At 39.2% G+C, this 72,089-nt stretch overlaps 2 protein-coding genes across 2 annotated transcripts; both read left to right on the top strand.

Annotated features, from left to right (window-relative positions):
* The first annotated feature begins 45,926 nt into the window (after nucleotides 1-45,926).
* On the top strand, nucleotides 45,927-54,985 carry nqo1 (NAD(P)H dehydrogenase, quinone 1). The gene is made up of 7 exons (XM_073836897.1): nucleotides 45,927-46,053; nucleotides 48,305-48,448; nucleotides 49,669-49,836; nucleotides 49,950-50,080; nucleotides 50,175-50,288; nucleotides 50,392-50,493; nucleotides 54,252-54,985. Exons 2-7 carry the CDS (start codon nucleotides 48,445-48,447, stop codon nucleotides 54,552-54,554), a joined length of 822 nt encoding a protein of 273 aa, XP_073692998.1. The 5' UTR covers nucleotides 45,927-46,053; nucleotides 48,305-48,444; the 3' UTR covers nucleotides 54,555-54,985.
* A 1,207-nt stretch (nucleotides 54,986-56,192) lies between these two features.
* kiaa0895l lies at nucleotides 56,193-71,406 on the top strand. The gene is made up of 5 exons (XM_073836550.1): nucleotides 56,193-56,348; nucleotides 57,183-57,960; nucleotides 68,864-69,007; nucleotides 69,088-69,220; nucleotides 71,372-71,406. Exons 2-5 carry the CDS (start codon nucleotides 57,220-57,222, stop codon nucleotides 71,404-71,406), a joined length of 1,053 nt encoding a protein of 350 aa, XP_073692651.1. The 5' UTR covers nucleotides 56,193-56,348; nucleotides 57,183-57,219.
* Nucleotides 71,407-72,089: the final 683 nt, after the last annotated feature.

Below are 72,089 nucleotides of genomic sequence, written 5' to 3'. Positions count from 1 at the left end.
ATCCACGACATCCAACACAACAAACTGTCAGATAGGGAAGAAGAGATTGGAGTGAGTATATGTAGCCTGTGATGATGAGGGACACCTGGTGCAGGACTGATTGACAGCTGCGCTGAATGAGCGTGACGCACAACGTAATGACACACACACAGAGACGTGGCATGAGAACACGGCAGATGTGAGAACCGTGACAAAAATCCCTGATTTTTTCACAAAAAATCCGATTCACGATTTAAATAGATTGCATAGATCCCCCCCCCCCCCAAAACATTTAGCATGTAAAGAAACCCCAGCTTTTCCACAACATATGGGCACCATATATTTCGCAATATACATTGCAACTGCATCAATGATTGCTTTCCACCAGTCCCCATTCTTATTATACCCGACACAGTAAATGTTTGTAAGACAAATAAATATGAGATGGGAAGAAAATATATTTTCCATGCTTTTCTCTTGCAGTTGTATTTAAAATTATAAAATTTTGAATACAGAAATATTAAATGATTTAAATAACCGAAACGATCTGCCAGCAGGTGGTAGCAAGACACTGATTTAATGACTGAATCATATCATTCATTTGATTCGTTCGAACCGCTGGTTCACTCAGAATGAAGCAAGTGAGCTGTTTTTATGAATGGGAAATTGAATCATTTCACTAGATTCGTTTAAAAACGCACGTTCCTTCATAAACGCTCAGATGTGACTTGTAGACTACTTTTGACCAAGAAATAGAGCAAAATTAGGCAATAGTGTTAAAGTCAGACAATGTAAGTCACTTAATAATAACTTCTTGTTTATTTAACTGTTGTGTTAAATCAATATATCATTTACAAACTCCCTTAAAAATTATTAAAAGCTGTTATCTTGGATCGCAATATCACAAAGCTCTATTATAATCAACAATGCTCACTATACTGTACAATCAGTCTCTTATTTACACTCTCTCTACGCTTTGTTTCTGAAAGGATTTGTGACATTTGTCTGATATATTACTCAACATTGCAAAAACACGTAGAAACCTGTGAAGCTCCCCTGAGCGCAAACACAAAGATGCTGATTGGGTCCGGCTAACTGGCTAACAAGCAGCTAATCATATACCTTTAGTGGCTCCCATTATTTGTTTTCCGTGCCTGTCTGAAAACAAAAATATATATATTAGTGTGTTTCTAATATGGTAAATGCGCGGGGGAGGGATGAGCCCATTCGGAACTGCTGGAGCCCTGAGAGGAGTGTCAGCGGATATTAAAGAGAAAACGTCTCTAGGTTACGTATGTAACCATGGTTCCCTGAGAAGGGAACGAGACACCGCGTCCCCTAGGGGTCGCTATTGGGGAACGCTGCAGCGTGACTCGTGTCTGAAGAATGCATATAGAAAAACTACATGAAATGGCCGGAGACAGTGTATGACGTCACCGCAGCGCGGTTTTCTTATTAAAAGAAAAAATGGATCGTACTCATCCATGAGTGACCTGCATTTAACTCAAACTTAAACAAAACCTGTTTAAGGAGTCAAAATCCAGACCATCGGTAATGGCTCATGTTGTAGGGCTCAGACCTGGGCCTTCATGGAGTGAAGGACTTAAAGGCAGTGATCTACTTAGTCCAAGACACATAAATCCAGAAAGGCCAAATGACCCTGGGAAAACTAACAGAGTGGGCTGTCTACTTAAACCCTAGCAGGGGAGACAGCACCATCTAGGCAAGAGCTTAAAAAGGACTGCTTTTCTTTTTTTTAAAAACCCCCAAAGGGGAGTAATCAGTAAGCCAACACACAGACATCCGCAGATATTTGTATGTGTAGGAAGGACTACCAGAGGCAAAGAACTGACCGAAAGCCTCCAGCCCTAAAAGGAGGAAGAATTAACACACAGCTAGCCTCAGACAGCTGTAGTTAATAAGACTGTTCTGCCATAATCATGGTCGAACTAGTCTAGGAAAATCTCCCCCCTTTATATATACACTATATATATATATATATATATATATATATATATATATATATATATATATATACACACATACACGCATACATAACATGCATATGTATATACATATACATACATTCACATTTATGGCAGTAAATTAACTCCACAATCGCGACGCGCAGCCCATATACGGCTCCCGCGGGAGCTAAACAAACTCCGCCCAGGCGCCAAAATTCCCTCGGGAATAAACAAGCAAGGAGCCGCTGGCGACGCCGCGAATGCGTCTGTTAATGCCGCGAGAGGCAAACACACTCATGCAAAATGAGGAACAGAGAAACTCACCTCCCTCCTTTGCAACTGCGTTTTCGCGATAAGCCCATTAGTCCCTCGGGAGCTGGACGACCTGTAATTTACCACACCCACGCAGCAGAGAGTCGTTGTAAGTGGGTATGAGAGCGTGCCTCTAGTTACAAACAAGCAATGAATGCACCGATTGCATTCTACTCTCTCAAGAGCTAATCTTGCTTGCATTATCCCCTCACAGCTCGGGCAGTGTGAAAGTGCAGGTATCAGATTACCACACACGTCACAAGCAGGCCTCCGGTGAGAGAATATGCACTCCTAGACAAAGAGAAGCTGAAGACAGCGAAGAGGATATGTGTTTACACCGGTGGCTCTTTATACTGTGTCGCCCGGTAGTGACGCACCAGCAGCGACGAGCGCGCCGCGGTGACGTCATACGCTGTCGCCGGCCATTTCATGGGCTGTATCCGAAATCGCCCCCTATACCCTATTCACTATTCCCTACATTAGTCCACTAGTACAGTTCACTTGAAGGAGTGAATGAAAACGAGTGAGTGAATTCGGACACTAAGCGCACCGGAAGGACTGACGCTTTTGCATAGTATATTGCTTACTGTTTAACAATCATTTAAAACGCACAGTTCGAGTAGTAAGATTAAAGGATTTATCTTGAACTAGGTCAAGGAGTTTATGTATAAACATTGGTTAAACAATTTAATAATCAATTTACAACAAATTTGTACCTGTGTTGTACGCTGCATTACGCAGTGGACGAGCGCGTTGTAAAATGAACAGATGGATGATTCAGCTGCGGGCGCCATCGTCTGGAGAGACGCGGGAATTCAGTCGGCGCGCAACTCTCACAGTGCATTATGGGTTATCTCTAGCTGTTGAGCGTACATCGGTTGTACACTCGTTTTTGCGGAGCATTGTGGGATTGAATGAGTGCACTCGAGAACGTCCACTATGGTTTCGAACACCACTTAAAATGGCTGTCCCCTCAAATAGTGCCCTATTTGAGGGTATAGGGGGCGATTTCGGATACAGCCATGTAGTTTTTCTATATGCATTCTTCAGACACGAGTCACTCTGCAGCGTTCCCCAATAGCGACCCCTAGGGGACGCGGTGAGAGTTCCCTCGGAAGGGAACCGAATTTCATTCAAAAAAATCGATGTAAACTACACATTCGAGTTAATCGATAAAATCGATATATCGCCCAGCCCTAGTTCTAGTAATGATTATCTTATAAATAGCGCGCCGGAAAAAATAAATAAAAATAACGGAACTTGTTTTTCGGTTCAAATACTATACCAGGCTTTTCATTGGTCCGTTAAGAAGAGATATTTTTATTGGCTACCGAAATGCAACAGCATATGCTGGTTGGGTAGGTTTTGGTGCTGGGATGCTGGTTTTAGCTGGTTTATGCTGGTCCTTTGCTGGTTAATGCTGGTCCTTTGCCGGTTTATGCTGGTCCTTAGCTGGTTAATGCTGGTCCTTTGCTGGTTAATGCTGGTCCTTAGCTGGTTAATGCTGGTCCTTTGCTGGTTTATGCTGGTCATGTTGCTGATCAAGGACCAGCATAAACCAGCAAAGGACCAGCATAAACCAGCAAATGGCCAGCATAAACCAGCAAAGGACCAGCAATGGACCAGCATAAACCAGCAAAGGACCAGCATAAACCAGCTAAAACCAGCATCCCAGCACCAAAACCTACCTAACCAGCATATGCTGTTTTTTTCAGCAGGGTTGTACTCAAGTACAAGTAAAATTACAGACTTAAAATTATACTCATGAAAGTACAAATACCCCAAAAATTACTTACAGTTTTTTCCAATTGCTAACACACAATTTTTCAAACTAGTCTGGTTTTATCAAAATACTTAACACAATTCACAAAACCACACACCCAAACGGCAAAATACCTCATATATCCTGTAAAATGAAGCACTGCAACCGAAACTACACATAGCATTATCAAAATCAAACTTTTGCATGAAATGGCACACACTTCATTCATATTACCAGATTTTTGCCTAACCAACTACACACTCTTGGGCATAATGAAAAGCACCCCCATCTTTAGTATGCTTTGCCATAATACTAAAATATGTATCAGATTGCTCACATGCACAGACATATGCAGATACACACACATCCTGTTGCAACAATTTTTTTTTTTTTTCACTACAGTAAACAAGTCAGTGCAACATATGCACAGCAGATATATTGTAAGGAGTTAAATTATCTGCTCATGGAATTAAAATACAGTACGAACAGATGGCATGCAACAAAACAATAAACCTAAGGGATCTTCAAAGAAGACCAAACAACCCCACCATGCTACTTTGAATTCCCCGCCTCTCACTCTCACACCCACACCTTTCTCCCTAAAAGCTTTTGTTTAAAGTCACATGTGGAAGATGCACATGATACTCATGTTATATCTTGTGAATGTATTGTTTTTTCCCCTTCATGTTTGGAATCAATCTAATGGTCTCTGTGTGATTGGTAAAATGGTCTCAATTTCATAGCAGTCACATGTACTGTAAGAAAGATTGAAAACTTCCATAGAATTGGGTTTGCTGCTATTGGGTGTGTTTTCCCTTTAGGGGCAGATGGGAACCTCCAACCAGGTGCGAACCTGGGGTTGCGAGAACTCCTGAAAGACCAAAAGGTCTTTGTATTTTTACAACTGATTGGAATATTTGTTTGTTCTGGTCTGGTATATAAGGCAAGTGATGAAACACAACTTGGGGATTTTTGTAGCCAAAACCCCCACACTGTATGTATGCGAGGGTCTCTGGAGCTAAACCTCCAGGTCTCTCTCATGCTGCAGTGTGTCTCTCTGGTAGTCAGGTATGTCTTTCCCACTCTTAGATACATCTTTGAGTCATTGAGGTTATGTATTTATCTAAATTGAAACTGAATTGTATTCTCATTGTTTAATTGTGTAATTGGCATGATAGAGTTTACCTGACAAATAAAATGTTATATTTGGCTATTCTGATATGTCCTGAAATCAATATGACTAGTAAATTGTGAGGAGACTTTTGTTATAGACATTAGGTCCTCCAACGAACGAATAATTGAAAATATGGAATGTCTAGAATAATCAAGTAGTTAATTCATAATCGATATTTGTGATAACCTTTTGATTGGAAATACAGTCTAAATTTAATGATCACTTAAAATTGGAGTCAGATTAGAACAGAGCAAGACTAAAATTGAAACGCAAATCTTGAAGCGCTGTAAAAGACCGAACATGTAGTAAACCTTCATCCAGATCGCTGGAACTTCGTTTTCGGGCCAGTGAATCGGTCCTTTCAATATTTACATGGGACTGAACAAAAATATTCTTACAAAAAAACAGTAAACTGAAAAATAAAATTTCAGAAAAAAATATATTACAGTTAAAAAAAAAAAAAATTCTCACCCGTGGTCTTTTTATAGTGCTTACATCCTGATTGAAGTGTTCACAATTAACCATTGAGGTGTTTGGCCAGGTGGCACATGTAATTGGCCAATTAGCTCATGCAGTGTCATTTTGAATAGCAGTGTTTTGAAATGGCAAGCATGTGACTTTATGTCAGATTGTTGTGTCTTATGCAGAGAACTGTTTTCAGTGCATTTAAAAAGTGTCATTTTGAATTGCAAAATGTGTGTAAAGCAGAAAATGTGTTTAGACTTTTGAAGACTTGAGAAGAAGTTTTGCTATCTGTGTGTCAGTTTAAATAATTGTGCTGTGCATGTCATTTTAGTGTGTTAGCAATTGGAAAAAACTGTAATTACAGTAATGTGAGTAGCTGTAATTCGTTACCTCCACCACTGGTGTTTTTTAGGTCATTGTTTTGTGGGTGACAAAGTGTGTTTGTCGGCTGTCAACCTTTGCTAGTGTTCTGGAAGAATGAGTTTATTTGAGACCTGAATAAAGTGTTTTGGTAGTTGTAGTGCATTTTGAATGTGAAATGAACTGCTTTGCCAAGCTGAAAGTCGGTTAGGGGAATTGTGTGAAAAGTTTTGCAAAAGTGACTTAAGTATTGAGAAATGTGTCCTAGCGTCTGTAAAAAACTGTAATAAGCACACAATGCACCAACTACACACTGATGGTATGAATAAAAAACACATTTGGCTTTTGCTTTCTCTGTGCACAAGGTAGGCTATGTCAGTTTGAGGTCATACTTTTGTCATAGTTCTGAAAAAATAGAGGGATCCAAACTTCAAGTACTGGTGTTTATTTACACACATCAAAACAAACACAAGTGTTTTTTCCAAGTCAAAACAAAATACTGTAAATAATATAGCCATATAGCCATAATATAGCCATAAATGTGTATAGTTTTGCTAGGAGTGTGTTGATCATTTGGAAATTGAGAGTAAAGCAGTGAGTTGTATTTACAGTTCCGCAAAAAGAGTGCAGTGGATTGTACAGTTTTGCAAAGTGTGTTGTGCCAAATTAAGTGAATTTTTTGAATGAGTTTTTCATTACAGTTTTTTTTGATTGCTTAAGCACGATTATCAAAACAGGGCCCGTGTTTTCAAAACAGTACACACAATTAGCACAACCACACACCCAATTAGCAAAACACTACAGATCCTTTGCATAATTAAACACTCTTGTAAAAACTATACACTTATGTTTAAAAACCACACTTTTTTACCGTAAGAAACACACATTTAACATTTACTATACTCTGTTTGCACGACTTACACTCTGCTGTGATAAACCTAAAACACTTTAAGCACTTCTACTTCCCTATAATTAGAGTAGGCTACCATCAACAAAGTACAAATATAAAGTAAAACCACCAAACATTACACAAGACCAATGTTGCACACTGAAGAAACTCATTTATTTCTCAACATGCCCAAAATGTTGACATGGAGATTCATAGTACTGTAACAACATGTCACTTTACGTATTGTACTGTAAGTTTACTGTTACAAAAAAAAAAAAAAGACATTGTCTCTTCGCCTAGCTGGATCTGCCCAGAGAATTTCATCAACATCGCAGGCAATGTTGCCATTAGCAAGACACCTTGGAAAGAAACGTCTTGAATGACGAATCCATCCTTGTATTGCTGCTACCTCCATCTGGTCACAGGCCTCCTCCATGGCTTGGATGAGGGGTACCTCAGCCTGGAGACGGAGATCATATACCTTCCACCGCCATGCCGAGAAAAACTCTTCTATAGGGTTGAGGAATGGAGAGTATGGTGTAAGATATAGGACGGTGAAATGTGGATGGTGCTGAAACCAGTTCTGAACCAGATCAGAGCGGTGGAAAGACACATTGTCCCAGACAACAATGTATTGCATATGATCGATTTGATTTGCTGCTGTCATGTTGTGCAATTGGTCCAAGAATGTAAGTATGAGTGCTGTGTTGTAAGGGCCCATATGGGCATGGCGGTGGAGGAACCCATTCTGTGTAATGGTTGCACAGAGTGTTATATTTCCCCCACGTTGCCCTGGGACATTGACTTTAGCCCTCTGGCCAATGACGTTTCTTCCCCTCCTTCGTGTTCTCGTCAGGTTGAACCCAGCCTCATCTACGTAAATGAACTAATGCTGGATCTCCTCTCCATCCATTCGTAAAACTACCTGAAGAACTGTGTCAGGCAAAATTGTGTAGTTCAGTGTAGATGTAGTATACATATTACAGTACAGTAAAAGATTATGAGACAGTATGCAAGATCACACTGCTAAAGTGAATACATACCTCTGCATAATCATGCCGCAGTCGTTTCACCCTTTCGGAATTACGCTCGAAAGGCACTCGATAAATTTGCTTCATTTGAATGTTTTTTTTAAGGATGCGTACCAGTGTTGATATTGAGACCTGATGGATATCGTTGAAACTGGCATTGTTATTGACAATGTTAGCTTGGAGCTGTTTGAGTGTTATAGCATTGTTGGCCAAAACCATGTTTACTATCTCCCTCTTTTGCTGTTCTGTAAACATAGGAGGCCTTCCACCTTGTTGTTCCTGACCCTCAATCCTATGTAGAAAAAAAAAACAGTAAACAATAGTACAGTAATTTAAAGGACAATTGGTGTATCTACAATTAAGCAAACAAGTGTTTGCACACCTGATGACTGTGGTGAACCAATTGGTTGGGCGGTGCGGTAATTTGACAGTCAGTGCTTTGGTATTGCAAGGAAAAGACTTCATGATAGATTTTTGTGTGTAATGTATGTTAAGTGTGTTTAGTGTTTTGCAAATCACTGTGTGTAGAGTTTTGCAACAAGTGTGAGGTTGACAATGTGCTTATAGTTGTGCAAATATGGGCTGATGTTTTGCTTCTTGAGTGTAAGGTTTTGCTAATAGTGCACTACTTTTAATTTTAGTGTGTAAGCAATCCAAAAAAAACTGTAAATGCCTGAAATAAGTTGGTTAATTTACATTTACATCTATGCTTTTAGCAGATACTTCTATGCAAAGCAACTTACCAAAGAGGAACCAAGCAATTTATCAAAGAGCCAACATTCATTGTTGTACACAATGGCAGATTTATTAGACATTCGGAAACCAGCTTTTGTGCGTGTGTGTGTGTGTGTGTGTGTGTGTGTGTGTGTGATGTGGGTGGAAAAGATGATCACCTGGGGCCAGTTGCATAAACATAGCCACAATGCTATGTTAAGACACTGTGTCTTAAGAAATAGTTTGACCAACTACAAATTAGCCAAGAGGTAATCAGTCTTACTTTTCTAGCTTAAATTGAGCCAATTTATCTTTTTGTAACTGACTTTAAGAAGTTAATACTAGTCTTTAAGAAAATAAATGAGATGACAAACATTTTAAGACTAGTCTAAGCATTTTATGCAACCTGCCTCAGGACATTAAGAAACCTGTGGGTAGTGTTGTAGACCCCAGTTGCACAATTATGCTGTTCTCAGGGATAACTAGAAGCTCTGTCTTTGCTGTCTGAAAGGCGGGCAGAGATACGAGCTGAGACAGTGTGATCATCACGTTTAAAAATAAGATAAAGTTGCGTATCATCTGCACGGCAGTGCTATTATGACCATGCCCAGTAGGTTGTGTAAACAGAGAAAAGAAGAGGAGCAGACACTGAACAATGGCACTCCAGTGACTGGCTGATCTTAGACATCCCTGGTAAAAGTAAAGTATACTTGAATGCACTAAAAAAAATACTTAAATACCAGCAAGTACATTTGTGACCCAGGACCACAAAACCTTAAGTGTTAAGTAGCAGGGGTGTATTTGTAGCAATAGCCAAAAAATACATTGTATGGGTCAAAATTATTGATTTTTCTTTTATCATTAAAAATACTTAAATACCAGCAAGTACATTTGTGACCAAGGACCACAAATCTTAAGTGTTAAGTAGCAGGGGTGTATTTGTAGCAATAGCCAAAAAAAAGAAAAATACATTGTATGGGTCAAAATTATTGATTTTTCTTTTATCATTAGGATTTTAAGTAACGATCATGTTCCATGAGATTATTTTGTAAATGTCCAACCATAAATATATTAAAACCTAATTTTTGTTTAGTAATATGCATTGCTAAGAACTTTATTTGGACAACTTTAAAGGTGATTTTCTCAATATTTTGATTTCCTGCACCCTTAGATTTTGTCACACCCCCGGACTTTCATGTTGGTTTCTCCCATTTTCCCCCGCAGTTCTGAGTGTTTTGGTTTCTCCCTCATTGTTGTCACCTGGATGTTTGTAATCAGTCTGTCTATTTAAGGTGTGTGTTTTCCCCTGCATTCTGTCAGTCTTTAATGTTACCACTCCGTGTCTCTGTGTCTGCCTGTCTCCCGTTGGATTTATTAAATAATTTATTTTTTCTACGTCGTTGTTCGTGTGTTCCTGCCTGATTCGTGACAGATTTTCTAATAAAAGTATCTTAGCCAAATATTGTTATATCCTAACAAACCATATGGAAGGCTTATTTATTCAGCTTTCAGATGATTGCATTGGACCCTTATGACTGGTTTTGTGGTCCAGGGTCACATTTGTAGTACATTCTTATTTTTTGTGCTAAATAAATTTGAAAAAGTTATGCACTATAAATACACTATTTAAAAGCATATTTCTGGTTAAGTAGTACTTCAGTGCAATTGCAAAAGTATACTAACTGGGAGCAGCTATTTGCGATAGAGGCTAGTTACACTAAGTGAAAGTAGCATATATTCTTAGTGATATGCTATTTACACTTAGTGTAAATAACATCTAATTGCTATTTGCACTTAGTGTAAATAGCCTCTATTGCAAAAAGCTGCTCCCCATAGCTATAGATTCTATTTACAATATGTCATTAGTATGTTGCTAGCATGATTAACAAGTTACCAACATGTTAGCATGATTAGCAGGTTGTTAACATGATTAACATGTTGTTAACAAGTTGTTAATGTGTTTAGCCTGTCAGTAGTATAGCAGGATTTTCTGCTATTAATACTACTTCTTGCAAATAGTGGCAATTATCCAATTATCCCCTAGTAAAAAGTAATATATTTAAAACATGTTTATTTTATACTAAGTATAGTTTCAATCTATTAAAATATTTACTGACATATCACTTGAGACTTCCTGATATAAAAATTATAATTAAACTTCATTTGGAGTACTACTTGTGCACAATGCACATTTCTTAATATTAAGCCTAAAATGTGTTTTAATGTCACTATTGATGAGGATTGTATGATCTTTGAATAATATTGGTCTTGAAATGGAAGATATTTAAAGTGTACCTGAAATAGTTCCACTTTAGCAAATATACAGTATATATTTAATTATACTTCAGCACTACTTTTGCACAATTAAAGTGCATTAAGTACAAAATTAGTTATCCAATTTAGCAGACTTATACCAGTTTAGTACACTAAAAGTACAATTGCAAGTTATTTTTATTAAGTACATAAATATGTAAATGTATTTGTAGTATACTAAGCATAAAACAAATGTTTTTTAAATACACTTTAGTATATTTATTTTTCAGTAGGGTCTTTTAAATTATTAAATGGGCATCAATTTAAAAGACCCTACTGAAAAATAAATAAACCTTATTGGAACAAGAAAGCCCACCCTACCCAATGCTTTATTTTACTTTCATTTTACTTTTATTATTTCATTAAAAATCAATTTTATTAAAAATAAATGCTTTTCTGATTTGATATGAGATTTGAAAAGGAAGGGGGAAAAAGTTCAGCAAAAGACGGATTCAAACCTGGGTCTATCTCATCAAAAAGACTACTGCACGGTGGGCATGGTGGGCGGAGTCAGTGTAAATATTCTCTGCCAACAAGACTTGCCATTTTCACTTAGTGTAAAACAAACACTCCAATACTAAATACCACAAATATTTAAAGATTTTTAGTACACTGAAATAAAGTGTACTACTGCAAAAATATATGAGGACTATAAAGTGTGCTTTGAATGATTTAAAAATTTGTTCAATGTTAAAACACTTTTATATAGTTATCCTTAGTTTAAATTTAATACATTTAATTTAAAATATATTGGTGTCATAGTTATGTCTGTTCATGCACTTGGTTTTTCCTATTGTCTCCCCCTGTCGATCTGTGTTTAATGGTTTTGCCCTCATCACCGTCATCTGTTTCACCTGTCTGTAATCATTAGTTTCCCTTTAAAAGTCTGTCTTTGAGTTCAGTTTAATGTCGGTCTTTGCTTTATGTTAACGTTTGGTGTGTGGACATTCTTTGTGTTCCTGATCTGTCAGCTCCTTGGATTATATTAAAAGACTTTGTATTTTTTTAATTCGTGTATCGTCTCGTCTTGTCCAGCACCGCACCGTAACAATTGGTAACTTAAAAGTTATAAGTAAACTTTCCCAACTGTGCTTCCTAAGTACACCTAATATAAATACACTAATTAGCACTAATACTGATTTTAAGTGTAGTCAGATAAGTACCAGAAATGCTTTATAATTTTGTTGCTTAAAAGTGTGCTATGATCACTTTACATAACATTTTAATGGACTTTTATATGTAGAACTTTGGAGACCTCATTCTCTGGAAGGAAGGAAGCGAATAACTAAATGTTTGGGTGGAGGTCTGCTGTGGAAAGATAACTGGAGGTGGAGGGGGGTAGAAAAGAAAGCAGAATGTTCTGTGAAATCTCTGGGTGTGTCGTTACTGATTTTGTTTTGGTAGTAGGCTAGCTTGGCAGGAAGGATGTTAATGTGGAACACAGGCCGTTTCTTCATTGACACCAAGAAAGGAGAAGTGACTAGTGGGGAGGAGGAACATTGAGACCACAGAGGAAAAATAAGTAGGAGAGAGAAAGAGGAGGTGCATGTGAAAGGAGACGAGGAGTCATCAGTGGTGAGCATGAAGCAAGAGTGACATGGGACTAAAAAAAGAAGTGGTCTGAGTGATGTAGTGGAGTAACAAAGTGGTTGTATCACAGGCTGTGCTGTCTTGCTAGGTCAAATGAGATAAGATGAGTTAGAAAATCAGTCAATTAAGGTTTTTCTACCCAGCTGACAAAAATGTGTTTTTGAATGTTTTGTTAACATTTCCACTAAGTTATGAAAATGTTATTTCAAAATGTTTTGTAAATGTTCAAACCGTTTTTTTATGTTTCAGGAACATTCTATTCTACCATTATCATGATGTTATGAGAACCTTATATTTAAATGTTCTCTCTACATTTAAAACACCCATATTTGATGTTATGAGAAAAAATGTTGTTGATTATACAAACGTTGGACAAACAAAGAACGTTACAAGAAAGTTGTTCTAAGACTGTTTTCTCTTACCATTTCGAGAACCTCAATCATGTACAAATAACATCAAAAGAACGTTCCGAGACTGTTGTAATAAGGCTGTTTTCTTTTACCATTTTGAGAACCTCAATCATGTACAAATAACATCAAAAGAACGTTCCGAGACTGTTGTAATAAGACTGTTTTCTCTTACCATTACGAGAACCTCAATAATGTACAAATAACATAAAATAATGTTCTAAGAATGTTGTTCTAAGACCATTTTCTCTTACCATTACAAGAACCTCAATCATGTACAAATAACATCAAAAGAATGTTAGGAGACTGTTGTAATAAGACTGTTTTCTCTTAACATTACAAGAACCTCAATCATGTACAAATAACATCAAAAGAACGTTATGAGACTGTAATAAGCCCGTTTTCTCTCAACATTACGAGAACCTCAATCGTGTACAAATAACATAAAAAACATTCCGAGAATATTGTTCTAAGACCATTTTCTCTTACTATTACAAGAACCTCAATCGTGTACAAATATCATCAAAAGAATGTTCAGAGACTGTTGTTCTATAAGACCGTTTTCTCTCAACATTACGATAACCTCAATAGTTTACAAATAACATCAAAAGAATGTTCCGAGAATGGTGTTAAAAGAATGTTTTCTCTTAACGTTACGTGAATGTAAATCAACCATTAATAATGTTATTAGAACATCCTATAAACATTATTTTAAGAATGTTCTGTCCTAACCTTTAAATACATTTGAAAAAACATTAATGAAAGTTGTGGAAACGTTCCCTGTTAGCTGGGTAGGTGGATGTTAAAGTCACCAAGATCTACCAGCAGAGTGCTATCCTCCAGAAAAGACAACAGCAGCACATCTAACTCCACCAAGAAGTTGGCCAATTAACCTTCTGGTTGGTACAGAGCAACAAGATGAAGTTTAATAGCTAGGCTTAGTGGCAGTGATGGCATGATTTTCAAAGGTGGTGTAATTACCTGGAAGAGAATCATCAGAAGTTATCTACCCTCAAAGAATGGAAGCCAAATGTAACAACATGCCCCATAAGGACATGTCGTAACGTGAGGGGCATGTTATATCACGGCCGAACACTGCTGTATGGCATAGCTAAAAACAATGTGAGTGAAAGGTAAACACATTTAGACATTCAGAAAATAAAGAGCTGCACACACAGCTCTCTTAGAACAGGAGGCATGTACAAACCAGCAAGAATGTTTTAACTAGAAGAGAATTTCCAGGTGTTTGGAAATGGGTAGACCCACCCCACCCAAAAAAAAAGTGAAAAGGGAAAGTGGTAAAGAAAAGCAAGGGTTACTTATAGTACTTATAGTTCCTTATAGTAGCTACTTATAGCAGTGTTTACTCCAGTTGGTCTTTACACAAGGAGTGCTGCAGCTTGCGCCACTGCTTCAGTATTGTTTGCTAATAAAATAATGCCACACTGATTATTTCAATAGCTGAGCCCACCTATTTCATTAAAGAGCAGGTCATATGGGTGTTCAAAAAAATAGATATTTTGCTGTTTGTAGCATAGCTATCCTTCAATGTAAACAGTCTGCAAAGTTGTTCATCAAAAAATGCATGATAAATAAAGTTATTGTCTCTCAAAAGAAAGAGTCGCCTTAACAAGATGTCATATTTACGAATCTTTTGCCTGTTATACCAATATACATCACTAGGTAACACATTAGCAAAATCCCCGCCTGTCTGCGAAATACGAACAGTCTGACCTTCCCAAAAAACATGTGTGTTCTGCACTTTGAAAGCAAGTTTTTTTTATTGCTGAAAGATGATGTGAAGAATCAGTGGTTAAAATGTTTTTTTTTTTTTCACGATACCACAGCAATACAATTTGAACGTTTTGTTGCGTGCTTGTCATTTTACCAAGGAGTGCTTCTCTAATCTTAGCGAGTTCAACGCTTGATTCGCTAAACACTTGCCAATGAAATATAAGTCTGTACCTTTTTTATTTGGACCAACAAGTGTCTCCGAACCACAACCTGTAAGTACAATTGAGACGTTATGTGTACTGTACATTTTCAATTGAGTGCTTAAAATATCAAATGTTTTGTACTAATATGTGATGTAAACCTAGTGTATCTTTAGGTTTCCAGGTAAACCACAAACTGAAATACTTTACTGTGAACCCACTATTTCCTAAGAATGTATTGATTAATGTAGACTGTCATTGCTTTAATTACTTTGTTTAAAGGGGTCATCGGGTGCAAAACTAACTTTTGTACACAACCACCCTACAATGATAAAAATCCACCCAGTGTGTTTTTTTTTTTTTTTTTTTACTTTTAAAAGTAATATCGCCTTTTTTAAAATCAGGTCATTCTCAGCTTCTTGTCGGTGTGACGACACAGACAGTGGCCGCTCCCACGATAGTAGATTGACATGAGCGCCTTACCTTAGACCCGCCCTCACTGAGCTGAAACAGTCCGACTCTGATCGCCATTGTGTGACTCAGGTGCAGAGGAAGACAAGAATGTCTCAGATTGAGGTGTTCTGTTGTTGGATGTAATAATGAACATAGCAGTAGTCATTTACTCCCGACATCTGAGCCAATGACCCCTTTAATAATAAAGAATGAAAACATATTTTGGTTTACAAACTGTATTATTTTGTCAGTCATGTCAGCACTTGGCTAACACATCCACTATTATTGTTTTGTGAAGTGTTTACAGTTTAGCAGCTAAACTTTAGCTGTGGGCACAATTCACTTGCATAAGTGTTAAACAAAATGTTTTTTATGTTATTATTTTAAGAATGGATTGGAGCATTATATTTTTGTTTTATGTAAAGGTACATGCTTTGTCAAAGGTAGCACTCGCTAACTTGCTCAAGTACTGTACCAATCACAACACACTTGGCCAATCAGAGCAGAGTAGGTTTATGGAAGGGAGGGGTTTGCTCAGAATAGCTTCGAACAAATAATTTCAATTACAATTACGAATTAGTAAATGTATATGAAAATTACAATGTTTTCTGAGCTTAGATGCATTTAAACCTGTTGTAGGGGACTCCAATACATTATTGGGACATTTTAAAAAACAATTCAAAGCATACAAAATATGAACTGAAACTTTCACTGGATAGCTCCTAAATTAGCGTGGGCTGATTCAAGGTTTGTTGCAAATAATTTTTGTTCAAAAAATCCTCTATTGTGTGGTGTCATTACATTATTTAACTGTAGCATCCTCAAACTCAAATTGTAAATATCAAACATGTTTGATATTTACGACTCTTGCTCAGGCTGCTTCTAGATATCCACGAGCAAGTGCGGAACCTGATTTTACCAAGTGCGACATGTTGACCCTGGAACAACATTGTGATTAACTTCAGATTTGAAGAACCAGTTTATAGTTTTTGTGAAGTTTAGGCTTACAAGTAGTGCTTTTAGTGCTTGTACATCAGTGTCATTCATCTATCATTTTCTCTGATTTGAGGAATTACTCATTGGTAAGGTTAGGTTTAGGTGTAGGGATATGGTCAAGACTAAATTATGACTAAATTAAAATTTGTTGACCTAGGAACACAACTTAGCAAAATCAGGACATGCCGAGTAAGCGTCTACCGGATGTTGTTGCTTCTATAACTGAAAATTAGCAGCCACAAAAGTAGTGAGAAAAATAACTACTGAGAAAAAACACCACCCATATTCTTTTTTGTCTATTTCATTTTCACTGTACAACAGAACGTGCCCCAGGAAAGCCAGCTGACAATGTTCCTCTATGTGTTGTTTTCCTCTAATCACGTTTGGATCACTGTGAATTGGTTCCCACAGTTGACAAGTGTGTGGTCTCAAGGTCTGGTCGAATCATCTAGTCTGTGCATTCAGAGGATTACAAGGCTAAAAGTTGGTTGAAACTGTCTTCATGTCTGTGGTCTCCCATGGTTTTAAAATCAGTTAAGATAAAACAGACTATAGTTGGTGTGAGGACATTACATCAACACAACATACAGGAAACTCATCTACCCACATGTCCACATTTCTAACCTCATTGTGTTCATACTATATTCATGCTTTTGCTAACTACTCTAACTCATATTTTCCATCTTGTAGAGATGTATTATTGTGATACACAGCAAACAATGATATAGACAGAAAATTCAAAGAGTTCTGAAACTGTAGTGCTGGTAAACGTGAAAATAATATAACATTTTTCTCCTTCATTTTTCATATAGGCCAGCGTATTGCTGAAACCCTATTGTAATTGTTAGAATGGCCAAGGATCAGCGATTTCCATATAAAACCGTAAGTCAAAAGAAAAAAGTTCATTTGGATATAAATGATGTTAATTGCTGTCATAATTTATCATGATGTAGTGATTTGAAGTAAATTGAGAAAATACGCTCAAATATACTGAAGTACTGAAGAACAGAAACCAGTCAGTGCTATGTTGAGCCATATAAATTACAAACAAGTAAAATGTTGTTTCTTTGTTGATTATATAACACCAACTTAGAAATGGGATTCCACTTTGAGTGGGGCTTTCTCAGTTTGTGTAAATTCACTTTTCTTCCACATTATTTTCTGCACATCTAGTACAATCATGTGGTCTTGTTTCATTAATACAGTGTATTCCTTTTTTTATTTACCCCGCAAAAAGGAAGTGAAATGTGACAACATGCTGCAAATGGACACGTTGTAACATGTGAGGGGCACATAACGTGACCAAACACAACTACTGCATAGCTAAAAACTATTTGAGGGAACAGATAAGGAAACAGTCAGACATTCAGAAAAATACAGAGCTGAACACAAACACCCCTCCATCCACACACACAGCTCATCCAGAACAGGAAACACAAACAAGCCAGTAAGAATTTCACCTTATTAAAGGTCTCTTTCTCAGCCTTTAGTCACTTAATTCTCACAGCTTCTCAACAGAATTCACAAAAGGTATATGTGCTAACGTCATTAAATAACAATAGTGACACCTGCACTACTGGGATACACAAGCAGACACCCTGAATGGAGGCTAGAGCACCTTCAGTAATTTCAGAAGTGCCCTTACTGTTTGCATTCTGAATTGCATGTGCTAAATAGAAGTAGAAGTGATAGGTAACAAGTTCAGTATGACAGATGTGGCCATTTTACATTTCACATTGCCCAACATTATACCTAACATTCCTGTGCTGTAACTTACAACACTGTGCCTGACTGCACTGCATGTATTACTAGCACAGATGTGTATCAGAAGTTGCTTAGGAACTCTAAACCACTTATTTTGACTAGACAATGATTCACACGGATGAGAAGTGACACGCTGTCATGCTCTCACACTTAAAGCAACAGTCCATAATCTCATCACTGAATCTAATCACCTTCTTCTTCTTCTTCTTTAGGGTTTATTAGGAGTTGACAAATAATGAACTGGTGCATGGACTAGGAAATCTCTTATATACTATAGAATGGAATATGAATCACAAAAGCATGCAAATGGTTTCTTATGTGTAGCTTTTCTCTTTCAGTTTTGATTTTTAACATGTTCAGCTGAAAGGGGAAGGAACAGTACAGTAGCTCGTTTGAAAGGGCATGGTCCACGAATGCCCCCTTTTGGCACCAGGCCTGATCTACCGTTTGATTTTCATTTACCTGTAGTGATATCCACAAAAAAACTACTGTAATCTCCATCATAAATATTCTGTATAATGCTGCATATCTGAATAGTTGGTGTGCTACCTGAATAACTACGTTGTAAACTGATTAATGACAAGCTTGTGTCTTAACAGATGATTACTCTTAGTGTCAGGGCCCTGCCCTGACAGCTCTGTCAGTCTTGTCTCTGTTCAATGTTTCCATGTTTGTTTTGTGTCTGAGTACATGGCTTTGTCTGTGTTATTGTCTGCCATGTGCTCCTCTTGTCCTGCCCCCTTGTCTCCCGTTTCCACGCCCCCTTGTTTAGCCCTCATTTGTCTGAGTGTCGTCACCTGTCCCCATCATTTGTCTAAGTGTCCTCACCTGCTCCTCATGTTCTTCCCTGCCTTTATATTGTGCTCTTTCCCTCTTGTCTTCGCTGGTTCGTTTTGTGAGTTTGTTTATGCTCTTCTTCAGTCCTGTTCTAGCTTGCAGTCTGTGTTATTTCCCTTTAATCTAGTTTTAGTTTTTTCTCTTAGCCTTAGTTTTTACTTTTCCCTCTCTCGTCTTTTGAAGTTAAATTCTAGTTTTTATTTCTTTCTTTTTGTTATCCTTTTGATTTGATTTTTCTAGTCTTTTTGATAATTGTTTTATTTTTGTTTTACCTAGTTCCTCCTGTGTTTTGTTTAAATTCGAGCATTTTATTTTATTGCTGTCAGGATTTAGTCTGTTCTGTTCTGTTTTCCCAGTGTTTTCCCCCCTCTGTTTCTAGTTTAAATGGTTTAATCCTTGTTCTCCCCCTTTTGGTTTAGTCTTAGTTGGTTTAGTCGTGCCCTTATTTGTACTTCTCCCTCGTTATCTTGTTATCTCATTTGTTACCACGCCCTTGTCTCAGTGTATTTAGTCTGTGTCAGTTCACTCCCCGTTTGTCCGTCGATGATTGTTACACCTGTTTTCCCCATTTGCTCCTGGATTTCTGTTTGTTTTATTTAATAAATTGTGTTTTGTTTATACTTCGGTTTAAACAAACCACCACCTCTCCATCCGCACACTCGTTGTGACAGATCGACGGACCATGACAAAGATGAACTGGGCTGAGGAATTTCTCTGGAACCTCCAGCAGGGAGAACGGCCATTGGAGGAGTTCGTGGAGGATTTCCTGAGTGTTTCCCATCTGGTAAACTGGAGTGATTCAATGTTAAATGCTTGCTTTCGGTTGGGACTAAAAGATGTTGCTCTATTTAGTCTGATAACCAATGATGATTGCCGCAAACCCCTAGCGGATTTTATCAGTCATGTACTTAGTCTCAGTAATTCCAAGTTCCTTGTTGATGTGGAGGATTCCTATCCTCCTCCCAACCGAAAGCATGCTATCACTCCAGCTCACCACAAGCCAGTGTCCTCCACCTCCTTCTCCAATGAGCCCGATCCATCCAAGCCTTCCACGCTTCCCCACGTCCTCCTCAGCCCAGTTCAGCCGGCAGCCACTCCGCGCTCTAGTCTGCCGGCCGCCGCCCAGCGCTCAAGCCCGCCGACCACTCCGCACTCAAGCCCGCCAGTCGCCACGCCAGCTCACAAGATGGCCGACACGCCAGCGTCAGCCACAAAATGGCCGCCACGCCAGAGACTGCAAGCAAGATGGCTGCCACGCCAGAGTCTGCAAGCAAGATGGCTGCCACGCCAGAGTCTGCAAGCAAGATGGCTGCCAGGCCAGAGTCTGTATACAAGATGGCCGCCATTCCTGAGTTCCCGGCTAAGACGGCCTCCGTTCCTGAGGTCCCGGCCAAGATGGCCGCCAAGCCTGATTCCCTGGCCAAAATGGCCGCCGTTCCTGAGTTCCCGGCCAAGAAGGCCGCCAAGCCTGAATCCCTGGCCAAGATGGCTGCCGTTCCTGAATCCCCGGCCAAGATGGCCGCCGTTCCTGAGTTCCCGGCCAAGATGGCCGCCAAGCCTGAGTCCCTGGCCAAGATGGCCGCCGTTCCTGAGTTCCCGCCCAAGATGGCCGCCAAGCCTGAGTCTGCACCCAAGATGGCTACCGCCAAGTCAGAGTCTCCGCTGGTTCCGCCCAGCCTCCCTGAGTCTCCGCTGGTTCCGCCCAGCCTCCCTGAGTCTCCGCTGGTTCCGCCCAGCCTCCCTGAGTCTCCGCTGATTTCACCCAGCCTTCCAGTGAACGAACCACCAGCGCGCCCTCCAGAGCCGGAGCTCTCTCCTGCCCGCCCTCCAGAGCCGGAGCTGCCTCCAGCGCACCCTCCAGAGCCGGCGTCGCCTCCAGCACGCCTTTCCGTGCTCTCCTGGGCGGGTTATGCCCTAGGTTCCCCCAAAAAATTTTTTGGGAAGGGCTACCCCCTTCCTGGACTGTCTGCCTGACCATGGCTTCCTGAGCCCCTAGATCCGCCATGGCCTCCTGGACTGTTTACTCGGCCATGGCTTCCTGAGCCCCCAGATCCGCCATGGCCTCCTGGACTGTTTACTCGGCCATGGCCCCCTGAGCTTCCTGACCCGCCATGGCCACCTGAGCTCCCTGATCCGCCCTGGAGACCACCCCTATATCCTGTGTCCCTACCTAGCGGTCTCCAGGGCTCCCTCCCTCCCTCCTCTATGGATGTTATTAGGCGCGAGACGCGCCTTCGGGGGAGGGGGGGGGGTGTAATGTCAGGATTTAGTCTGTTCTGTTCTGTTTTCCCCCCCTCTGTTTCTAGTTTAAATGGTTTAATCCTTGTTCTCCCCCTTTTGGTTTAGTCTTAGGCTCAATCCCAATTCTACCCCTTACCCCTACACTTAGCCCTACCCCTCCGTTTGGCGCGTTCACGTGAAGGGGTAGGGGTGTCTCATTTCTCTTTTGGTTGGAGGGGTAGGGGTAAGGGGAAGGGCCAGATAGCCCTCCAAACGAAGATTTTTCAGGACCTCACTTCAAACGAAGGGCTAAGAGAAATTTCCAACATGGCTGCTCACTCGAGCAAGCAGACTCGTAAATATAAGTAATTTTTGCCTTTAATAAAGATTTTCATGACAATGTTTCATTATATGTATATTACCTTCAATCTTGTGTTTGTGTTTATGGTGTTGTTTTGTAAATAAACGTTTGCAAAAAAATCGCTAAAGTTTGCTAGCAGATAGCACTGATTGCACGATATTACAAAATATATTTTTATGTCATATACACTTGACTGCATGTTAGAAACATGAAAGACCAGTGGCATGGCAATTTGCAACGGTGGTGTAGTGGATGGTGTACGCAGGTAACGTAGCCTATACGGTGTATACACACTTCCACTTTTTAAATCCCCTCTGATGCGCATTATTCATTGTCCTGCATTTGCCAAAATCATGGCAGTCCACCACATCCAGTCATGTGAATAAATGTAAATATTCGCTCAAAACACCCAAAAGGCAGTGATGATGCAGTCAGGACCGTGGAGCCGGCTTGCTTTGAAATGTATTTAATGATTAATGCACCTCCGCCCGCTCACCGCACCAGTAATTTAAATCAGTACATAATAATAAAAACGATACCTTACAAATAAAAAGAAGCTGATTTTTACGATCAGAAATTTCTTAAAACACTGAACTCCTGTAAACATTTTAGTCCAAGGATCCAGAAAACGAACGCGTTCAAATAGAAAGTTGAAAATGATATTCACAAATGAAGCATATATACTTCTCCAGGCACCACTACACTGATTAGCAATTTGCCGCGCATGTGATAATGCGTTGTTTGTTTTGCTTACGGCCACATGTGAATGAACGGTGCGTACACCGTACATTTGTACTTTTTGCAACATGACAACATTTTGACATCTTGGAATGAGTGATAAACATCTGCGCATGTCCTCTGACGTAACATTAGGAACTAGCGACAACGTATGATGACGTATCACAGTGTTGTTGTCACGGATTGGCCAGGTTCTACTCCCTCACTCACACAACGATCACAGTCACCTGATTACTAATCAGACGCACCTGAAGCCAATCACCAGCACCACATATAAGCACACCACACACCTCACTCAGTGTCCGGGCTCGTTTGCACGAAGCGGACTCATTGTGTTTCTCTGTCGAGTTCACAAACTTCAAGGATATACTTACCTCGCTACTTACCTGTTGAAACTTACCTGCTTTCTCATTTGTTCCAGTACGAAGTCTGTTCTCTGTTCCAGTCAGCGGTGGTCAGCCGTAAGCCAGTCTGTCTGTCACCAACGGTGTGTGTGTGTGTGTGTGTGTGGGTCGAAGTCCTCCTCCCGTCGTTCTTGGAAAGGAAAAGATCTATCTTCAGTATTCATCTCTATTCATCAAGTATCATACCTGGACTGTTATACTTACCCGGTTCTGCACGTCATCTTATCCACAACGCTCTGCTGAAAATAAACATTGTTATTATTATCACTAACCTCTCTTGTTTGGTCTGCTTCCGTAACAGTTAGCCCGGACCAACACAGTATCAGCATGAGCAATCTGGATCCATTTCAAGAGCTGGTGGACTCACTCAGGAAGGTTTTGTTGGCTAGTCATGCCACCACTCCAACTTCAGTTCGTCCCACCGCACCACCGGCACCCAGCACTTCTTCGGCTCCCGTCAATGTCCCTTCCAGTCCCATGGCCCGACCAGCGCCCTACTCTGGCGGGGCGGAGGAGTGCAGCGGATTCCTGTTACAATGTTCATTAATATTCACAATGCAACCTGCTCTCTATCCCACAGATTCTTCGAAAATAGCCTTCATCACGTCTCTGCTTACCGGACCAGCTCTCAAATGGGCGGACACGTTATATCAACAGGCCGGGCCGGCAATCCATTCGATCCAGGCCTTCGTCGCTCATTTTAAAGAGGTTTTCGGACGTTCTGATGCAGAAGTATCCGCAGGAGAACAATTGTATCATCTAAAGCAGGGAAGTATGACGACACAAGATTACTCCCTGCATTTTCGCACTTTGGCCGCTGCCAGCGGATGGAATGAGCGATCGTTACTGACCACGTACCGGCTCGGTCTAGAACCCAATCTCCGGATGCAGTTAGCTGCTTTGGACGATTCCATGGGATTGGAAAAATTCATTCAGCAGTCACTTCGTTGTTCAGATCGTCTAAAATCCTACCAAGATCAGTCCGCCACTACTGCACTCCTCCGACCAGTAACATCCGTCAGCCCTCCAGAACCAGAACCAATGATCCTGGAGTCAGGAAAGATCTCTGCAGCTGAGCGACAGAGAAGGCTGACCCGGGGTCTTTGCATGTACTGTGGGGCTGCGGGGCACGTCCGACTCAACTGTCCTCTACGTCCTATACGATCTTTGGTGAGTGTAATACGTTCTGAATTGGATAACATGCATCCTCTGACTACCAATGTTCAGTTAACCACCCACGCCTCCTGTGTTACAGTCGCAGCCCTCATCGACTCCGGGTCAGCGGGAAACTTCATCTCGAACACCCTCTGTCGCCAGCTCCAGCTACGCACCCAAGCCTCAACCACCATCTACCAGATTCAACCTATAACTAACCGGATCAGCTCACGGACCCGTATTCACCGGAAATGTGAACCCATCATCCTACAGATCGGAGTTTTACACCGTGAGGAGATTCAGTTTCTGGTTCTGGAGGGAGCCACTATGGACATCATCTTGGGGCGCCCGTGGCTGGTGAAGCATGATCCCATCCTCTCTTGGGGCACAGGAGAGGTGACAAAATGGGGAAAAGAATGTACCAACCAATGCTTCCCAGATCTTCCACATCCTAGACACAAGATACTACCTGTCAACGTCACCTCCGTCGAAAGTCCTGTTGAGAAACAGTCAGTCCAGATTCCTGCCATTTATTCGTCATGTCAAGACGTCTTCTGCCCCAAGAGAGCTTCCCAGCTACCTCCACATCGGCCATGGGACTGCGCCATTGACCTAGTTCCGGATGCTCCAATGCCCAGAGGTAAGATCTACCCGCTGTCGCTTCCGGAGACCAAGGCAATGGAGGAGTACATACAGGAGGCTCTCGATCAGGGTTACATCCGACCATCAACATCACCCGCAGCATCCAGTTTTTTCTTCGTGGCAAAAAAGGATGGAGGGCTGCGGCCATGCATCGATTACCGCATACTCAATCAAGGCACCATCAAGTTCCGGTATCCCCTTCCTCTCGTCCCTGCGGCCCTTGAACAACTACGCACTGCCAGGGTGTTTACGAAGTTGGACCTCCGCAGCGCGTACAACCTCGTGAGGATACGTGAGGGGGACGAGTGGAAGACTGCCTTCGTGACCCCTACTGGCCACTACGAGTACTTGGTCATGCCCTATGGTTTGGTCAACGCCCCCTCCGTATTTCAGAACTTCATTCACGAGGTACTCCGGGAGTTTCTGCACCACTTTGTTGTCGTCTACATAGACGATATTCTGATTTACTCCCGGAGTGAGGCCGAACATCGCCTCCACGTTGCGGAGGTCCTTCAAAGATTACGGGATCATCACCTGTATCTCAAGGCAGAAAAATGTTCATTTCACCTATCAGCAGTACACTTCCTTGGATACGTCATCGACCAGAAGGGGGTCCGTATGGACGAGAGGAAGGTATCTGCAGTTGTATCCTGGCCAGAACCCACTACTATCAAAGAGCTTCAACGATTCTTAGGTTTCGCCAATTTCTACCGCCGGTTTATCAAGAACTACAGCATCATCACTGCTCCACTTACCAGTCTGCTCAAAGGAAAACCACGAACTCTACTCTGGAACCCTGACTCGGCCGCAGCCTTCCATAAACTCAAGGAAGCATTTACACAGGCACCTCTTCTAACCCATCCTGACCCTGATCTCCCTTTCGTGGTAGAGGTGGACGCATCTACTACCGGCGTGGGAGGTATTCTGTCACAACATCATGGTACTCCTCCATTGCTTCATCCCTGTGCCTACTATTCCCGGAAGCTCAGCCCTGCGGAGAGGAACTATGACATCGGCAACCGCGAGCTCCTTGCCATCAAGCTCGCTCTGGAGGAGTGGCGACATTGGTTAGAGGGATCCAACCACACGTTCCAGGTGATAACAGATCACAAGAACCTACAGTACCTCCGAGACACCAAACGGCTCTGTCCCCGTCAGGCAAGATGGTCCCTGTTCTTTTCCCGATTCAACTTCACCATAACCTACCGGCCAGGATCCAAGAATACCCGAGCTGATGCTCTGTCTCGCATCCATGATTCCCACGACTTGCCTGACACACCCACGACCATAATCCCCGAAAACATCATCGTTCAACCCATTGAATGGACTAACCCGCCAGCTGTCGCCACTCCGGAACCCAGATCTCCGCCGGGCTGTCCACCTGGTCGCAGATTCATCCCTAGGACCCAGCGGGTAGATCTAATCCATTCAACACATACCTCTCTGGGAACTGGACATCCAGGGGCCAACAACACTCCCTCGCTGCTGACGGACCGCTTCTGGTGGCCGCACATGGCAAGGGATGTGAGAAGGTATGTCCAGGGATGTAAGGAGTGTGCGATGTCCAAGAGTCCACGTCATCTGCCTGCTGGGAAACTCCATCCCTTGCCTGTGCCGAACCGCCCCTGGTCACACCTGGGAGTTGACTTCATGACCGATCTCCCCTCATCTGACGGTAACACCTGTATCTTTGTTATAGTTGATCGATTTTCAAAATTCTGCCGACTGATACCTCTGAAAGGTCTTCCCACAGCCCTAGAGTCTGCCGAACTGCTCTTCAACAAAGTCTTTAGGTACTATGGCATTCCGGAAGACATCGTCTCAGACAGGGGTCCACAGTTTATTTCACGGGTGTGGAAGTCTTTTCTCAAACTCCTAGGTGTGACCGTTAGCCTCTCCTCTGGATACCACCCTGAGACCAACGGGCAGACGGAGAGGAAAATCCAGGAGGTGGGGCGGTTCCTCCGGACATTCTGTCATGGTCACCAGGACTCCTGGAACCAGTTCCTGGGTTGGGCAGAATACGCCCAAAATTCACTGCGGCAACCCACCACAGGACTCACGCCATTCCAGTGTGTGCTCGGCTTCCAACCACCTCTCTTCCCCTGGAATGGCGAACCATCACAGGTGCCCGCAGTGGATTACTGGTTCCGGGAGAGCGAGAGAGTCTGGGACGAGGCTCACCATCATCTTCAAAGGGCAGTGCGCAGAACTAAAACCACTGCTGATCAGAAGAGGATTCCTGGTCCCACATACACTCCTGGGCAGAAAGTCTGGCTCTCCACAAGAGACATCCGTCTGCGCCTGCCCTCGAAGAAATTGAGTCCCAGGTTTGTTGGCCCCTTCACCATCGTGGAACAGGTCAACCCCGTCACCTACAGACTCCAATTACCACCACAGTACCGTATCCACCCCACATTTCACGTTTCTTTGCTCAAACCCTTTCACCCACCTGTGATTCCCTCCACAGAACCTGGTCAGGAAGAGGAACCCCCTCCCCCCTTGGTCCTGGAAGAGGGATCCATCTACTCGGTCCGAGAAATCCTTCTGTCCCGACGTCGTGGTGGTAATCTGGAGTATCTTGTCGACTGGGAAGGCTACGGACCAGAGGAGAGGTCGTGGGTACCCAGAGTCAACATTCTAGATCCAGCCCTCATGGAGGAATTACACCGTAACCATCCTGAATGTCCAGCCCCTCGAGGACGAGGTAGACCACCACGACGTCGGAGGCCTCGGCCCTCAGGAGCGGGCCCTGGGGAGGGGGGTAATGTCACGGATTGGCCAGGTTCTACTCCCTCACTCACACAACGATCACAGTCACCTGATTACTAATCAGACGCACCTGAAGCCAATCACCAGCACCACATATAACCACACACCACACACCTCACTCAGTGTCCGGGCTCGTTTGCACGAAGCGGACTCATTGTGTTTCTCTGTCGAGTTCACAAACTTCAAGGATATACTTACCTCGCTACTTACCTGTTGAAACTTACCTGCTTTCTCATTTGTTCCAGTACGAAGTCTGTTCTCTGTTCCAGTCAGCGGTGGTCAGCCGTAAGCCAGTCTGTCTGTCACCAACGGTGTGTGTGTGTGTGTGTGTGGGTCGAAGTCCTCCTCCCGTCGTTCTTGGAAAGGAAAAGATCTATCTTCAGTATTCATCTCTATTCATCAAGTATCATACCTGGACTGTTATACTTACCCGGTTCTGCACGTCATCATATCCACAACGCTCTGCTGAAAATAAACATTGTTATTATTATCACTAACCTCTCTTGTTTGGTCTGCTTCCGTAACAGTTGTAGTGGTGTCCCATTTCTTAGGGAAATATTTTAGCCCTTCCCCTTTACACTTTGTTTCAAGGGACAAGGGGAAGGGGCGAGGGGTAGGCGAAGGGGTAGAAAATAGAATTGGGATTGGGCCTTAGTTGGTTTAGTCGGGCCCTTATTTGTACTTCCCCCTCGTTATCTTGTTATCTCATTTTTTACCACGCCCTTGTCTCAGTGTATTTAGTCTGTGTCAGTTCACTCCCCGTTTGTCCGTCGATGATTGTTACACCTGTTTTCCCCATTTGCTCCTGGATTTCTGTTTGTTTTATTTAATAAAGTGTGTTTTGTTTATACTTCGGTTCCTGTCTTTCCCTGGATTCCACCACCTCTCCATCCGCACACTCGTTGTGACAATTGCTTTTTGTTATCCTTTTGATTAGATTTTTCTTCTTTCTTTTTGATAAATTTTTTTTTTTTTTTTTTTTTTTACCTAGCTCTTTCCCCATCTTTAGTTTTTTTTTAAGCTTTTCTTTTTTCGTGTTCTTGTCTTATGTTGTCTTGTCGTTTGTCCGTTCCGGCCCGGCCTCCTGAGTTCCTCCTGGTTGCTGCTTCCGGCCGCCTGGACTCTCTTTGGGGTTGCACCTGTCCCTCCATCCATGTCCTGCCTGTCTCCCCTTGCCATGTGTTCCCAGGCCCGTGTGGCGACTGTCTGCCGTCTTCCTCTTGTTTACCCTGTCCTCACAATAAACTGTCATTTTGCTCATTCTGCGTTTGGGTCCTTCCTTGACAATTCATGACAGAACGAACCAGCCAACCAGGACCCAGCAGAATGAGCTTCAAGATTTTTCCACCCGCTACCACCGAGGAATATCCGGCACTCCAGCAGGCAGTCGCCTCCATCCGTCAGCAGGGCCGGGAACCACGATGCTTGGCGCAGTCCTTCTGGACCATGGCAAGGGGCCTAGGGTATGATGACGATACCCTTAAGGAGGCCTTCAATCTCATCCTTAATGACCCCTTGCCACGCTGGGAGATGGAGCAGCTCCATATCCTGGACTTCTGGGGCTTCTCCAACTATGTACACCCGCCGCAGTGTAACTTACTTTGGATTACGTCACTTCCTGTTTGTTGTAGCGCATGTCTTGAGTTGAAGCTCCGTCGAGTTAAAATATTATTTTCTATTTTTAAATCTAAAAACAATTCTATACATCATCATTTTTGTTTTACATAACATGTGAATATACCCCCTGTTGTGTTTTACAACAAAAACAATCGGAACGCCTTGTTATCATTAGTTTTTATTTGCTTTCCCGAATCTGCTACTAAGTTAGCTTATAGCCCATTTAGCATTTGCCAGCGTGGTTGCGGCTAATCTTGAATACATTGTTTATTCTCTATTCACATACATTTCAACTGTTTACTCACTGTTACTTGCTTTAATGGCGAATTTGTGTCTACCTTTGAGTGCAGGTGAAGACACGTTCGAGCTGCACGCGGTGCGGGTCGAGCTGGAAGCCGTGGAGAAGCAGATCCAGGGGTTGCTGGCCAGGCAGATTGAGTTGCAGGAGAGGAAGACTGCACTCAAATCTGCCCGGGTAAGTATACAGCACGATACTAACACCCTCATCACCTCTACTCCGTGTGCTTCTCTGCACAGGTCCGGCGCACCCAGGACTCGATCCTCCCAGATGTCCCAGCAGAGGAAGATGCAAGCCAGGCCCCGGTCGAGGACCTCTCCCCCTCCGCCGCCTCCGGTCTTCAAGATCTCCACCCGGAACCGCTTCGCTCCCCTCCGCGAGACGGAGCGCGACGCTGTGATCGTCGGAGACTCCATCGTCCGGTACGTTCGTGCTAACTTAGCTAACGGTAAAGTGCACACTCGCTGTTTTCCTGGTGCTCGCGTTCTCGATGTTTCTTCACAGAGACCTGCCATCCTGAAGGACGATGTGAGCGCTGGCGCGATCGTCCTGCACGCGGGGGTGAACGACGTCAGGCTGCGGCAGACTGAGGTCTTGAAGAGGGATTTCGGGAGCCTGATCGAGACGGTACGCAGCACATCGCCCGCGACGAAGATCATTGTGTCAGGACCGCTTCCCATGTATCGACGTGGACACGAAAGGTTCAGTAGACTTTTTGCTCTAAATGAATGGTTGTTGTCATGGTGTAAAGAACAGAAACTGCTCTTTGTTAATAATTGGAATCTTTTCTGGGAGCGTCCTAGGCTTTTCCGCGCTGATGGCCTGTACCCCAGCAGAGTCGGAGCAGAACTCCTGTCGGACAACATCTCAAGGACGCTGCTCTCCATCTGAATAGTAAGCAAATCTTCAAATAGTTGCGAAGATGGCTTTTGTTCTGCACATTTAAACAATAGTACTGGTGCTGTCCAATCTATAAAGACTGTGTCTGTTCCTCGAATTGTGAGGTCAAAACAGAAATTTAATGCAGGATCTAGAAAAAATCTAATCGTGATTAAACCAGAAAAATGCACAATAAATGAACAAAAAAATTTTTTAAAGCTTGGGCTCCTAAACATTAGATCACTTGCACCCAAAGCACTTATTGTAAATGAAATGATCACAGATAATAGCTTTGATGTACTCTGCTTAACTGAAACTTGGCTAAAACCAAACGACTATATTGGTCTGAATGAGTCTACTCCACCAAACTACTGTTATAAGTATGAGCCTCGTCAGATTGGTCGTGGCGGTGGTGTTGCAAAAATATATAGTGATATGTTCAATGTTACTCAGAAAACAGGGTACAGGTTTAATTCATTTGAAATACTTCTACTCAGTGTTACTCTGTCAGATATGCAAAAGAAATCTCTCCTATCTCTTGCTCTGGCTACTGTGTATAGACCTCCAAGGCCGTATACAGATTTCCTAAAAGAATTTGCAGATTTCCTCTCAGACCTATTGGTTAATTTTGATAAAGCATTAATTGTTGGAGATTTTAACATCCATGTTGATAATGCAAATGATGCGTTAGGACTTGCGTTTACTGACCTGATAAACTCCTCTTATAAATATCCTCTTTTGAAAAAAGTAGACTGATTTGAAGGTTGATGGTTTCACATTTCCGATGGATCCGTGGGCGAGACTTTATTGAGTTGGTGATGGGTTGAATCTGGTAGATCGAAGACGAAGCTTCAGTGCGGAGTTGGAGCTGGCGACAGAGGGCACTGGAGATGAAGTTCCCAGCTGACCCGGAGTCGATGAGGGCGGTGGTTGAAACAGAGAATGAGTGGGTGGTTAACTGAACATTGGTAGTGAGCGGATGCATTTTTTCTACATCTGTATGGATGACACTCACCAATGATTGTACTGGACGGAGAGGGCAGTTCAGCCGAACGTGCCCGCTGGCACCGCAGTACATACAGAGACCCCGGGTCAGCCTCCTCTGTCAAATAGTTTGCTCATGCTGTTTGTAGTGTTGGTCCGGGCTAACTGTTATGGAAGCAGACGGACAAGAAGGTAAGTGAATATAGAACAGTTTTATTTCAACAGATGAGCAACTGAAGGAGAATGACGTGCACAAACGGGTAAGTATCTCAATCTTGGATAGTTTATAGATGTATTCCGTGGTTTGATGAAGATCTGGTTTCTTTACAGGAATGACGGGAGGAGAAGGTGGATTCGCTGAGTGAGTCTTCTGAAAACTTACGGCACACACACCGCTGAATGGATCCAGGATCGATAACAGACTTACGACACACACACCCTGTGGATATAGCCGGATGGATCTGCACAGACTGGAATTGGACAAGAACAGGTAAGTAGCAACAGGTAGGTAATAGTTGTGAACTCGAGGAAAGCTCCACAATAAGTCCGCTTTGTATGAACGAGCCCGGACAATGAGAGGTGCGTGGTGTGTGCTCTTATAGGGGTGTGGCTGATTAGGTGCAGGCATGTGTGATCAGTAGTCAGGTGATTGTGATCGCTGGGTGATAGTGGTGGAAGAACCTGGCCAATCCGTGACATTATATCTGTAATCAATATTATTTTATACCTCTCTGTATAATAGGCTTTATTCAGTCAACAGGCTTGTAGTGTTTTGTTTTAAGTAGTCTCTTATGCTCAATACAGAAAAAACTGTAATATTATTTTATTTTTACTTTAAAATCTAATTTATTCCTGTGATGCAAAGCTAAACTTTCATCAGCCATTATTCCAGTCTTATGTGTCACATGATTCTTCAGAAATCATTCTAAAATGCTGATTTATTATTAGAATTATCTATGTTGGCAACAGTTGTGCTGCCAAATATTATTAGACCTGTAATACTTTTTTCAGAATTTTTTTGATGAATAAAAAGTAAAAAAGATGTAAAGCAATGACTCGTAGGAAGCGTGTAAGATCCAATCACGAGCTTTATTTAGACAGATCGTGGTCAGACAGGCAGGGTCAAAAACCAGCAAGCAGTAATACGTAGGCAAGACAAAAGCGTAATCCAGTAAACAGGCAGAACGTCAAAATTCAGTGAGCAGTCGAAAAGTAACAAATAAACAAGGCTATGAAACAAGGCAAAAACTATGGCAAGGAGACAGAACAAAACTATGGCAAAACTATGACAAGAAACCAAACCGTGAAAATAACAAAACAGGGCAATGAAACAAGAGAAATGCTTAGTAGAGTCCGCACAGCAAAACAATACTTTTGCAGGGCCTGTTTGGTGTAGGCCTCCTTAAATGGCCACCAAACAGGAAGTAACCAACGAGGCAGCAGAGGGAGTAGCAACAGTCAGTGTGGGTAAGGGCTCCCTCTGCTGGCGTGGCGTTACAAAAGAACAGCATTTATTCAAAATATAAATCTTTTCAAAATAATATTCAGAATAAAAAGTCTTTGCTATCACTTTTTATCAATTTAACACATCCTTGCTGAATAAAAGTATTAATTTCTTTTTAAAAAATTTATAATAAAAATTTACAAACTTGTTACCAGTAGTGTAAATTGTAAGAAAATATTTATATTTTAAATAATGGATGATAATAAATATGCTAAATATCAACTTTGATCACAGAAATAAATTAGATTTTAATGTATATTAAATAACAAAAATGATATTTAACATCATATCAATATTTCACAATATTACATTTTTATTTTCCGTATTTTTTTTAAATCAAATAAACAGCCTTGATGAGCATAAGAAACTTCTTTAACAAACTTAAATCTTACTAATTTAAAACTCTTACTAAACAGCAGTGTTCAAATGTGACCTCGGACCACAAAACCAGTCTTAAGCAGCACTGGCATAATTATAGCAACAGCCAAAAATACATTGTATGGGTCATAATTGACGATTGTTTTTGCCAAAAATCATTAGGTTATTAAGTAAAGATCAGGATCCATAAAGATATTTTGTAAATTTCCTATGGTAAATATAGCCTATCAAAACGTAATTTTTGATATTGCTAAGAACTTCATTTTGACAACTTCAAAGGCAATTTTCTCAATATTTAGATTTTTTGCACCCTCAGATTTTCAAATAGTTGTATCTTCTTAAGTAACAAGTAGATTTTTTTACCTATTTACTTAAAAAAAAAAGTAGAAATACCTAACTATTAAAGGGGTTCATTAGTATTGTCATTATAAAATTGCAATTATGTAATTTTATGGCAAGCTTTTAAATCAATATTGTGGTAAGGGACAGCATTTTGGGACGGTTTCAACAGTGTGTTGCAACTGTCCCTACAGTGATAGCCATGATAAAAATTGGTATATTAGCTTGACAACATATCATTGGCACACGGTAGCTATGCCTATTAGAAGCTTAGAACGCACAGAACAAAATGTTATGTTTTTACAATTCGTCACACAAACAACTTAGACACTGTGACCAAAAATCTAATCTTTAAAAAAATTACTTTTTAACCAAGAAAATGATTTTGGGTAGAAGGACTGATCACATGTGGCTGATTTCTTCCAGGAAGTATGAGGGGCCAATAAAGTGTGTGCAGTATGAATATAATCCTTGTATTTTATTCCTGCTTGAAGAAATAAGCAATGTTGCAACTGCCACACGTTGCAACTGTCCCCACTCTCCCCTATGTTTGCGCCAGATATGCGCCCACGCCCATTCAAACAGTAAGTTCAAAACGGCCGATTTCATGAGAGATTGCGGAGAATCATTCAGCGTTCATTTCTATTTCAGCAGCAAAAATAATTTCAAAGACCGCTAACCCAAAGCGCATTTCAGAGCAACTAGACGATTCATTGCTGAATAATTAGGGCCCGAGCACCGATGGTGTGAGGACCCTATTGGATCTGCTCCGTTTCTTATTAGGGCCCGAGCCCAAAAGGGCGAAGGCCCTATTGTTCTTCTAAGGATTCTTATTTGTTTTTTTTTTTTTTTTTCAACCGTTGAGGCACTTTTGGGGGCCTTAACATACTCAAAAACTCTTGAAAATTTGCACACACGTCGGAATCTGCCGTCGTCCGGACGCCACAGAGGCTGGGACCCGGGCGTGTTTCATGGCCTCTACAGCGCCCCCTGGAACACAGTTTGAAAACTTGATGTACTGCACACACATACTTGCGCGTATTGGTATGAAACTCGGTACACATATAGAACTCATCGAGCTGAACAACTTTTGTACTCTATGTCATGGGCTCTACGCAACAGGAAGTGAGATATTTAGGGCTGTTTAAAAAGCGCATGCTCTGGAATTTAACGTACTCCTCCCAGGAATTCCATGGGATTGTCACCAAACTCGGTCAGCATGATCTCAAGACATTGGGGACGCTAAATTGCGAGGAGATTTTTGATATCTCAAACGGTTTGGCCGTGGCAAGGCGACAAAGTTATGGCGAGAAATGAGAAACAGGAAGTGTCTAATAACTGTTGCACACATTGCCTGATTCTGATGAAACTTCACCAGTTTGTTCCTTGTATGATGCCGATTCCATAAATGTGACTATTATGAGTCAAAGTTATAGCGCCACCAACTGGCAGCAGGAAACGTGTCATTTTCAAAATGCTTTGAAATCAGCCTCTTAATTTTACTCGATTTTCTTTAAACTTCATCAAAATCATGTCAAAACACGGCCGATAAGAATATGTAAAGGGGTCGATGATAAATCAAATGCTGTTGCCATGGCAACGTGTCAAACTTTAAAATTACATTCCTGTCTTTTCGAGGCAGATAACATGCTTAGAATTTCATGAAACTCAACACACACATCAATATTAATGATAGTTAGACACTGGCAAAAGGTCATAAATGGGCGTGGAGCAGGCACTCTATAGCGCCATCTTTTGACAAAAGTTGGGGGGTTAGTTTTTCCTACAGTCACCAAACTCTGTACTTATATTGTTCTCATCAATCTGGACAACTTTCTAAATCAAACTCATTAGCTAAGACCAACAGAAAGCCGGCTATTTTGATTTGAAGGTGGATTTTTTGAAAAATCAGGTAGTAAACAAATTCCCACTACTCCTAAGAACAACCAGCTGTTCACACCAAACTTTTTTAACATGAAGAGAAGATTCTGAAGATGTTAAATTGCGAGCGGATTTTGGATATCTCGAACGGTGTTGACGTGGTGATTTTTTAAAGATGTAGTAAAAAACATAACCCTAATTTTTTATATCTTTAAAGTGCAGCATCCAAACTCTTTAAAACTTTTTTCACACAGAGATCTAATCATTCTGAGCAAGTGCTGGAAATATAAATTTTATACAAGCTTCAATGAATTAAAGAAAATTAAAAAGATAACTCAGAAACCTGCTGTCACTCTGGTGAATGTCTCTACAGTATGTGTGTGTGTTCAGTCAGGCACAGAGAAGCTCATTATTGCAGGGGGGAGGGGTGAGAGGCAGAGAGGGTGACAGAGTAGAGAGCCATCCTACAGACCATCTTTGAACAAAAAATGCACATACTGTATAATTACATAAATATGTCTGATCTTTGAGAGTCTGATATTTTGAGAAAATATAAAGGGTCACTAAGTCTTTCATTGTTCGTATTTTGCAGTTGTTGTTTTTTATTTATTTTTTACTTAACTGTACCATGAACTTGTCCTATTCAGTCACATAGCAAAAGATTTTAAAAAATACAACTTTTTAGCATGATCAATTTATTTTCATTGATAGACAATATTTACATAGTATTATTTATTGAATATAAAATAATAATAATAAAACATTAAGACAATCTTTGACAACAAAACAAACGTTACTGTTATCTCTTCAAAACATCTGAAAACCATCATTTTAAGATCAGTTATAAATATATATATATCACCCCGTTAAAATACTCAACTTGATTTTTAAAGATATTTTGAAAGAAAGGGTTTATAGAGCACTTTATTGTGTATTGCTGTACACCCACATGAACTGTGTTCATGTTCATGTTAATTCACAGTACATAAACTTTACATGAATACTTTTTTTAGCTTAATATTAATTAACATTAATAAATGCTATTTATTTATTGGTCATGTTAACTGATATAGTTAATTTTAACAAATGAAACTGGATGGCAACATTTTATATTTTGTGTGTATGTGTCTGTGTGTTGATTTTAAAGTGTAACCCTTTCAATTCTGTAAACTTAAAATCCAAACTAGCAGATGGTTACTGTGAATGCATGTGCCAACTGGGCACCGTCTTCCTTATTGATTCTTAGTTATGTCAAAAATTGATTTTATACAAAAATATATTATACAAAAATTGTTCAGATAGGTAACAATGACATTTAAGCAGAAGTGGTGGATGTAAAGGAAGCAATAATAACATTTTGCTATCATCATGAATTACATGTTCTTATCATCAACAGAAAATAGGGAATTTGTAGCATACTGGTTAACAGTTGGCATCTATCTGAAGTCCTTGCATTGATTGCATTTAGTTAAATCAACATTATATTTGGTCAGTCTGATCTTGAGGCCTTAGAGATGTTAAATTGTGAAGATCTTGAGTTTTCATTAAAGGGCATGTCCGTGGTGGCCTGACAAAGTTTGATGTTTCTGCATAGACATAGAAGTGGTTATAACTTAGCCTGAAAATGTCTGATCTGCCACAAAATTCACAGGTTTGGTGAGAGTCCTGGCCTGAAGACACCTAAAGACCAATATTCAGATATTATCATAGCGCCACCTGTTGGCAGCAGGATATCTCATATATTTCACTAACTCAAACATACCAAGGTCAATCTGCACCAAACTTCATATGTTTGATAATAGTGCTGGCCTGAACACATCTACATGCCAATAATCAGTTACAGGCATAGCGCCACCAGCTGGCAGCGGCAAGTTTGGCACATTTAAATGACTTATGACATATTTTTTCTATATTTACTGTATTAAAAGCATACTGCCCACCGTTTGCTGTTTTCCTGAAGCCACCGGTCGGCGGTGAGCCCGGGTGCGAGGGCCCGTTCATCGCTGCTCGCAGCTTTAATTAGGGCCCGAGCCCAAAAGGGCGAAGGCCCTATTGTTCTTCTAAGGATTCTTATTTTTTTTTTTTTTTTTATTTTTTGTTAACCTTCCGGGCACTTAAGGGGGTCTTAACATACTCAAAAACTCTTGAAAATTTGCACACACGTCGGAATCTGCGGCCATCAGGACGTCAAAGAGGCTGGTACCGGGGCGTGGCAAGGGGACTCTACAGCGCCCCCTGGAATTTTGAGGGCCATATAGCACACATACTTGAACGTACACATATGAAACTCGGTACACATATAGAACTCATTGAGCTGAACAACTTTTGTACTCTATGTCATTTTCTCAACGCAACAGGAAGTGAGATATTTAGGGCTGTGTAAAAAGCGCATGCTCTGGAATTTAACGTACTCCTCCCAGGATTTCCATACGATTGTCACCAAACTCGGTCAGCATGATCTCAAGACATTGGGGACGCTAAATTGCGAGGGGATTTTTGATATCTCGAACGGTTTGGCCGTGGCAAGGCGACAAAGTTATGGCGAGAAATGAGAAACAGGAAGTGTCTCATAACTGTTGCACACATTGCCGGATTCTGATGAAACTTCACCAGATTGTTCGTTGTATGATGCCGATTCCATAAATGTGACTATTATAAGTCAAAGTTATAGCGCCACCAACTGGCAGCAGTAAGCGTGTCATTTTCAAAATGCTTTGAAATCAGCCTCTTAATTTTACCTGATTTTCTTTAAACTTCATCAAAATCATGTCAAAACACGGCCGATAAGAATATGTAAAGGGGTCGATGATAAATCAAATGCTGTTGCCATGGCAACGTGTCAAACTTTAAAATTAGATTCCTGTCTTTTCGAGGCAGATAACATGCTAAGAATTTCATGAAACTCAACACACACATCAATATTAATGATAGTTTGACACTGGCAAAAGGTCATAAATGGGCGTGGAGCAGGCACTCTATAGCGCCATCTTTTGACAAAAGTTGGGGGGTTCGTTTTTCCTACAGTCACCAAACTCTGTACATATATTGTTCTCATCAATCTGGACAACTTTCTAAATTAAACTCATTAGCTAAGACCAACAGGAAGCCGGATATTTCCATTTGAATGTGTTTTTTTGGAAAAATCAGGCTGTAAACAAATTCACACTTCTTCTAAGAACAACCAGCTATTCACACCAAACTTTTTTAACATGAAGAGAAGATTCTGAAGATGTTAAATTGCGAGCGGATATTGGATATCTTGAACGGTGTTGACGTGGTGATTTTTTAAAGATGTAGTAAAAAACATAACCGTCATTTTTTTTATATCTTTAAAGTGCAGCATCCAAACTCTTTAAAACTTTTTTCACACAGAGATCTTATCATTCTGAGCAAGTGGTGTAAATATCAATTTTATACAAGCTTCTATGAATTAAAGAAAATTAAAAAAAGAAATTAGAAACCTGCTGTCACTCTGCCTGTGCCTGTCTGTGTTCAGTCACCATTGAGTCACTGAAGAGTGACTGAAGGGGGGAGGGGTGTAAGGGAGAGAGACCATGGAACATGCTGTTTTGCTTAAGACCATCTTTGAGGAAGATGCACATTGCTGTAGCGTAATCGACATAAATATGTCTGATATTTTGAGAAAATATAAAGGGTCATTAAATCTTTCATTGTTTGTATTTTGCAGTTGTTGTTTTTTATTTATTTTTACTGAACTGTACCATGAACTTGTCCTATTCAGTCACATAGCAAAAGATTAAGAAAAATACAACTTTTAAGCATGAGTGATTTATCTTCATTGTAGACAATATTTTCATAGTGTTATTTATTGAATATAAAATTATAATAATTAAAAATTTCAAGACAAACTTTGACAACAAAACAAACTTTGCTGTTATCTGTTCAAAACATCCGAAAACCATCATTTGAAGATCAGTTATATATATATCGCCCCATTAAAACACTCAACTTGATTTTTAAAGATATTTTGAAAGAATTAAGCGTTTATAGAGCACTTTATTGTGTATTGCTGTACACCCACATGAACTGTGTTCATGTTTATGTTAATTCATAGTACATAAACTAAAAGATACTAATTTACCTTTAAACAATATATGAATACTTTTTTTTAGCTTAATATTAATTAACATTAATAAATGCTATTTAATTATTGTTCATGTTAACTAATATAGTTAATGTTAACAAATGAAACTGGATGACAACATTTTATATATTGTGTGTATGTGTCTCTGTGTTGATTTTCAAGTGTAACCCTTTCAATTCAGTAAACTTAAAATCCAAACAAGCAGAGGGTTACTGTGAATGCATTTGCCAACTGTGCACCGTTTTCCTAATTGATTCTTAGTTATGTAGCGCTTAAGAGGGATGTCTTATAACAGGAGTCACCAGCAAAGCAATATCCACATACAAATTGTACAGATAGGTAACGATTTAAGCAGAAGTGGTGAATGTAATGCAAGCAATAATAACATTTTGTTATCATCATGAATTACATGTTCTTATCATCATCATCAGAATATAGGGAAAATGTTCACATTTGGTTCACAGTTGGCATTATCTGAAGTCCTTGCAGGGGATTAGGTTTATAGCAAACTCCTCCTAGACATTTAATGAAATCAACATTATATTTGGTCAGTCTGATCTAGAGGCCTTAGAGATGTTAAATTGTGAAGATCTTGAGTTTCAGTGGCGGCCTGACAAAGTTTGATGTTTCGCCATGGACATAGGTGTAATAACTCAGCCATAAAATGTCTGATCTGCCTCAAACTTCAGAGGTTTGGTAAGAGTCATGGCCTGAAGACACCTAAAGGCCAATATTCAGATATTATCATAGCGCCACCTGTTGACACCAGGATATATCATATCTTTCACTAACTCAAACATACCAAGGTCATTCTGCACCAAACTTCATATGTTTGATAATAGTGCTGGCCTGAACACATCTACATGCCATTTATAGGCATAGCGCCACCAGCTGCCAATGGGAAGTTTGGCACATTTAAATGACTTATGACATATTTCTCATATATTTACTGTATTAAAAGCATACTGCCCACCGTTTGCTGTTTTCCTAAAGCCACCGGTCGACGGTGAGCCCGGGTGCGAGGGCCCGTTCATCGCTGCTCGCAGCTTTAATTATTATTATTCTTATCCGGAATGAATCGCATTTTTGAGGGCCTAAACATACCCGAAAACTCATGAAACTTTGCACACACATCAAACCTGGCGAAAATGTACGTCTGATATGGGTTTCAGAGATGGGTGTGGCAAAATGGCTCGATAGCGCCACATTTACACGTTCCGCGGTGTGCGCTTTCAGCTGTGATTCACGTACATGCACGAAAATCGGTACACACATGTAACTCACCAATACCTACAAAAAAGCCTCTTGGGATAAAATCCAAAACCCAACTGGAAGTCGGTTATTATTAATTTTCTCAGCAAAATTTGTGTCATTTTTGCCATTTTCAGGCGTCATACTTGAACGAACTCCTCCTAGAGATTTATACGGATCAACGCCAAATTTGGTAAGTCTAATCTAAAGCCCTTTGTGACGTTAAATTGCGAAGATCTAGAGTTTTCATCGGAGGGCGTGTCCGTGGCGGCCTGGCAAATTTCGATGTTTCGCCATGAAAAAGGAAGTTGCTATAACTCAGGCATAAAATGTCCGATCTGCCCCAAACTTCACATGTGTGATAACACTCCTGACCTGATTACATCTACATGTCCATATTCAGTTATAGTCATAGCGCCACCTGCTGGCAACAGGAAGTGTCATGCTGTACTCTGCAACAAACTCCTCCTAGAGATTTATACAGATCAACACCAAAATCGGTCAGTCTAATATAAAGGCTTTAGTGATGTTAAATTGTGAAGATCTTGAGTTTTCGTTGAAGGGCGTGTCCGTGGCGGCCTGACAAATTTCGAGGTCTCGCCATGGATATAAAACTTGTTATAACTCAGCCATAAAATGTCCGATTTGCCTCAAACTTCACATGTTCGATTAAAGTCCTGGCCTGAAAACATCTGAAAGCCAATATTCTGTTATAATCACAGCGCCACCTGTTGGTAACAGGAAATGACTTGTAGCAAACTCCTCCTACAGATTTAATGATATCAACATTAAATTTGGTCAGTCTGATCTAGAGGCCTTAGAGATGTTAAATTGTGAAGATCTTGAGTTTTCATTAAAGGGCGTGTCTGTGGCGGCCTGACAAAGTTTGATGTTTCGCCGTGGATATAGAAGTTGTCATAACTCAGCCATAAAATGTCCGATCTGCCTCAAACTTCACAGGTTTGGTAAGAGTCCTGGCCTGAAGACCCCTAAAGGCCAATATTCAGATATTATCATAGCGCCACCTGTTGGCAGCAAATTATATCATATATACTAACTCAAACATACCAAAATCAATCTGCACCAAACTTCATATGTTTGATAATAGTGCTGGCCTGAACACATCTACATGCCAATAATCAGTTATAGGCATAGCGCCACCAGCTGGCAGCGGGAAATTTGGCACATTTAAGTGACTTATGACATATTTCTCCTATATTTACTGTATTAAAAGCATACTGCCCACCGTTTGCTGTTTTCCTAAAGCCACTGGTCGGCGGTGAGCCCGGGTGCGAGGGCCCATTCATCGCTGCTTGCAGCTTTAATTTATTCTGTAATTTGTCTTGAACAAATCAGTTGAGTCAAAGTTTCATTATCCAATGCACAAACATCTGATAAATCAGTCGAACTGAATCGAACAATAATGAATTGTTGAACAACTTACTCATTAGACACTTGCCGTCACCTACTGGTGTTTTAATTTGGTTTAAAAGTATAATCCCCCATAATTTCTTGTGTAGGCTATATAAAAAAAAAAATACTTAACAATCTTAGCAACACTCTCAAAACAATCCTAACATTATTTAATTCAGTTGTTCATATTTCATATTATGTAATAGAATTTATAGATCAAATGTAAGAATTTTAAATGAAACATTAAGTATTAATGAAGTTAGGGGGGAATATAAATGTTAAAAAAATTCCCTTGAATGAAACATAAAAAATATGCAGATTTATGTCACAGCTGATAGTAAACCGATGAGAATATTGCTTCAGAATAAATTATATATATATATATATATATATATATATATATATATATATATATATATATATATATATATATATAGCCTGCCACCATATATAGAGCCCCCCACATAACAAATCCCAATTTAACCCCTGAGTAGGCCTATCCATTAAATCATTGCATGGTCAAATCCATGAACCTCATTCCAATACATAAAGCGTCAGCGCTCTGGCTGTAGGCTAATCCAGCCACCCAGTCTCCTCCCCCGGCGGTAATGGTACGGACCAACCGCGAGCGCAAAATCAGAATAATGACTCATGTTTTACGTGTTAAAAATCTTATTCGGATGCTACAACCTAAACTTGTAGAACAGAAAATTAAACAGAGACAAATATCTGTTGGTGAGGTATTTGAAAAAAAAAACGAAAAAATGAAAGTTTGAAGCCAATTTTTATTTGTTTAATTTTGATGGTGCAAATTGAACAAAGAACTGCAAACCGTTACACGGACCAGAACCCCCCCTTCTGCTAGGCTGGCTACGGGCCTGGACTAGGAAATCTCTTATCTACAATAGAAAGGAATGTGAATCACAAAAGCATGCAAATGGTTTCCTATGTGTGCTAGCTTTTCTCTTTCAGTTTCGATTTTGAACATGTTCAGCTGAAAGGGGAAGGAGCTCGTTTGAAAGGGTATGGTCCACGAATGCCCCCTTTTGGCACCAGGCCTGATCTACCGTTTGATTTTCATTTAGTGATATCCACCAAAATACTACTGTAAGCTCCATCATAAATATTCTGTATAATTTTGCATATCCAAATAGTTGGTGTGCTGCCTGAATAAATACGTTGTAAACTGATTAATGACAAGCTTGTGTCTTAACAGATGATTGCTCTTAATGGTCTTACATCCTCTATTCACTGTAATGCTAACAGTATTGCAAGCTTTTTTCTGTGTAAACTGATAATATCTAATCACCTTACTGGCAAAACGGCCACTTAAAGAATAATAATAATAAAATAAATTAAAAAAGGATGTCTTGTTATATCTATAATCAATATTATTTTATATCTCTCTGTCTAAAACATAGGCTTTATTCAGTCCACATGCTTGTAGTGTTTTTTAAAACAGTCTCTTATGCCCATCAAGGCATTTATTTGATCAAAAATACAGAAAAAAACTGTAATATTATTTTATTTTTACTTTAAAATCCAATTTATTCCTGTGATGCAAAGCTAAGTTTTTTATCAGCCATTATTCTAGTCTTAAGTGTCACATGATCCTTCAGAAATAATTCTAATATGCTGATTTATTATTAGAATTATCTATATTGGCAACAGTTGTGCTGCCAAATATTTTTTAGACCTGTAATACTTTTTTCAGAGTTTTTTTTTTTTTGATGAATAAAAAGTTAAAAAGAACAGCATTTATTCAAAATATAAATCTTTTCAAAATAATATTCAAAATAAAAAGTCTTTGCTATCACTTTTTATCAATTTAACACATCCTTGCTGAATAAAAGTAATTTCTTTTTAAAAAATGAATAATAAAAATTTACTGACCCCAAACTTGTTACCACTTGTTACCCAAACTTGTCATAATTGATGATTGTTTTTGCCAAAAATCATTAGGTTATTAAGTAAAGATCAGGTTCCAAAAAGATATTTTGTAAATTTCCTACCGTAAATATCTATCAAAACTTAATTTTTGATTATACATTGCTAAGAACTTCATCAGATGTACATTTCAAACAATTTACACTTACGACTGGTTTTGTGGTCCAGGGTCACAAATGCTTCTTTCCCAAGAGGTGAAATGAAATCTCAATTATCACACTACCAGCAGCAAATGATTTTTGGGGGTGGCATCCAGGGCTGGTCAATCAAATGGGTGTCTGAACCAGGTTTTTGTGTTTTTGTTTACAAGTACAAGTACAAACAGAAACACAGCAATAATTAAACAAATTGAAACAACATAGGTTGAAATTAAAACTAAAAGGCATCACAAACATTACAAAAAAAAAAATAAATAAATAAATAAATAAATAAAAAATACACTACCGGTCAAAAGTTTGGGGTCAGTAAGAGTTGTAATGTTTTTAAAGAAAGTATCTTATGCTCATCAGTGCTGCATTTATTTAATCAAAAATATTGAAAAAAACTGTAATATTGCGAAATGTTATTACAATATAAAATAATGGATTCTATTGTAATATACTTTAAAATTTCATTTATTCCGGTGATGCAAAGCTGAATTTTCATCAGCCATTACTTCAGTCTTAAAGGAACACTCCACTTTTTTTGGAAATAGGCTCATTCTCCAACTCCCCCCGAGTTAATAAGTTGATTTTTACCGTTTTGAAATCCATTCAGGCGTTCTCCTGTTCTGGCGATATCACTTTTAGCATAGCTTAGCATAGATCATTGAATCCTATTAGACCAATAGCATCGCGTTCAAAAATGACCAACGAGTTTCCATATTTGTTGTATTTAAAACTTGACTCTTCTGTAGTTATATCGTGTACTAAGACCAGCGGAAATGCAAAACTGCGAGTTTCTAGGCTGATAAGATTAGGAACTACACTCCCATTCCGGCGTAATAGTCAAGGAAGTATGCTGCCGTAATATGGCCGAAGCAGGCGGAGTATTATCAGAAATGAGTTCCCAGCTAGTTTAGCATTTGCACATGTGCTGCGTGATATTACTGCTCCTGCTTCAGCCTTATTACGGCAGCAAACTTCCTTGACTATTACGCCGGAATGGGAGTGTAGTTCCTAATCTTATCAGCCTAGAAACTCGCAGCTTTGCATTTCCACTGGTCTTAGTACACAATATAACTACAGAATAGTCAAGTTTTAAATAGGAAAAATATCAAAACTCGTTGGTCATTTTTGAACGTGATGCTACTGGTCTAATAGGATTCAATGATCTATGCTAAGCTATGCTAAAAGTGATATCGCCAGAACAGGAGAACGGCTGAATGGATTTCAAAACGGTAAAAATCAACTTATAAACTTGGGGGGAGTTGGAGAATGAGCCTATTTCCAAAAAAGTGGAGTGTTCCTTTAAGTGTCACATGATCCTTCAGAAATCATTCTAATATACTGATTTATTATTAGAATTATCTATGATCTATATTGGATTACAAATTGCAACAGTTGCCCTGCAAAGTATTTATTTAGAAATTGTGATATATTTTTAGGATTCTTTGATTAATAAAAAGCTTAAAAGAACAGCATTTATTCAAAATATAAATATTTTCTAACAATGTAAGTATTTGCTATCACTTTTTTATCAATTTAACACACCCTTGGTGAATAAAAGTATTAATTTCTTTCAAAAAAAAAAAAAAAAAAAGAAAAGAAAGAAGAAGAGGAAGAAAAGTTTACTGACCCCAAACTTTTGACCAGTAGTGTAAATAAATTTGCAGAACTCTGTATAGTTAATACATTCTGTGTATTGTGTGTGCAACAGCAAAATTGTACAGCCTATTATAAACATGTCAACTGTGTAGTTTTGTTATTATTATTATTGAGATTAAGCATGTTCATGCTCTTTGTAGGTTTTATGACAGGATTACATTACATACAGGTTCAAGTTACATTTCTATTACATCCATACTGTAAAAAGGCCACCTCTGGGGTTTGCCGATGAACTTTATTCTTTATTTTAGCCTCCCCCCAGTATGACATCACAGGATCCGCGGTTAGACCAATCAGCATGGAGACCACCGGCAGCACGCGATCTGGCCTGCAGTTACAAATCTGGCAGCAGAGAGAAGAGCAAAACTTTACCGAGACAGCATCAATTTCGAGGTGTTTTGCATAAATGCAAAGTAAGTGGTAGATTATTGTTCTAGTCTAATATTTGCATGTATTGTTTGCTCATAACCTAGGCTACGCATGTTTGGAAAATGAGCATTAAATCGATATTTGTAAATTTCTGCTAGATTTAACCTATTTATATTAATGTTATTCTCTTAAAGTTATCGTTCACATGTCATTTTTATTGTTGGGTGTTTATGAAAGCTGTAACTTTATGGCTCTAGTAAACAACTTGGTTTGCGCATGCTCAGTCCAAATCAGATTTCATATAATTCCCAAATGTATTCTGTTTACAGATTGAATGCTTAGTTAATATGTAATTTGTAATGTATTGTTTTGTCTGCTTTAATAGAAAACGTACATGTCTGTATTCTAGCTACGGTTATAATGATAAATCATTTTTGCCAACAAACAGGTTATAGGCTACTCAGGATCCAATACCTTATTCTCACTGCAGAAATGCATTATTAATTTAATAATAATCATTTATTATATCTTGTTTTCGAGTAAATATTGTAACAGGTTATATTCAGAATCAATTATCTTCTTCACACTGCAGAAATGTTTTATCAATGTATTAACAATCATTACTTAGGCTATAGCCTATCTTGTTTTCGAGTAATATCGGAACAAGTGTAAGTCCACACAATACCAACGGCTAAATATCCCCACTACATACAGATAAAAGGGAAGACATATTAAGTATATTAGATTTTGCCTCTCAAAAACTCATTGACCTCAAACCACAGTGGCAAACTGGTGCAGCTTTGTCAAAGTATGACACCTAGTGCTTTTAAATAAAACAACGTTTAACCGTAAATGTAATAACAAAAATGTACAAAAAGTAAAAAATCTTATTAAAAATAAAATATTAAACAGCTTTTTTTCCTTTTGCTTTTTTGTCGTTTTGTTTGCCACTTCACATGTTATTCACCTTATTCTCTAAAATTGCTTTATTATCATGCACATTTTTTCTTCTCAAATAAATGTACCTTGTTTTAAAGATGTTTATATTTTACAGGAAAAACGAACATACTTGTATGTATTTTAAAACTTTTTCGCAGTGCTGTTAAAGCTCTTGCCTTTTCACCTGACCTCACCTACGTTGGGGTGTGTTTCATAAAAGATTGACTTTATTGTGCAGCTATGGAATTGACAGCCTGTGAGACAATTATTTTTTTTTTTTTTAAGTATTCTAGCAGGATCTAATTAAAAATGTGCATACAGGTAGCCAAAGAGACAGTCATGACAACAGAAATTTGCAGGCACCACGTGATCCTGCTCATGTGACACTTATTGTTCCCCTTTGTGGGACTGGGTTCAGTTGCATTTACACTTGAGGTTCAATTACAGTGTGACTGAGCCAATGTGGCACAAAAATACTACACCTTTGGCCACACCTCTGGCTGTCTAGCTTCTTTCTTGCTCTACTTGACAAACCAGTTTTGGTGTTTTTAGTGTTACATCTAATTTCTGTGTCTTATTTTTACTTTTTTTGCAGGAATATGCTACTAGATTTGACAGCTCCTAATAGAACATTCTTGCATTTGTTCGTGTAATAATCATCTGAAACTCATTATACATTTTGTTTGTGAAGTGCTAAAAATCACAAATTAAGCTATTATTAAAACAACATTTGTAAATGTAAAAAAGAGCATTAGGTAATAGGTGAACCAGGTTGTCTTTAATGACATTAGTTAGCATTCAAAAGCACATTAACAAAAGCTTTTAGTCATTGTATCATTTATGTTAGAATCATTTGCACATTTTGACAAGTGCATGATGATTATGAATTTAAATGACATTTTTTAAACATTAATAATTTGTGACCCATTTTATAATGTATGTTTATGAATTATTAATTAACATTTTAATCATTCTAAAACGTCTGTTAAAATCATTTGTAGATTTTTTTTCAAAAGTGCATAATCATATTGAAAATTTGATGACATTTGTAAGCATTTTAATTGACATGAAATAACAATCTGTTAATCATTAGTAAACATTAACAATCACATTAATTCACTTTTCTGTCTATTTGAACTAATGTTAATGATTTATTAATAAAAGTTATTATAAAGTGTTACCATAGTTCATTTAGCATATTATCTGCTAAGAGTCTTTAAAATTAGTGAATGTGCATGACACTGCTGCATTCCTTCAACTCATGCATGCAACTAGATTGTCACCAAGATGTCTATTTAGATGTTTTACACACCAGTATATCTAGAATGACCAATCAATCACCCCTCCCACTTACAGGTTACACAATAACAGAGACTGAAATCTAAGACACCATTCGCACGCAAGGCTTGGCTCAAGCTTATAAGAGCAGCTCGTTGTAAAGCCAAAGACATTTCTCCTCATCCTGGTGCAGAACTGGAGACTGTGGACAACTAAAAATGGGTGAGAAATTCATACTCTTATGTGTGTATTTTAATTTATTTCAGATTATTTAATTAGTTAGCCAGTTAGTGTTTTACTGTAAAGAATTGATTGAGGCATTTTGTGTCAACATTATACTGTACTTCTGAGTGAAAAAATCTGTCATTTAATCAACCAAACTTGGACAACTTTCTTCTGCAGTACACAAAATAAGACATTTTGAAGAATGTTGGTAAACAGTCAGTTTTGGTGACCATTGTCTCCATTTTTTTTGACCAGGCCAAAAAAAAAAAAAAAAAAACCCAAAGAAACAATTTTCAAAATATCTTCTTTTATGTTCCACAATACAAAGAAAGTCTTACAGGTTTGGAACGACATTAGAGTGAGAGAATTTTCAGCAGACAAAACTAGGTCAGTGTTCACCCTTTGACAAAAATTGCTTGTCTCAAGTAATAATGTCAACTACAAGGCCATTCCAAGTAATTGCGATAAAATAAAGCCAAGTCTTCAACTGCTACTTAATTGCGGAATTTTTTACATATTTTGGGTGTGTTTGGAATGAAATAGAAGTATACAGCTTATATGACCCTGGTGACCCTGCACCACAAAACCAGTCATAAGTAGCACAGGTATATTTGTAGCAATAGCCAACAATACATTGTATGTGTCAAAATTATCGATTGTTTTTTTATGCCAGAAATTTCCTACTGTAAATATATCAACATCATTTTTTGATTAGTAAAATGCATTGCTAAGAACTTTATTTGCACAACTTTAAAGGCGATTTTCTCAATATTTAGATTTTTTTGCACCCTCAGATTCTAGATTTTCAAATAGTTGTATCTTGGTTGTATCTCAACAAACCACACATCAATGCAAAGCTTTTTTATTCAGATTTCAACTTTTTTAAATATAAATCTCAATTTAAAAAAGCCCCTTATGACTGGTTTTGTGGTCCAGGGTCACATATATTGTGCACTAGAGTAATAATAATACTGTGTATAGTTAATGCTTTAAACAATGTGCTGTTGCAATCAAATTTTGGTCAATAAAGACCAGAAGTTGATGAGGGGAAGGGGAAATCCATTATAATTTTGTTAACAGCATAGAGCCTACATCTGTTATTGTTGGTACAGTTACAGGAAATGTACTGTATAAAGTGCCACAACCCATCTTGTAGATAAATTATTTCAAAAACCAATTAACTTTCTCTCTTTTCCTTTGTGTATTTATGTAAACAGCACAGAAGACAGCACTGATTATTTATGCCCACCAGAGTCCCGCTTCATTCAACGCTGCTGCACGGGATGTAGCGGTTCAGGCTCTGACAAAGCAAGGTTATAAAGTCCTTGTGTCGGATCTCTATGCTATGAAGTTTAAAGCCTCAGCTACAGCAGAGGATATTAAGGGTAGGAATTTGCTGAAAAAATCAATCCTTAAATCTCTTACAACTGCATTATACTGCATTTTTAATTTTGAAAAGTTGCAGGTAATGACCACTATTTTACTATGATTATTACAGGTGATCTGAAAAATCCTGAGCACTTTATATACAATGTTGAGATGATGGCTGCATGGCAAGATGGTCGATTAAGTGATGACGTTGCAGAAGAACAGCACAAGTTGGAGCAGGCAGAGCTGGTTATCTTTCAGGTAATAGTTTCCCAGTGGTGCCTAGTTACACATGTCAGAGTAATCATTTCAATTTAAGTTTGGAAAAATAATATGATTTGGATTACTTTTACAGTTCCCTCTCTACTGGTTTAGTATACCTGCCATCATGAAGGGCTGGATAGACAGAGTCTTAACTCAAGGATTTGCCTTCACCCTGCAGAAGATGTATGACAATGGCATTTTTAAGGTCTGAATCTGATTCCAAGAAAATATTCTTTTTTTTTTTCTTTTTTTTTTTTGTGGTTCTAATGATCAGATTTAATTAAATTCTCATCCACTATTCACACCAGAATAAGAAAGCAATGCTTTCATTCACCACTGGGGGAATCGAGTCCATGTATAAGCCTGATGGCGTCCACGGAGACGTCAATATTGCCCTCTGGCCTTTACAGGTGAGATAAAAATATTAAAAGGGATTTTTATCTTGATATTCTGAAGTGAGGAGTTCAGTGTACTAGTTTCAGAACTTTAAGATTCATCCTCAAACAGACTAGTTAAGCTGCAAGAACAGCTCTTTGTGCACTTAGATTATCTAGTACTTAAAGGTTGTATCAGCAATTTCTAGCCTAAAACATAAAGTGTCAATTTCAGCTGAGCTTTCTTCACGATCCGCTCGCTGCCTGCCCCATAAATTGTCTGTGAAAAAAACGCGTCTCTCTGGTCAGCCTAGGGTCCGAGACATGCCAAAAAAACAATCGGCGCTATCAACTATTGCACAGATAAACAAACTGTGTTCCAACCAATCAGCGTCAGGGGTTTGGTGTTGTGGACTTTCCTACTGGTGCAGGGATGTGAGGGAGGCGGAGCGAAAGTCCACAACACCAAACCCCTGACGCTGATTGGTTGGAACACTGTTTGTTTATCTGTGGAAAGGTTGGTAGTGCCGATTGTTTTTTTGGCATGTCTCGGACCCTAGGCTGACCAGAGAGACGCGTTTTTTTCACAGACAATTTATGGGGCAGGCAGTGAGCGGATCGTGATGAAAGGTCAGCTGAAATTGACACTTTATGTTTTAGGCTAGAAATCGCTGATACAACCTTTAAGGGATCAGAGTTGAATTCCATAATAATCCATATGGAATGTGGGTTGTCATATATTTAAGACTTTACTTTTGCCTTTGAATCAACATTGCATGCAAGTGTTGAAAATGATAAATTAGGAAAACAAATTGAAAACAGATATGGTACACAACTGCTTGTGTGGCATGTGTGTGACTGTCATTGGCTGTTGCTACATGACTTGGATGGTAAAGTGGACAGTGGGGGAGGGTCAACATGGGTGTTAAAAACACTTAAAAGGACACTGGTTCTTATTCACTAATAATTGCATGAATTATTCATATTTATAGGCACAGGAAAACGTCTCACAGAAAATGTCCACCTAATTCACAACATGTAGAAACGCACATGAAAAAATAAGGATTCTAAATGAGTCACCATGTGCCTAAGATTAGTCATTTGTATAAAACACACCCAGACTATCTCCACATAAAGACTTTCTACACAACCTTTTCATTAGCTTTTGTCACTCTCAGCAAAATGTGTAAAATGTAACATTTTAGTACAAAAGTTACTGAGTCAGGATTTTTGTGTGAAAATATAGTGTGCAGATTTTGAATAAAAAATTGTGTATATGCACGATTAGTGAATGAGACCCAGTGAGTGTGTTCCTCATAATTTCTGTAGACACAATTCTAGTGCTGTAATTTTCCTAGGCAGGAATTGAGATATAAACTCAGCACAAAGATCAGAATGGAAAGATACACTTCTTTCTTGCAGTTCTCAGTTTGCATCCCATAATTCTGAAGTTTCAATTTGATATTCTGACTCATTTTCTGTGAATACTGAGTTTACATTTATATTGCAATTCATTTTTTTTTCTGCCATGGAATAAAAAATAAAAAAGGTAATTGTGTTTTTTTCCCCTCAAAATTTTGACTTTTTGTCACAATTGCAAGTTTATATCTCACAATTCTGAGTTTATATCTCACAATTCTGCATTATATCTAGCAATTCTGGGTTTATGTCTCGTAATTTAGAAACAAGCAGCCAAAGATTGTTTTTAAAAATCTTTAATATGGGATAATTCACCCAAAAATGAACATTTTTTTTATTAATTACTCATCTTCACATAATTCCAAACCCATAAGACCTTTGTTCCTCTTCGGAACACAAATAAAGATATTTTTGATGAAATCTTAGAGCTTTTTTAACCCTGCCTAGACAGCGTCTGCGTGCAAACAGCGCAGCCCATTCGGGTTCTACATCAGAATGCTGCTCCAGCATCAGCAGCACCATTCTCGCAGCTTCATAAAATAAACCACTGATGTCACATAGACTATTTTAACAATTTCCTTACTATCATTCTGGGACTTGAACGTGGTAGTTTCAATGCTGTCTGTGCAGGGTCAGAAAGCTCTTGGATTCATAAAAAATATCTTAATTTGTTTTCCAAAGATGATAGCATTTTAACAGTATGAGCAGCACCGTAGCATGGATTGTGTGAATCAGTTACAATGGTTGCATCCCAAATAATGTGTCACTATACACTATGCACTTATAGACTATATACGTATGCACTATGTGTGTACTTAACTACATAGTGTATTAAATTGATAAGGTTACTTTGTCATTCATCATCTGGACTGATAGCCCATCCCCGTAAGCTCTGATTCCATAAAATGTCCAACATTCCGTACTTTGTCTCGGTTAATTAAGAGCATCATCCTGGTATTTAAAGTCCATTCAAATTTTCTGTGTAAACACACAACTCACATTATTTATACTACAAACTGGTATTAAAAAGTGCATAAGTACACACATTGGGACTTACCTAATGTACTTTACAAAAGAGGCAAACACACAGATCAAGTCAAAACTTTACATACACCTTGCAGAATCTGCTAAATGTTAATTTTTATTTTTTTTACCAAAATAAAAGGGATCGTACAAAATGCATGTTATTTTTTATTTACTAATGACCTGAATCAGATATTTCACATAAAAGATGTTTACATATAGTCCACAAGAAAAAACAATAGTTGGATTTATAAAAATGGCCCTGTTCAAAAGTTTACATACACTTGATTCGTAATATTGTGTTGTTACCTCAGTGATCCGCAGCTGTTTTTTTTTTTTTTATGTTTAGTGATAGTTGTTAATGTAAACAATTACAGTTAAACGTTGTTCTTTAAAAAAAACCTTCAGGTCTCATGAATTCTGTGGTTTTTTTAGCATTTTTGTGTCTTTATGACTGTATGATTTTGAGATCCATCTTTTCACAATGAGGACAACTGAGAGACTTATATGCAACCATTACAGAAGGTTCAAATGCTCAATAATACTCCAGAAGGAAAACACTTGGCATTAAGAGCCGGGGGTGAAAACTTTTGAACAGAATGAAGATGTGTACATTTTTGTTATTTTGCCTAAATATCATATTTTTATTTCATTTAGTACTGCCCTTCAAAAGCTACAGAAGATACTTACATGTATCCCAGAAGACAAAATAAGTTACATTTACCCAGATTTTCCAATTCAAAAAGTTTTCATTCCCCCCGACTCCAAATGCATTGTGTTTCCTTCTGAAGCATCAGTGAGCCTTTGAACCTTCTGTAATAGTTGCATATGAATCCCTCAGTTGTCCTCAGTGTTAAAAAATGGATCTCAAAATCATACAGTCATTGCTGGAAAAGGTTCAAATACACAAAAATGCTGAAAAACCAAAGAATTTGTGGGACCTGAAGGATTTTTCTGAAGAACAGTGGGCAGTTTAACTGTTCAGGACAAACAAGGGACTGATGAACAACTATCACTAAACAACAACAAAAAACAAAACAAAAACAGCTGTGGATCATTCAGTTAACAACACAGTATTGATAATCAAGTGTATGTGAACTTTTGAATGAATGGGGTAATTTTTATAAATTCAAATTGTGGAATATGTAAACATCTTTTATGTGAAATACCTTATTCAGGTCAGTACTAAATAAAAAATAACATGAATTTTGTATGATCAGATTCTTCAAGGCGTATGTAAACTTTTGCCCTCAATATGATATGACATCTTTGAGCAATCAAAATTTTAACTTAATAAAATTTTAACCAGTTGAAATGTAAATTACAAACAGATGTGTTTTTATCACATACAGAATGGAGTGCTGCGTTTCTGCGGGTTTCAGGTCCTCGCCCCCCAGATCTTCTGGTGTCCAGCACACTCGCCTCCAGAAGCGAGAAATGCCATGTTAGAGGGATGGCGGGAAAGGCTGAATCATATATTCACGGAAAAGTCTCTGTCATATGCTCCAACTGAATACTTTGACCTTACCTTTCAAGGAGGATTTTGTCTCCGGTCAGAAGTGAAAGAAAAGTATGCCTCCGAGTCCCATGGCATTACCACGGCACAACATTTAGGCAAACCGCTCCCTCCAGACAACCAGACCAAAGCTAAATAAAGCTAAAGGATCCAGACGCACAAGATAATCATTCAAGAAATTAATTGAAGAATTATTAGCTATTTTTAGATTAAAAGGTGCTTAAAATAAGATAAAATAAGATGTTATATTATCAGCATGTCATTTATGGCATATAACCAAGAATACCCAGCAGCAATAAACATGAAATGAATGTGACTACACTTAATAAATCTCATATTTTTACTAATATAGTGTAGTATATTTTCATGAGCAGCTATACTCATCTTGGTGTCTTATTGAAGTAACTTATCTAATATAGATTGTCTAATGATACTATTTTGTGGATGTTGTGTGTGCAAATCTCTCTCTCTCTTTTAATGAGTTCAACTCATAGCCTACTCATGTTCAAGGTGCATTTTCAGATTTCGAATACAATCAAAATACAAAAAAATAAATATATGACACTACTACTTTGTTTTGTATGTCTTCCCTTCTTTATCTCATTCTCAAAGCTTTTATTATATATAAACACTACCAGTGAAACATTTTTGGACAGTAAGATTTGTAATGTTTTTAAAGAAGACTATTCTGCTTTCCAAACCTGCATTTATTTGATACAAAGTACAGCATAAACAGTAAAATTTTTAAATATTATTTACTATTTAAAATAAAAATTTTTTATTTGAATATATTTTAAAATGTAATTTATTCCAGTGATTTCAAAACAAAATTTTTAGCATCATTACTTCAGTCACGTGATGCTTTAGAAATCATTCTAATATTCAGATTTTCTGCTCAAAACAAAACAAACGTTTATTATTATTATTATTATGTTGAAAACAGCTGAGTTGATTTTTGCTTTGATGAATAGAAAGTTCAGAAGATCAGCATTTTTCTGAAATATAAATCATTTGTAACATTATAAATGTCTTTACTTTTGATCAATTTAAAGCATCCTTCCTTAAAAAAGTATTTTTCTGTATGATTTCTTTCCCCCCCCAAAAAACAAAAAATTATACTGACTAAGCATTTGAATGGTATAGTGTATAATGTTACACAACATTTTTAATTCAGATAAATGCTCATCTTTAAATATTTCTATTCATCTAAGAATACTGACAAATATGTTTTAAATATTGATCATAATAATAATAATAATAATAATAATAATAATAAATGTTTCTTAAACAGTAAATCAGCATATTAAAATGATTTCTGAAGGATCATGTGACAAAAATTGGCTGAAAATTTAGCTTTGATCACAGGAATAAATTACATTTTAAAATATATTTAAATAGAAAACAGTTATACGTTTTTTTCTGTACTTTAGATTAAATAAATGCAGGTTTGGTGAGCAGAAGAGCCTTTTAAAAAAACATGAAAAATTATACTTTTGACTGGTTGTGTAAATGGCCCATATACTATTAAGTTTGTGTTTATTGCAGTATCTTTCTTCTTGAGCAATAACTGTGGAAATGTTCAACAGATTTACGTGTTTGTGTCTACACAGAAACTTTAAAAAATAAACCTATTCTGAGAAACATTTACAAGAATTCAACGAGTGACAACTTGCCCCGGTCTCCCGTACGTGCTTACGCACACTGACAGCAAAGCGTCGCGACGTGAACAGGTCATTCAGATGCGCCAGCGCGTCATTTGCTGCAACGCAATCCCAGCCATCCTAAACTCCCAGTATTCCCGGCGTCATGTACCGTTATTCCTCCATATCAGCCGTTTGACCTACTGAACGGAAGTTGAAGCGCGGCTGCTGATATTATGGACGGAATTCCAACATGAACTGAAGTATATTTATTTGAAAAGAAGCGCTGCGTGGTATGTGTTGCGTCTTTTATACATATTGCTTTATTTGTTAAAAACGGTTGATTCGTGGTGATTCGGCAGTGTATTGTCAAGAGCTGTTGATGTGATGTCATGCATCTGTTATGCACTGACATAATTTCCTTTAAGCAATAGCCTCACTTTATTCTTTTTTAAAATTAATCAGAAATAGGAATCCTATTGGAATTTCCATAACGAGGAGTATTTTATTGTTATTCTCTTTTCAATGTGCATAAAACAAGACCATTTGAAACATATTTTTCAGTAGATCTATTATAATTGCTAATGGAATAAATGCCCCTTTTGACATCAAAATAAATGCAAAAAAAATTGGAAAATTTAAATGTATAATGTTTTACAAGTTTTGAAATGCATTCAGTTTTCTGTATAATTAACTTTTATTGTCTAATAGCAAGAGCGTATCCCAGTAATATGTCTGATAAATATGGTACAGTATCCAATCAGATTTTTTGTACAAATTGTATTGAACATTTTGCTTTTACTATACCATTTACTATATGTTTTAAAGGCCACTGTATGACAGATGCATTTATAAAAGTACAAATATTCATATGTAGTCTCCAAATTAATATGAGTTTAAGAAAGTGCATGCGTAATAATTACAAGAATCCAACAAAATCTATTTAAAATAATTTTCATTCATTCATTCATTCATTTGGAGTATAGCAAGATGTGTCTGCTTCCCAAAAGTATTTTGTGTCAATTCTAAATTATTTGTTTGCTTAAATTCTTATGTGTCAAATCTTTTTAAATATGTTGTTTTGTGTACTGTTGAATCAGAAAGTAGAGGTATGATTTTCTCTTCAGGTGAGCAGCATCGGTGGACAGAGGGGTGGATGTAGCAATGGTGCTGGATCTGGGTGAGAACTGCATGGAGCAGGCTAATGGAGGAGGGCTCGCAAAGAATGTCTCAGAAATGTTAGAACCAGAGCCCAGCAAAGAGAAACCCAAACCAGTCAGAGCCAGGACCAGCAGTATCACCCAAAGAGACAAATCAACCCACAATGGGCCTCATTCACAGCCTTGTGCCGCTTGGGATGGCTGCTCCCAGGTTCAACGAAGACTCCAGAAGTCAGAAGGTAAAAATAAAGGAGAAACTGCACAGCCAAGGGAACCATCCAAACCTCCACCTCTTCGACGGCCACTAAGTCTGGAAATTAAACCACAGCGAATTAGAGCAACGCAGCCAGTGCAGAATGTGATAAAGCCACCGTGGCGTAGTGGTGGCCCTTCTCCACCCGTGCGAAGCCTGACGAGCCTTAGTTTGGGGCCAGGAAACTGGCTTCGCCGGAGTGAGAGCACATGCACAATGAACTCCACAACGCCTCTACGGGCTGGCAGGGGTCAGATGAGACCTGCAACCTCGTTGCCACATATTGCCAGGGGTATTGCATCACTTCCTTCGCCTTCAACACCTCGTGGGCCATGCCTGCTTGTGGCTCTTCGTCCCATAAACCTGGAACAGGAGCGTCAGACCTTTTTTCAGTCTAACTATCAGTATGATCCCCAGTTTGAGTATGCCTCACCAGAGCCCATCAGTGTTTTGGACAAGTACAGAGAGGGCTCCAGTCTCTTTCTGTCCCAGGTATGTTTAATGTTGAAAATACACACGTTCACCTTGTTCAAAACTGTCAACCTTTTGCATAAGCAACTACATTCTAAAGAGTGTTGGGTAAGTTACTCTATTAGATTACTGTACAAATTACTCTCTCCAAAAAGTATTTCATTACTTATTACTAATTACTTTCTAAATCCTATATCCTCGACAAGTTATAATACTAGGATTGACGTGAAATGGTTCTTTTATTTCTTTCAAATAAAAAATTTGTAACTACATACATTTTTCTGGTCACACTTTAGATTAGGGTCCAATTCTCACTATTTACTAACTATTAACTATGACTTTTGCCTTAATATACTTCTATTTAATGCTTATTAATACTTAATAGTTTGGAGTTGGGTAGGATTAAGGATTTAGAATACGGTTTTGCAGAATAAAACATTATTATATGCTTTTTAAGTAATAATAAACAGCCAATATCCCAGTAATGTTTATAACCAAATGCTAATAACACAACCAGCTAGTTATTAGTGAGAATTGGACACTAAAGTGTTAGCAATATTCTTATTCACTCACTAAAGTATTTAAAGTAAGAGGGTACATAAAAAACATTACTTTTAAGGTTAGACTTAAAATTTTTATGTTAAATCCACTATTGTATATAATTGTTCTACAGTTTATTCATAGTATTAAGTAGAGGTCGACCGATGTATCGGTTTTGCCGATTAATCGGCACCGATAGTTGATTGGCTGAACTATCGGTTATCGGCAAAAATCCATGCCGATAGTTTTTCCGGATTGCGTTCTTTGCTGAAGTGGCTCACGCTCCGCTCCGCTGTCATAGAGTATGAGAGGTTAAGTCAGACACCAATGTTAAATGTAAGGATTGTTACCTTATATTTGCATTGATTTATATCCAGTTGGTCATATTTGTAGCCAGCAAAATTGCAGATTTAAAGACATGACGTGAGAAAGCAAACCGTGTTCATTCAGCCTACAGAATCCTGCTGCGCCACAGCGTGCCATTCACAGTTTTACATTACATATCTGTCCCAAATTGTTGTTAATGTTTATAAAGGCTTGACCCTGCTGAAAGATTGTGCATTTAAGTGATAAATTCGTATTTCTGTAGCTCTAATAATGTCTGTATGCTTCATATAGAGCTATAATTTGTGTTTTAGCCTTTTCTTCAGGCGCGGAAGTATGGTAGGTTTGCATCTTGTTACGCACTTTATTTCACAATGCAATTTTCCTTGTTCTTACTTGATTTTAATAACTGATCAACAAAAATATGTATTCAAAATTAAGATGAAAATTATACAAAACGAAATTCGTTTAAAAAGGGATTTTCCACAAATAAAAAGGTGGAAGTGGTCAACAATTGTGTCTGACCCTCTCCAATTCTCCCGGCGTATTGCAGTCCAATTCATACCACGTCCTTTACGACATTTACAAATTACACACACTTCTTTCGTAATTAACAGATTAAACTGAAACAAAACAAACAAATAATATTTAAACATAAATGTAAAACAGATAACACATTTTCTTAAATGGCTACAACAATATAGATCGTACTTTCTCTTTCCGTTTGATCTGTTGTTTAAACTAATCTTTGCCGCTTTTTTGATCATTCTTGAAGTAAACATTTGCCCATTTGGTGATTAAATAAACTGTTTAGATTTCTGCTTGAACTACACGACGCATCCTGTGTGTGTGTGTGTGAGAGAGATACCTGCGAGTTGTCCGCGCAACGCAGCGCTGCATCCAATGCATCGCATCCCTCTCTTCAAGGAGCTTGTGTTTTTCCCCGCATATGGCACGCGTGAGCGCCTGAAACGCGGCTGGCTTCATTGCACAGAATTTGCACTGTGAGACTCGTGTGCATTGCTTGACAGTGCGTGCTTCCACCCGCAGTTTTTTACTTTACATGTGCCTTCATTTCTGCCGTTTGTAATGCAGTACAGTACTATTAGATGCACAAAACTCGCGCACTGACAGACTTTCACTTGCAATTTGTGTTTGTTCGTCCTAAAAAGCTCGATTGCAGATGCGGTTAAATGCACTTGCCATTTCGAATACTTTTATACGAAACTGATGTACACACAGTCAGTTATGTTTTCAGAGCAGGGCATCTGATATATCGAAATAGATCTGTGCATTCGTTTGAATGCAGCCTGTTACAGCAGCAGCCACTGTCAATGATCTCATCAGTAATAATCAAACGAAAGGAAAAAATAACTATTGTCTGTTAACTTTTGTATACTTAAAGAACACTTATTTTAAATAAGTAATTGGTTTAAAAGTAGCCTGCTTATATAATAAAAAAATAAAGTAAATTTTGCTCAAAATAAATTAAATAAAATGTATATGAAAATGTAGCCATGTGCAGTAATATTGAAAACTGAGAATGTGATGCATGGTTATATTTAGTTGTTATTGAAAATCGTAATTAAATTGAATCTTAATTTTAATAAGGCAGTACTAACATACAGAGATTCCAAATATAAACAAAAAGCATAGAAACTGCAATTTTACATATTGTTAAAATGTAAAGATTCCCACCCCTACTGTTAATATGAAATAACACTTTACAATGAGCCCATTTGTAACATCAACTTAGATTGATGAAAGCTGTAGAATAGAAGTGTTGTTCCTTGTTAGGGTGTTATTTTGTTAACATTAATGAACTACGAAATAACTTTAATGATCAATATATAATTAAAATTAATATTTTTATTAATTTACAAAGTATGGTTTATTACTTTTTTAAAACTAGCAGAGCAGTATTTTAGTTGCTGTTCAGTATCTATTTTCAAAAACTATCGGTTAATTAATCGGTATCGACTTAAAATTTTTATGTTAAATCCACTATTGTATATAATTGTTCTACAGTTTATTCATAGTATTAAGTTCAATTACAGAAGTAACTGTAATTAAATTACAGAAAAAATAAGAGTAATAATCCCCTTACTTTACTTTTTCAAGGGAAAAGTAATTAAATTACATTAACTAGTTACACCCAACACTGGTTCTGTGCATTTTCACCAGCAAAATCCAGTCATTTGTATGAGAGTAAAAGATTACCTTTATTTGGGTTTTGCGGATGTTGAAAGCAGCTTGGTTTGAAAGTGATTTCTGTGTGAGCGGAGCTTCATACATCTCTACACTATTGACAATGGACTTTCTGCCCACTTATTTTTGCAAAAGTTTCAATAATGTGACTGCACTTTAAGGCAGCGTCCTACCGGAAATAGAAGCCTCATATGTGACTGATTTGTAACACACTGTGTAGGCAGCAACTCTGTGTGCTATATAAATAGCGCATGAGAGACTCCAATTACAGTTGATTTCTGTAGAGTTTGCATGTTTGCATGTTGCTAACCTAATAATGCAATACTTTAATAAGCTTGAAATTATACAGGTAAAATCTTTTTTTTGTTGTTTTTTGAACCATTTAATTGCATAAACATGCTGCCTTTTTGCTGTACATTGACAGCACAATTATGATTGAAATGTTGCTTACGTTGTTTGGTAGGTTTGGCAACCAGTGTTATTTTAGTATCATTGAGATGCTATTATAGTTTTTATTAATATTTTGAATTAGTTTTTATTTGTATATTTTTACTTTTATTTAATTTTATTAGTTTTTTTAATGTCTGTATAGTTTTTAATACTTATTATTTCAGTTTTAGTTATTGTAGTACATCAAATTAAACTAAATGAAATGCTTGCTTAGCAACTAGCTGAAATAAAATAAATTTAAATAGTTTTTACAAATATTTGATTTAATTTCAGTTAACAAATATACGATTTGATTTGATTTGATTTTATGGTTCTAATTTTAATTAATTAAAATACCCCTGTTTGAAACACAGCCATGATGTTGTTTAAAGAGTTAACATAAAAATGAAAATTCTATTCACCGGTTAATTCCTCATTTATTACTCACCCTCATGTTGTTCCAAACAGTGTTGGGTGTAACTAGTTACTGTAATTTAACTAAGGGATTACTTTTATTGTTACTTCTTATGTAATTTAACCTAATAATGTGTATAGACTGTATAACATTTATATACAAAACAATAGTGGATTTAGCATAAAGATTTAAAGTCTAACCTTAAAATGCATGCTTTTTAATGGACCCTTCTTATTTTAAGTACTTTGGTGAGTTAATAAGAATATTGGTAACACTATGGTTCCAATTCTCACTATTAACTAGTTGGTTATTAGCATTAATATTACTGGGATATTGGCTGTTTATTATTAGTAATAAGCACATTGTATGTTTTATTCTGCAAGACCTTATTCTAAATCCTTAATTCTACCCAATTCTTAAACTTAATAACTACTTTACTAAGTATTAATAAGCAGTGTAAAAGGTGTAGTTCACTTCCAGAACAAAAATGTACAGATTTACTCACCCCCTTGTCATCCAAGATGTTCATGTCTTTCTTTCTTCTGTCAATAAGAAAGTTTCTTGAGGAAAACATTTCAGGATTTTTCTCCATATAGTGGACTTGAATGGTGCCCCCAAGTTTGAACTTCCAAAATGCAGTTTAAATGCACCTTTAAAGGGCTCTAAACGATCCCAGCCGAGGAAGAAGAGTATTATCTAGAAAAACTGTCATTTTTGAAACAATTTGACAATTTATATACTTTTTAACCTCAAATGCTCGTCTTGTCTATCTCTGTGTGAACTTACAGTTAGGGTATGTCAAAAAACTCCTATTTCATTTTCTCCTCCAACTTTGTCCTACATCGCTGCATATGTACCAACTCAGTGTTTACAAAGTGAACATGCGAAGAAGATCAAACGCCCCTTACAAAAAAAAAAAGGTAAAACAGCGATGTAGGATGTAGGAGTTTTTTGACATACCCTGTATTGACCCAGATTACACAGACTATGCATGCACATTGCAATGAGACAAGCATTTGAGGTTGAAAAGTATATACATTTTCAATTTATTTAAAAAATGACAGATTGGTTTGCTAGATAAGACCCTTCTTCCTCAACTGGCATCGTTTAGAGCCATTTGAAGCTGCATTTAAACTGCATTTTGGAAATTCAAACTCGCAGGCACCATAGAAGTCCACTATACGGATATAATTCCTAAAATGTTTTCCTCAAGAAACATCATTTCTTTACGACTAAAGAAAGAAAGACATGAACATCTTGGATGACAGAGGGGTGAGTAAATTACCTTTAAATTTTTGTTCTGGAAGTGAACTAATCCATTAATAGTTAGTAAATAGTGAGAACTGGACCCTAATATAAAGTGTAAACAAAATAATTTATGTAGTTATCTATTATTTATTTGAAAGAATTAAAATAACCGTTTCATGTCTGTCCTATTATCATTAACTTGTTGAGGTTGATATAGGATTTGGAAAGTAATTAGTAATTCACGAGTTCACGCTTACATATAATTAGCCGGAGAATAGAAATGCATGTTTGGCGTGCTGTCCGGTGAAGGGCTCCGAGCTCGGGGATGGCCCGAACCCAGAGTACCCCCCAATAGGAGTAGTGAGAACTCGGAGTGAGGAGATGGGGTGGTGGAGGGTTACTGATAAACCATCAAGTGAATGGAGGTGAGTCAGCTGTATTTAACCTATGGCGCTGATTGACTTGAGTGGGCTCCTCTTGTGCTGTTTACGCTAAGTATCTGACGCGCTTCTCCCGAACTTTGTTAATGAAACATCATTTCACGAGTTCACGCTTACATATAATTAGCCGGAGAATAGAAATGCATGTTTGGCGTGCTGTCCGGTGAAGGGCTCCGAGCTCGGGGATGGCCCGAACCCAGAGTACCCCCCAAAAAGCAAATAGAAGGACAGCCGCCGGATTAAAGACACCCCCCAAAATAGGCACTAATGTGACGGGGGCTGATGATCGGGAAGTTGGCAGGTAGGCAGGCCAGAGTGCTCTGGTTTGAGGCTACAGTCAGGTAGGCCCTGCCGGCTGTTGATGCTGAAGTACGTGGTTTGGGGTCGGAAGGACTACTGAGATGATAGGCGGGAGATTATGGCACGCGGCGTTGGATAGATGAGTCTCGCTTGTGGGCGGCGAGTATGTAGGCCCGACCGGGAGGGCTCTCACCGGCGGGGAGGCAGAATGAAAAGCCCGCCTGGGAGGGCTCTCTTGGCAACGATGGGAGATCAAGACTCCTAGCGTTGCACCAGGCGGGGGGAAGGGAGAGTTTAGCCCCTGGGTGGGGGGGATGGGAGAAAAACCTGCCTGGGAGGGCTCTCATGGCAATGATAGGAGATCAAGACTCCTAGCATTGCACCAGGCAGGGTGAAGGCGTAGCGTTTGGCCCGCCCGCTGGGTGAGAAGGGGAAAATGAACGAACCTGCCTGAGAGGGCTCTCATGGCAATGATAGGAGATCAAGACTCCTAGCATTGCACCAGGCGGGGGGAGGAGGCGTAGAGTTTGGCCCACCGGGCGGGAATGGAAAACTTGCCTCGAAGGGCTCTCGTGGAAATGATGGGAGGTCACGGCTCTTAGCATTGCATCGGACAGAGGAAGGCATAGCGTTTGGCCTGCTGGGCGGGAGGCGGAAAGACGAGCCCGCCTGGGAGGGCTCTCATGGCAGCTATGGAGATTAAGACTCCTAGCGTTGCACCAGGCGGGGGGAGGAGGCATAGAGTCTGGCCGGCCGGGCGGGAAGGGAAAGTGAAAGAACCTGCCTGGGAGGGCTCTCATGGCAATAATGGGAGATCAAGACTCCTAGTGTTGCACCAGGCAGGGGAAGGTGTAGGGTTAGGCCCGCAGGGCCGGGAGGGAGAAAAGACCCGCCTGGGAGGGCTCTCATGGCAACGATGGGAGATCAAGACTCCTAGCATTGCACCAGGCGGGGGGGGGGGGGGATAGGGAGACCTGGAGTGGGAAGGTTACTTTGGATGGCTTATGGGCCGATGAGGGTTTGTGGGCTTCTTTGATATGTGACTGGCTAGTTCTGATTTAGCTCTGAAAGGCTTCTGATGTCCATCTTCCTAGGGTTTGGATCTGCTGTTTGGAGAGGCCTTTCTGGGCTGCTGATGTTGCTGCCCCGATGCGAAAAGAGTGGCTTGAGAAATTTCCTGCTGGGATGCCTGATGATTGCAGGACGGACTTGAGATGTTTTTGGAACCAGAAGCTATTAGCAGGTCTTTTGGCTTCGTCTAAGAACAAGGGCTCGCGGGGGGATTTAGCCTGGGTATTTCTGAGGCAGAGAAACTGAAGGATGGACTGGTAGGGTTGGATTGGAGAAGGGAGGTTGAAGATGTAGATGAGGTGGCCTTTTTTGGCTTGGTCTGTCTTGCTTTGTTTAATTAGGAAGGAAATTGTACCGTTATCGAGTACTGTTAAATCTGAAATGGTGGGGTTGGTATTTGGATCAAATTTAGAAGAGATGGTGAGTTCCAAGCATCTGAGGAACCCGAAGAAGGCTAAAATGAACATGGCATCGACTGTCCGGGCAGTACTGAGAGGCTGGTAACTGGTGCGGAGTGTGTGTGAGGATGTCTAGCATTATGGGAAGTCTAGGGTAGGGCCGGGTGGGCCTGGATCGTTGAAACCCCTGATCAGTAGAGAGGTTTGTGAGTTATTTATTTCGGGAGAGGGTGCCCCGAACATCAGCTTGTGGAAAAATTGAATGCGCTCAGGTAGCCCTTGATGGGCCCGGCTTGGAGTCCCTTGATCCTGTCGAGAAAAGAGATGAATGAGGTGATTGAGAGTAGGGAAAAATCCGGGAAGGGTGTGTTGTATGAGAGGTAGAAAGCTTTGAAGCATTTCCACGCAGTTATGTATGACTGGAGGGTTCATGGAGAGAATGCTTGGAGGATGGTGTTGAGGGACGCGTCGAGGAGGGGTTTCAGTGGGTGGTTTAGGGGAATCTTAATCCTGAATAATGAGGAACTGGAGTTGGGGATTGTTCCGCCTCTGGAGCCAGCATCCTGAATTTCTGCCAGTATCTGTGCTCGGATGCTGTGGGCCACTTGGGGAGGCTCTGAAGCTGTGGCATTTGATGGCACGGGCATTGGTGTTGCAGTGAAGAGCGAGTACTGTGGTTGGAGGAGTGAGCTGTAGGAGGCTGGTGGAGGGGCTGTGTGAGGCAGCCAGTGCGACCAGGCGCTCGCTTGAGCTGCGAGCCCCGAGCTGACGGCAGAGGGAGGCGGGGCTGTGTGTGACAGCCAGTGCGGCCAGGTGCTCGCTTGAGCTGCGAGCCCTGAGCTGACGGCAACGGGAGGCGGGGCTGTGTGTGACAGCCAGTGCGGCCAGGTACTCGCTTGAGCTGGGAGATCCGAGCTGACGGCAGCGGGAGGCGGGGCTGTGTGAGGCGGCAAGTGCGGCCAAGCACTCGCTTGAGCTGCGAGATCCGAGCTGACATGAGCTGGAGGCGGGGCTGTGTGTGACAGCCAGTGCGGCCAGGTGCTCACTTGAGCTGCGAGATCCGAGCTGACTGCAGCTAGAGGCGGGGCTGTGTGAGGCGGCCATTGTGGCCAAGCGCTCGCTTGAGCTGCGAGCCCCGAGCTGCCGGGGGCGGGCGGCGGAGCTGAGACTGGTGGCCAAGCGCTTGCTTGGGCTGCGAACTCCACGAGAAAAGAGGTTGGTGGCCAGGGCTGCGATTGGCAGACGAAGCAGCCAAACGCTGGCTTGGGCTGCGGGCCCAGGCATTGCTTGAGGAGGAGCTGCGGTGGAGGGCTGGGCTGCGGCCATTGTTCTGTGTAGGGTTGTTTGATTCCGAAATTTTTGGAATCAATTTCGATTCCTGGTTCAGAATCGATTTCCTCACTGTTGTTTTCAATTCTTGCCATTTAAATTGGATGAAGCTAATTTTGCAATGACTGCAGGATATTGAAGTCAAAGAAAGTAGCTTTCTCATAATATGAAGCTTCGTTGTAAAAATATGAAAATGTACAATATTTTTGTAGCTCTGACAGATTTTAAATTGTAATTTGTCTGCATTGCCCATGGAATTAGTCATAACCCAGGGCTCAGCAGTGGACATGCATTTATTGCAATACTAAAACAAGTCATGAAGTGTCTAATGTCCACAGTTCAGCTGAATGATATTTACTTTAACAGTATGCGTCGCACAAAATTAGCAAACGATACAGTGAAACAAAATAAACAACTTTAACAACAACACTAATGTTAGAGCTTGTGGATTAGCTGTCAATCAGGTGCGTTCTAGAGACCACTGATTGGTGCTCTCTGCATTCTCACGTCTATCCGTCGTGCAGCGCTCAAATTTGTGGACAACGTGGGTGACTCCCATCGTAAAATAACTTATAGTTTTTTGGACTAGTTTATTAAAACGATCTAACAGAATTTTAATAATTATCAGTGAGCAAGAGCCGAATTAATGGGTGCTTCAGACGAGCTCTGTAATGATCGTTTCATTCAGTTTATTTTCATGAATCGCCGAAAACGTTCGGCAACATTTGATGACTAGCAGCTGAGATATGCAGCCTTCGTGGGATGCAGTCTTTCGTTTGACAGGCATCTATATACATAGATATAAGTTGTTGAACTGAACACGGCTCTGAATAAGGAGTCAATTCCCCTTGATGGGATCGATTCCAAACTTTGGAATCGACTCTCGATTCCTAATGCTTCGGAATCGATTCTTTGGAATCGATTCCCAGCCCTGTGAGAGGCCTCGCACGGGAGAAAGACATTGGCGTCGGCGCGGCCGGAGGTTTGTGTTTCCTTTTGGTCGACTTCGGGGTTAGAGGTTTAGTTAGTTGCAGATTATTGTACAAGTTAAATAATTCTGTTTTGTTTAACTTGCGTGAAGGCGGGACATCGGATTTTGCCAGCGCTAGTTTCATACTCGCCATAGTCCGTTTGTCTATGGGCGGAATTGATTGCCTGACCGAGCGGATGATGCTGGGGAATCGGCTGGTGTTCTCGCCGATGGAGGCGAGGGCAGGCCGAGGCGTTGTGAGGCGGTCTGGGCCGAGCGGCGGCCGCGAGATGAGGCCTGGGGCTCAATTGAAGCGAAATGCGGGGAAGACACGGTCCTGGAGCCGGCCGGAGGAGAGTCGGAATCGTCTTCTCTTGTGGCAGTTTGTCTTTGCGACGTAGTAGCGGACGGGCGAACCAGTTACTGATAAACCATCAAGTGAATGGAGGTGAGTCAGCTGTATTTAACCTATGGCGCTGATTGACTTGAGTGGGCTCCTCTTGTGCTGTTTACGCTAAGTATCTGACGCGCTTCTCCCGAACTTTGTTAATGAAACATCATTAAGTAATGAAATACTTTTTGGAGAGAGTAATTTGTACAGTAATCTAATTACACTGTTGAGAATGTAATTAGTAACTAGTAATTAATTACTTTTTTTGAGTAACTTACCCAACACTGGTTTCAAACCCGTAAGACCTTTGTTTTCTTTGAAACACAAATTAAGATATTTTTGATGAAATCTGAGAGCTTTCTGACCCTCCATAGACAGCAATGGTACTACCATATTCAAGGCCCAGAATGGTACCAAAAACATCGACAAAATAGTCCATAGGACATCAGTGGTTCAGTCAGAATTTTATGAAGCTATGAAAATACTTTTTGTGCAAAAAAAAAAAAAAAAAACTAAACAAAAACAACATCTTTATTCAACAATTATTTTCCTCATTGTCAGCCTTTTGCCATTTTGGAGAGTATCACGATGCATGTGTGCACTTTCCTCTAAACGTACACTCAGTGATGTCACATGGACTACTTTATCAATGTCCTTACTACCTTTCTGGACCTTGAACGTGGTAGGACCATTGCTGTCTATGGAAGGTCATAAAGCTCTCGGATTTCATCAAAAATATCTTAATTTTGTAAAAGTCGAACAAAGGTAATTAATGACAAAATTTTCATTTTTGGGTTACTAACCCTTTAAGTCTTCCCTTTAAACTATTGCCATTTGTCTCACCTTATGCCTTTTTTCTAGGCAGTTGGGATTATGGAGTGTGTGTTGAGGAAGTATGAGACATATGAAAACTTTGAAGAAGTCACCGGGGGCAGCTTGCTACCGAAGAGTCAAGTGTGGGCAGCCACACGCAAGTACCTACAGAAGGAGGGCTGTGTCGGTGAGGTGTGTGGATATCTGAGTTCAAGTTTGTGGGTATTGTAATAGTATTTAGAAGTAATAGTAATTTTAGATTCTGTCACCAGGTGGTTGTAAGTCTCTCCGATGAGCTTCTGTCCCAGGCTGTAATGATGGTGGAGAGATGTCGACCAACACTAACTATTAACTTGTCAGGAGCACGACAACACTGGCTTGAGGGCATGCTTAGACATGAGATTGGTATGAACTTTAACACACTTCAAAATATATATCAAACACTAATACTAAAAAAGTATAATATAAATGTTTAGTCACACTAGTACAGTGCTGCTGTGATGACATTTTTTTGTGGGCCAGCTCAGATGTTAGCATCACCCTGCTTTTCTTGAGAAAAACCCAATAGGATATTCCACTGGCTTTTGGATTATGGCAGAAAATTAGCTCTGTGACCAACAAAAGGTCTTACATGTTAGAAGCTGAATGTAGACTCCAACATCAGCACCATTTACAGTGCATGCAATATTATTAGGCACATTGATATTGAGGTGATATTTGTTTTCCAAGCAGATTTTACAAATTCAGAACCACATCAATTCTAAATAAGTACTATTCATTTTATATTTAATCTTTTATAAGTGATATATAATTTTCCATGAAGGCTGAAAGTGAAAAACTTCTTATATTCAGGTGTGCATAAATATTAGGCACCGTTTTTTTACAGATAAAATGAGCCAAAAAAGAGATTTAACTATGAAAAGTCAAAAATTATTAAATGCTAATGAGAAGGATGCAGTACTAATGCAATACTAGAATTTACAAACTTAAGGCATGACCATTGGACAGCAAAATGCTCATTGGGTCAGCACAGAATTAAGGTGAAGAATTGGGTGTGAAACCATCAGGAACCATTTGTGACCCTGGACCACAAAACCAGTCATAAGGTTAAATTTTACAAAACTGAGATGTATATAGAATATGAAAGCTCAGTAAATAAGCTATTGATGTATGGTTTGTTAGGATAGGACAATATTTGGCAGAGATACATCTATTTGAAAATCTGGAATCTGAGGGTGCAAAGAAATCTAAATCCTGAGAAAATCACCTTTAAAGTTGTCCAAATGAAGTTGTTAACAATGCATATTACTAATCAAAAATTACATTTTGATACATTTACAGTAGGAATTTTAGAAAAAATCTTCATGGAACATGATCTTTACTTAATTTCCTAATGATTTTTGGCATAAAAGAAAAATCAATAATTTTGACCCATGCAATGTATTTTTGGCTATTGCTACAAACATACCCCAGCGACTTAAGACTGGTTTTGTGGTCCAGGGTCACATTTAGTCTGATTTTAGACTGTTTTTTTTTTCTTTATAGGCTTTATAGATGAATAAGTCAAGAGTCACTCTTGATGGACCAGCACCACATCCTCTTGTACCCCTTCTTGAAGAAATTATCTTTCAGAATCTGGCAGTAAGTTTTGGGAGTCCATTTTTAGTCCAGCTCTGCAAGACAGACATTTCAGGATATGAGATATGAAATATGAGACTAAAAATGAACTCCCAAAACTTACTGCTGGATTCTGGAAGATAAATTCTTGAAAGAGTGGTACACCTAATTCCTCACCTTAATTCTTAATTCTTTTGCAGTTAACGCGTCTTTTCTTCTCCATCTGTTTATTTTAAACGTGCTGACCCAGTCAATATTTCGCTGTCCAATGGTCATGCCTTAACTCTGCAAAATCTATTATTGCATTAGTATTGCATCCTTCCCATGGGCGTTTAAATCTCTGTTTTGGCTCATTTTATCTGTAAAACAAAATGTTCTTAGGCTGGAAGTGAAAAACTCTTTATATTCAGATGTGCATAAATATTAGGCGCAGTTTTTTTTTTTTTTTTACAGATAAAATTAGCCAAAAAAGAGATTTAACTGACTGAAAAGTCAAAAACTATTAAATGCCCATGAGAAGGATGCAGTACTGATGCAATACTAGAATTTACAAAGTTAAGGCATGACCATTGGATAGCGAAATGCTCATTGGGTCAGCACAGAATTAAGGTGAAGAATTAGGTGTGAAACCATCAGGAACCATTTAGTCTGATTTTAGACTGATTTTTTTTATAGGCTTTATAGACGAATAAGTCAAGAGTCACTCTTGATGGACCAGCATCACATCCTCTTGTACCCCTTCTTGAAGAATTTATCTTTCAGAATCTGGCAGTATTTTTGGGAGTCCATTTTTAGTCCAGCTCTGCAAGACAGGCATTTCAGGATATGAGATATGTAATATGAGACTAAAAATATACTCCCAAAACTTACTTCCGGATTCTGGAAGATAAATTCTTGAAACAGTGGTACACCTAATTCCTCACCTTAATTCTTTTGTAGTTATTGTGTCTTCTCCACCCGTGCTGACCCAATGAATATTTCACTGTCCAATAGTCATGCCTTAACTTTGCAAATTCTGTTATTGCATTAGTATTGCATCATTCACATGGGCGTTTAATATTTATTTTATTTTCAGAGGTAAATGTCTTTTTTGGCTCATTTTATCTGTAAAAGAAAATATGCCTAATAATTGCGCACACCTGAATATACAGGGAGTGCAGAATTATTAGGCAAGTTGATATTCTTGTCATATTTTTTTCCCAAGCACATTTGAATAATTCCAAACCACATCAATCTTAATAACTACTATTCATTTTGTATTTAATTATTTATAATTGATATATAATTGTCCATGAAGGCTGGAAGTGAAAAACTCCTTATTTTCAGGTGTGCAGAATTATTAGGCACATTTTCTTTTACAGATAAAATGAGCCAAAAAAGAGATTTACCTCAGACTGAAAAGTCAAAAACTATTAAATGCCCATGAGAAGGATGCAATACTAATGCAATACTGCAATTTGCAAAGTTAAGGCATGACCACCGGACAGAAAAACGCTTGTTGCATCTGCATTGTCAGAAAAAACAGGTGGAGGAGAAAAGATGCATGTTAATTGCAAAAAAAGTAAGAATTAATGTTAAGAATCAGATATGAAACCATCAGGATCCATTTAGTCTCCAGCGCCACCGTTTTCCAGAACTGCAACCTACATTGAGTCTC

The sequence above is a fragment of the Garra rufa genome, chromosome 3 (assembly GCF_049309525.1).
Source record: "Garra rufa chromosome 3, GarRuf1.0, whole genome shotgun sequence".
NCBI classification, from domain to species: Eukaryota; Metazoa; Chordata; class Actinopteri; order Cypriniformes; family Cyprinidae; genus Garra; species Garra rufa.
Note: the sequence above shows the minus strand (reverse complement) of the source record. Positions and strands in the feature narration are given on the sequence as shown.

Coding starts and splice junctions, on each gene's coding strand:
- nqo1 (XM_073836897.1), top strand. Junction 50,081..50,174: donor CAGAGCTGGTTATCTTTCAG/GTAATAGTTTCC, acceptor TTACTTTTACAG/TTCCCTCTCTACTGGTTTAG. Junction 50,289..50,391: donor ATGACAATGGCATTTTTAAG/GTCTGAATCTGA, acceptor TATTCACACCAG/AATAAGAAAGCAATGCTTTC.
- kiaa0895l (XM_073836550.1), top strand. CDS start 57,220: ATGGTGCTGGATCTGGGTGAGAACTGCATGGAGCAGGCTAATGGAGGA. Junction 57,961..68,863: donor CCAGTCTCTTTCTGTCCCAG/GTATGTTTAATG, acceptor CCTTTTTTCTAG/GCAGTTGGGATTATGGAGTG. Junction 69,221..71,371: donor CATGCTTAGACATGAGATTG/GTATGAACTTTA, acceptor ATTCTTTTGTAG/TTATTGTGTCTTCTCCACCC.